This window comes from Scyliorhinus torazame, chromosome 11 (genome assembly GCF_047496885.1).
Source record: "Scyliorhinus torazame isolate Kashiwa2021f chromosome 11, sScyTor2.1, whole genome shotgun sequence".
Taxonomy (NCBI): Eukaryota; Metazoa; Chordata; class Chondrichthyes; order Carcharhiniformes; family Scyliorhinidae; genus Scyliorhinus; species Scyliorhinus torazame.
This window is the reverse complement of record NC_092717.1, coordinates 154,069,357-154,141,445: the sequence shown is the minus strand read 5'-3', so window position 1 is coordinate 154,141,445 and position 72,089 is coordinate 154,069,357.

Sequence of the window (72,089 nt, the reverse complement as noted above, 5' to 3'; positions counted from 1 at the left end):
GACAAGTTAGCTGCCATCACAGCTATGAAAACACCAGAGGACAAGAAGGCGGTCCTCCGATTTCTGGGCATGGTCAATTTTTTAGGGAAATTTATCCCTAACCTCGCCTCTCATACCACGGCTCTCAGGAACCTGGTCAGGAAGATGACAGACTTCCAATGGCTCCCTGCCCACGAGCGCGAATGGAGAGAACTCAAAACAAAACTGACCACGGCCCCGGTCTTAGCTTTCTTTGATCCAGCAAAGGAGACCAAAATTTCGACCAATGCCAGTCAATCCGGCATTTGGGCAGTGCTCCTTCAACGTGATGAGGCTCATCATGGGCCCCCGTTGCATATGCGTCACGTGCGATGACCCCCACGGAGCAGCACTACGCGCAGATAGAAAAGGAGTGCCTGGGCCGTCTGACCGGTGTGGTTAAGTTTCACGATTATGTCTACGGACTTCCTCAATTCACCGTCGAGACCGACCATCGCCCGCTGGTCAATATAAATCAGAAAGACTTGAACGATATGACGCCTCGCCTCCAACGTATTCTTCTCAAGCTCCGGCGATACCACTTCCAGCTGGTATACACCCCAGGCAAGGACCTCATTATTGCTGACGCTCTCTCCAGGGCAGTCAACACTCCATGTGACCCAGCGGGATTTGTCTGCCAGGTTGACGCCCATGTAGCATTCGCGACCTCCAATCTACCTGCCTCGGATGAACGCCTCGTCCAAATTCTACAGCGTGTCATGCACCACCTAATGGACGGGTGGCTCAAGGGCCAATGCCCTCAGTTCTATAATGTCAAAGATGATCTGGCGGTAGTAGACGGGGTTCTTCTAAAACTGGACCGCATTGTCATCCCGCATAGCATGCGCCAATTGGTCCTGGAACAACTACACGAGGGCCATTTTGGCGTGGAAAAGTGCCGCTGACGGGCCCCAAGAGGCAGTGTACTGGCCCGGCATTAACAAGGACACAGCCAACACAGTGCTCAACTGCCCCACTTGTCAGCGCTTCCAGCCAGCCCAACCACGTGAGACCCTGCAGCCCCATGAGTTGGTCACTTCACCATGGACCAAGGTGGGCATCGACCTGTTCCACATGCTGGGTAGAGACTATGTCCTGATCGCGGACTACTTTTCGAATTACCTGGAGGTGATACGTTTGCACGACCTCACCTCGTCTGCAGTCATTCGTGCATGTAAAGAAACATTTGCTCGACACGGCATCCCGCTCACGGTTATGTCGGACAATGGCCACTGCTTCGCCAGCCAGGAATGGTCCAACTTTGCCAGGCGGTACAATTTTGCCCATGTGACATCCAGTCCCCTGTACCCCCAATCCAATGGCAAAGCGGAGAATGGAGTACATATAGTCAAACGGCTCCTCTACAAGGCTGCCGATGCTGGGTCCGATTTCTACCTTGCCTTGCTCGCCTATCGCTCCGCCCCATTGTCCACTGGCCTGTCACCAGCCCAGTTACTCATGGGTCATACCCTAAGGACGACGATGTCGTCTATCCATGTCCCAGACCTCGACCACGCTCCGGTCGTTCGCCGGATGCAGCTGATCTCCCTGCTCTGGCTCTAGATGACAACATCCGCGTCCATCTTCTGGATGGGGGCTGGTCTGCAACCATTGTTGTCCTTCGGCAGGTGGACCCCCGTTTGTTCCTGGTTCGTCTACCGGATGGCTCTATTCTGCGCCGCAATCGACGCGCCCTTCGTCTCGTTCCACGCTCGCCACGTGATCCTCCACTGTCGCCTCGCCCTCCTGCTGACCCTGCCACGGACTATGCAGAAATCCCTGTCACTCTACATCCCCCTGACTCTGACGCAGTCCAGCCCGCTCCTGAACCGGCGGCTCTCGACCCACCCTTGAGGCGGTCAACCAGAATTCGTCGCCCACATCAGAGACTTAATTTATGAACTTTGCGGTCTTATAGACTTTCTGAATTGTTCCGTTGCTTTGTTTGATCGTTTCCTTGGTTTGTATATAGTGTTGATCTTGTTATTCTTGTTGCATACTGCTTCTCTGCACCAGGCACCTTCCCATGTAAATAGCTTAGTTCTCATGTACGTAGTCCTGTAAATATGTCTTCGCACCCCACACGTAGTTAGGAACATTCTCACCATACATTATTTATTGCCACACACATACATTCTTTTATAAAAGGGGGATGTCATAATATACACCAGTATATCATGGTGCAGATACACACACACTGATGGACACACAGCAAGACCAATCAACACACACAACACCGCAGCCAATCACCAGTTAGAGCACGCTCACTAAAGGACAGGGGGCATCAGAGTTCCCGCTCAATCGGGGTGCAGCCTCCTACAAGGACAGAGCTTACAGCTTGCAGCACAGATCCTCACCATGTGCTGAGTGCATAGACTGGTTCGGACAGGCATAGGTCTTTAATTTAATCTAACATCGTGTTAACCCACAGTGAAAATATGTTCAACAGTTTCTAACTTTATAAAATAGTGTTGCACTATTTTAAGTGTTGGTGGTCTGTATGTGTTCCACGGATCCAGAGCACCCAACACATCACTGACTGGGTCAGCTCGATGGTCTGTGTCAAGAACACTACCCGATCCTGAAGCGGGAGAAGTTGATGAGTGAGCTGGCACATGCCAAATTCTTTACAAAGCTGGATGCATCGCGTGGCTTCTGGCAGATACAACTGGATGAGTCCAGCAGGAAATTGTGCACGTTTAATACATCCTTCGGCAGATATTGCTACAACCGCATGCCGTTTGGTATTGTTTCAGCCTCTGAAATCTTTCATCGCATAATGGAACATATGCTAGAGGGCATTGACGGTGTGCGGGTTTATGTTGTTGATGTCATCATCTGGTCCACGACCCCGGCAGAACATATTTCTCGTCTGCAACAAGTATTCAGACGCATACATGCCAACGGCCTGAAGTTAAACAACACCAAATGCTCCTTTGGCATGTTGTCGATTACATTTCTGGGTGATCAGATATCCCAGCAGGGCGTGCAACCGGACTCGGACAAAATCAAGGCCATCAACACAATGAAGACCCCAGAGGACAAAAAGGCGGTCCTTCACTTCCTGGGTATGGTAAATTTTTTGGGGAAGTTCATTCCCAACCTCGCCTCACACACCACCGCTCTCAGGCATCTGGTGAAGAAGTCCACCACTTTCCAGTGGCTACCCGCACATCAAGCAGAGTGGCTTGAGTTGAAAGTGAAGCTAACCACCGCTCCTGTTCTAGCTTTTTTTGACACAGCGAGGGAGACTAAAATCTCCACAGACGCCAGCCAGGACGGCATTGGGGCGATGCTCCTCCAGAAGGACGACACCTCGTCCTGGGCTCCAGTGGCCTACGCGTCAAGGGCCATGACCCCCACTGAGCAACAATATGCTCAGATAGAGAAAGAATGCCTGGGCCTTCTCACGGGCATTGTGAAGTTCCACGATTATGTCTATGGTCTCCCAACCTTTACAGTAGGGATGGACCACAGACCCCTAGTGCACATTACACACAAGGACTTAAATGACATGACGCCCAGGCTTTAGCGCATTCTCCGTCTACTCCGCAGGTATGATTTCGAACTGGTTTACACACCTGGAAAGGAGCTGATCATTGTGGATGCCCTGTCGCATGCCATCACCTCGCCATGTGAGCAGGTAGACTTCATACACGACATTGAGGCACAGGTGCAATTGTCTGCCAGCACCTTCCCAACATCCGACGACTGACTCGTCATCATTCGAGATGAGACCGCCAAGGACACTCTTCTGCAGCGGGTCATACATCACCTCATGAATGGCTGGCAGAAAGGGCAATGCCCCAAATACTATAATGTAAAGGATGACCTAACAGTTGTCGAGGGGATCCTCCTTAAATTGGATCGCATTGCCATTCCTCGCAGCCTCCAGAGCTTGGTGCTCACGCAGATCCACGAGGGACACCTCGGTATTGAGAAGTGCAGGCGCAGGGCCCGATAGCTAGTGATTCGAAACAAACATGTTGGACTTTAACCTGGTGTTGTAAGACTTGTTACTGTGCTCACCCCAGTCCAACGCCGGCATCTCCACATCTTTCCACTGGTGACAGCTGAAGTGACAGTCAGGGTGTACAAATCATTCAACACCTTCGACACGTGGATCAGAGCCAGCCTGGTCTAGATAGTTAGAGTTAGTTTACTTAGAGTAGTAGAGAGTCAACCCACAAGCAGCTGTGTGCTTTATTACTGCAGTTCAATAAATCTTATTGAACCAATGGCTACGTTGGTTTATCGTTTATCTGCATCGTGTTGCAGTCCGTGTTACCCCAGGGTGAATAACACGACAGCAGTGATGATTGTTGGGGGGGGGTGTGGGTGCACGGAGGAAATGCTGGTGACAATTGCCTGTGCTGAATGCTGCTGCTGATTGTCGGTAGGGGGGGGGGGGGGTGCGCGGGGGGGAAGGGGGGGGTGAATGCTTGTGATGAATATTGGGGGGGAATGCTGGTGATGATTGTCGGGTGGGGGGGGAATGCCGGCATTGATTGTCGGCCGTGTTTGCTGCCAATAATTACCAGGGGTGGGGAGTGCTGCGATGATTGTCCAGGAAGGGGAATTCTAGCGATGATTGTTGGGGGAGGGAAATGCCTGTAATGATTGTCAGTGGGGGTGAATGCTGGTGGTGATTATTGCTGTGAGGAAATGTCAGCGACGGGCAGAGTGGGCAGGGGAATGCCGACGATGATTCTCAGCGTGACGAATGCTGCTGATGATGGTCAGGGTGGAATGCTGCCGATGATTGTCATGGGAGGCAGGGGGAGGAGAGGGGTTGGGGGTGGGGGCCTGCCAACGATGACTGTCAGGGGCAGGTGGGGAGGGAAATATCGGTGATGATTGCTCGGGGGGGTGGAATGCTGGGGATGATTGTCGGGGGGGGGGGGGATTAATGTGCCGATGATGGTGGGAATGTCGGTGGTGATTGTCGGGGGGTTGTGGGAATGTTGATGGCGATTGTCGGGATGCTGTGGGAATGTCGGTGGTGATTGTCGAGCGCTGTGGGAATGTCTGTGGCGATTGTTGATGGTGGAGAATGCTGGTGATGATAATCACGGCGGGGGAAATTCTGGTGGTGATTTTCGGGGGGAGGGAATACGGTGATGATGGTCGGGAGTGGTTTGGAAGGGATGAGCGCTGCTTTTGATTGTCGGAGGGGGATGCTGGTGATGGTTAACAGGTGCAGTGGGAGGAAATAGTGATGATTGCTGGTCTGGAGATAATGCCCGTGATGTTTGCGGGGGAATGCCGGCGATGGCGATTGTTGCCGATGATTGTCGCAGGGAGGGGAATGGTGGACGATGTTTGTCGGGGCAGAGGAACGCTGGCGATGATTGTTGGGGAGAGGAACGCCGGCGATGATTGTCAGGGAGAGGAATGCCGCCGATGACTATCGGGGAGAGGAACGCCGCTGATGATTGTCGGGGAGAGGAACACTGGCGATGATTGTCGGGGAGAGGAACACTGGCGATGATTGTCAGGGCAGAGGAACACTGGCGATGATTGTCAGGGCAGAGGAATGCCGCCGTTGACTGTCGGGGAGAGGAACACTGGCGATGATTGTCGGGGAGAGGAACACTGGCAATGATTGTCAGGGCAGAGGAATGCCGCCGTTGACTGTCGGGGAGAGGAACACTGGCGATGATTGTCGGGGAGAGGAACGCCGGCGATGATTGTCGGGGAGAGGAACTCTGGCGATGATTTTCGGGGAGAGGAACGCCGGCGATGATTGTCGGGGAGAGGAACTCTGGCGATAATTGTCGGGGAGAGGAACGCCAGCAATGATTGTCGGGGAGAGGAACGCTGGCGATGATTGCCGGGGAGAGGAACACTGGCGATGATTGTCGGGGAGAGGAACACTGGCGATGATTGTCAGGGCAGAGGAACACTGGCGATGATTGTCAGGGCAGAGGAATGCCGCCGTTGACTGTCGGGGAGAGGAACACTGGCAATGATTGTCGGGGAGAGGAACACTGGCAATGATTGTCAGGGCAGAGGAATGCCGCCGTTGACTGTCGGGGAGAGGAACGCCGGCGATGATTGTCGGGGAGAGGAACTCTGGCGATGATTTTCGGGGAGAGGAACGCCGGCGATGATTGTCGGGGAGAGGAACGCCAGCAATGATTGTCGGGGAGAGGAACTCTGGCGATAATTGTCGGGGAGAGGAACGCCAGCAATGATTGTCGGGGAGAGGAACGCTGGCGATGATTGCCGGGGAGGGGAACGCCGGCAATGATTGTCGGGGAGAGGAACGCTGGCAATGATTGTCGGGGAGGGGAACGCCGGCGACGATTGTCGGGGAGAAGAATGCCAGTGATGATTGTCGGTGGGGGGGCATGCTGGTGATGATTGTCGGTGGAGAGCAATGCTGGAGATGGTGAGGAATGCCAGTGATGATTGTTGGAAAGGGTGAATGTTATTGATGATTGTCAGGATGGGGCGGTGGAATGCTGGGGGTGATTGTCAGGAGGGGCTGCTGGTGATGATTTTCGGGGCGGGGGGGGGGCGAGAATGCCAGTGGTGACTGCCGGGGGAGGAGAATGTTGCTATTAATTGTCAGGAGGGAGGATGCTGATGATGATTGTCAGGGGAATGCTGGGGAATGCCGGTGGTGACTGCTGGGGGAGGAGAGCTTTGCCGATGATTGTAGGGAGGGGCATGGGCGATGATTGCCGGAGGGCGGTGGGGAATGCCGGGGGGAGGAGAATGCTGGTGATTATTATCCGGGGTAATGCTGGTGATGGTTGTCAGTGGGAGGGAATGCCAGTGTTGATTGTCGGAAGAGGTCAGTGTTGGTGATGGTTGTCGGGACTGGGTGGGGTAGCAGAATGCTGGTAGTAATTGTTGGGGGGAGGAAATGCTGACAATGATTCTCCGGGGGGAGAATGCTGGTGATGAACTATCAGGAGGTGGGGGGGAGGGGGGGGGGGAATGCTTGTGGTGATGGTTTGGGGTGTGGTTGGACTCCCGGTGATGATTGTGGAGGGATGGGGGAATGCCGGCGATGATTATCGTGGGGGATTATCTGGTGGTGATTGCCGGAGTCACGGTGTAAAAAACGGCCACTCATTTTACTATTTAAAGAGGCGCTATATCTGGAGAGAAAACAGGTATGTGCAGCTGGAGAGTTACAAATGCCTTTTTAGTCTGAGCCTGACACTTTGTCAAATTCTGGTTCAAATCCACCCATGGTTTAACCAATCGGTACAGATGCCAGAAAAATTGTGCAACCCAGTCATGAATTGGGCATCATTCACTGTTCTTAAGGACCAGGTTGCTGGTCATAAAATTGGCTCTCATAGGACTTTTTTACATCATAAAGTGGGCCCAACTTTAATAAGGACAGGGGGAATCCACACCGAGTAAAATAAAAACAAAGTTTTATTTACAAACGATATGTACACTACCTGGTTCCTCTCTGGTAGGTGCCTTACTGGCTGATCTTTAATACATGGGTTAATTGAGATACCCCACTCCTAATGGGGGAGATCGTACTCTGCAAGGAGCACGGGGAAGGCAAGCATTCCCAACCTGTAGATTATGTACAGAATATTACAGGAATAAAGACCAATTTCTATCCCATTAAATACAAAAGCAAGGTTCTGAGATATATGCTTAGTTTCACTGTGGGTTATGCACACATGAGGCATGGAAAATACTGTCAAGGATTGTAATGGAAGAATGCAGAAGAACTGGAAGTGAGATTGCAAAGGAATGTTAGTAGAGGACTTACTGTCACACGAAGAATAAGTTTAATGCATTTTTTTAAACAACTAATTTGACGTGCATATTATTTTATAAATCCACAAGGGGGGTGAATTGCAAAGCAGCATTGCAACATAAATAATTACGGAACGTATATGATGGACAATTTAATTGTTTAATTTTATCACTTCATTTATTTTCATTATTTGTTTTGAGGTGCAAGCTGCTTGATTTCGGATAGGTTTTCCTTCGTGATCGTGACATTTCAGTTGATTAATATTGTTTAACACAAAAGTGATTTGTCTTTTTAAAATTAATTTGCTACGCAAACCAATCAAGATTGTTTGCCCCACTGACATTTTGAACGTGTGATGGACGTCTTCCCTGGCCTGATGGCCTCATAGCAGATGAGAAGCTTTTAATTATCGAGGCAGAAATCTCAGAGCATTGCTGACGATGAGCCAGGGGATGACTCTGTAAGTTCTATGCTGGGGTGGTCGAAAGGTGGTCCTCATGACAGTTACATCAATAAACAAATCACTCAAGGTAAAGAAATGACACGATCTCAAGCTCTGCCAGGTTGTGTTTCTCCCCTACCACAGTGTTTCCAGAGTAGCAATATGTGCACCATTGTATCAAGATGTATTTGAAATATGAATGAGTTTTGACATGCTGATGGTGAAATGTCATTAGCATAATATTCCAAAGACACAACATTAGCCATGGTAGGCTGGTGTCTTTTTTAACCTGGTAAGATGACCAGATGGAGTGAAGGGCAATCTGTCCTGTTCACTATGGCCAGCTAGGTAGTATATTGTGACTTTGGGTTGGATTCGTCCACCCCGCCCACCGCAAGATTGCTATCGGCGGGTTTCCGATCTCCGGCAGGAATCCCGCCCTTTGTTGGTCAGCGTCTGAATGTTCACACTGACCCTGCCATTGCCATTAGGAAACAGATATAAACCTTCCTCCAGCTTGATCTAGAATGGTGCTGAAGTTATGGGAGAGCCAACATCTGTGTCCTAAGCGTAACATAGCTTCTGCCTGTTATTGGGTTTTGGTCGTGTTTGGCGGGGAGTTTTGTGATGGCCGCATTAGCGAGAGCGTGGCCCTTATTCAATAGCATTTAGTACCAAAAAGAGATTCCCAACATTACTGGCTTCCTCTCCGTCCGATTCACCCAACTCGGCTGCTTGCCGCTAACAAGGAGGAGCTGCTTTTAAACACTCCCTCACCACTCACTCCAGTCAAAACGCAAGCATGGCAGTGTACACGCCTGCTCCTCACTTTGGAAATGCCGATCTCGCAAGGCTTCTCGACCAGAGAAGGGGCACCCTGTTCCCCCGAGGGGGTTGGAGGACCAGCAGCAAGGTGAGCAATGCCGCCTGGGAGGCAGTGGCAGCGGCTGTCAGTGCAGGCAGCATGACAAGGAGGACCGGCATCCAAGAAGATGGGTGGCATGGTGGCACAGTGGTTAGCACTGCTGCCTCAAAGTGCCAGGGACCCGGGTTCAATTTCGGCTGTGGGTGACTGTGAGGAGCTTGCATTTTCTCACCGTGTCTGCGTGGGTTTCTGCAGGTGCTCCGGTTTCCTCCCAACAGTCCAAAGATATACAGGCTATGTGGGGTTACAGGGATAGGGTGGGGTGTGGACCTACGTAGGGTGCTCTTTAAGATGGCCAGTGCAGATGCAATAGGCTGAATGGCCTCCTTCTGCACAGTAGTAATTCAATGGTTCTATCGTTCTAAGATCAACGACCTCCAGCGAGCTGCAAGGAGTAAGTTACCACCTCTGTCCTGGCATCAGTTCGACCTACCACCCCTCAAATTGCTAAACCTCTACCCAATCAACTGACTGACACCTCTCATCCACCCCACATCCGATCTTCAAGCATGTTCCTCAGAATCCCCGGACACCCACCAGAACACCTCTTCATGTCCAGGTGCGGTGCCCACATATGCCACCTGCTATAGATCTCCTTGACCCATCAAGCATGCGGATCACAAAGCCCACCCTTTGACGCCATAGGAAAAGATAGCCCAAAATAAACAGGAAAGGGCCAAGATGAGGGAGGAATCCCAGAGAATCTAGTCCTCGTCCCCTATGAGGAAAGGGCCCCGGAAATCGTGGGGTTTCCTGAGGAGAAAGCAGTCACTGACAGCGAGGTTAACCTGTGCTAGAGCACCATCTAATGAGGCAGGGCTATCTGGAGTCGTACACCCACCGCCATCCCTACCACCTGGTGTGACCATCAATTCACTCGAAGACATATGGAGAAGTAAACCATGGTTTTAATCAGCTTAGAACTGAGCCTGCCTGCGACCGGTACAATACTGAAGGCGGCCCCACAGGTCAGCTACTCTTATACTTCCTCTAAAGGGGTGGAGCCATGGGCGGAGCTCGTACATGCCCCAACATATCCCCCTGTGGGTGAAGCCACACAATGGCCCCTAGGTGGAGCCCATAGGGTTAATAAATAACATAACATAATACAGTGCACTGGTGAATTATCAGTAATTATATATTCACCACACCACCCAAGGGAACACCTTGGAGGAAAGCTTCTAGGAGACGACTGGTGAGACATCACAATTATCACCGGCATCTTCCATCAGTGCAGGGACACAGACCTTGGTGGGCGACATTAGTGGACAGACTTCTGGAGCACAATTTGGTGAGAACCACACAGTTGCTAGTGCACATCAAGTGGAGGCAGGAACCTCCAAGTGAGACAGCAGTCAGAGGTGTGCTGAATCCCAAAACACAACTGGGTCCGAGTCAGATGCTGAGCCTCCGGATATGCTTCTCCCAGAGCTGATGCAGATGATAGGACACAGCCGTGAGATTTAGGAAGGCGTGTCAGTGACAGTCCAGCGACTAGAAGAGTCCCAAAGGCTTCTGGCGCAGGAGATGGTGCGGACAATGCGAGGGTGGTGACCTCAGTTGTAAACTTGGAGCATGATGTCCATGGCTTGAGTGGTGGTGTCCAAGGCATGGCTCATTGGGTGAATCGGACGGCGAGGGATCCAGTATTGAATCCCTCCCTCCTGACACAGATGCATCTCAAGGGCAGTGGGAAGAACAGGGTGGCACAGCGATGCCATTATCACTGGTATCCTGGCTGGGGCCCTTCGGCAGTCCCTCCAGAGGACGTCTGCCAAGGGCATTAAAGGCCGCAGGGCGCGGAGAGCAGCAGGCTGCCTCCACCTCTGATGTGCATTCGGAAACACACTTAGACATAGCAGTAGACCACGAAAGATCAAAAAGAGTGAGGAGCACTACTGAGTGGGCATTAGTGAGGTCACTATCAGTAGCTCGGGGGAATAGAAATCTGTTACAGTAAAATGTTCACTTTTAAAACATGTCCTATCTCATACATGTGAAGCTTCTGTCACATCAATCTTCACAGCGGGCCTGCCCGCACCCCTACCCTCTGTTCCCCCCTGGTCTTCCTGTCATGATATCCACATCAGCATATCATGGTGCAATCACACACACACACTGATGGACAGGTAGTTGGACCAACCAACACATACACAACATCGCAGCCAATCACCAGTGAGAGCACACGCACTATAAAACGTCTGAGGATCCTGGGATTATATTCATTGGAGTTTAGGAGGTTGAGGGGAGATCTAATAGAAACTTACAAGATAATGAATGGCTTAGATAGGGTGGACGTAGGGAGGTTGTTTCCATTAGCAGGGGAGACTAGGACCCGGGGGCACAGCCTTAGAATAAAAGGGAGTCACTTTAGAACAGAGATGAGGAGAAATTTCTTCAGCCAGAGAGTGGTGGGTCTGTGGAATTCATTGCCACAGAGGGCGGTGGAGGCCGGGACATTGAGTGTCTTTAAGACAGAAGTTGATAAATTCTTGATTTCTCGAGGAATTAAGGGCTATGGAGAGAGAGCGGGTAAATGGAGTTGAAATCAGCCATGATTGAATGGTGGAGTGGACTCGATGGGCTGAATGACCTTACTTCCGCTCCTATGTCTTATTGTCTTATGGTCTTAAAACAGGGAATACCACAGTTCCCGCTCATTCTACCAGGAGATAGCTCAGAGCACAGAGCTCACGGCATGCCACTCAGACATAGACCATGTGCTGAGTGCCTCTCTAAGATAGTTCTAGGGCTGGGTCCACAGGTTAACTGGTGAAGTACGAACCACAGCCAGAAGTTAATAGTTATTATTGTACAGAATAATAAAACAGAGTTGTACCATCTACAACCGTGTTGGTTCGTTTGTGTATCGGAACACCCAACACGACATGATACCAGGTCTGGAAACTCACCACGACTGTGAGACCTACCTGCACCTCTTCAGAAACCCGCCATCCTGCGCCATGGAAACCATCAGCCCGCCGCAGCCGCTCCGGATCGCTGGAAATCTTGGTGTCAACTGGAAGCTGTTTAAACAGCGCTTCCAACTCTTCTTAGAAGGCACAGACAGGGAGAATGCATCGGACACCAGGAAGATCACCCTCCTCCGCTCCAGGGCGGGGCAACACGCCATCCACATCTACAACTCACTGGCATTCGCAGAAGGCGAGGACAAGACGAAGTACAAGACGGTCCTTCTAAAATTTGAGGAACACTTCAGCGTGGAAGTTAATGAGAGCTTCGAGAGGTACCTCTTCCAGCAGCGCCTGCAGGGTAAGGATGAGCCTTTTCAATCTTATTTGACACACCTCCGTATCCTGGCGCAGTCCTGCGGCTATGAGGCCACCTCCGACTCCATGATTCGGGATCAGGTAGTTTTTGGGGTCACCTCGGACACCCTACGCCAGCAGATCCTCAAAAAAAAGCACCTCACCCTAGCCACCGCCATCAAGACCTGCGTCCTCCACGAAAACGCGACCAGCCGGTACTCCCAAATCCAGGCGGCCGAAACGGCACGGCATGGGTCCTACGAGGCCGAGCGGGTCCAGTCGATCGAGTTCCTCCCGGCCCGCGGCCCGGACGAGGGCGGCCATTTCGCGCGATTTCCGAGGCCTCCCACGCTTGTACGCGCCAAAAGAGGGGACGTCGACGCAGAGGGACGGGATGCGCAGGCGCGCTCTACGCAGGATCGCACCATGCATGCGCGGTGGCGCAATGAACGCCATGACGTCACGACGTGCGGCAACTGTGGATCCGCACACTTAAAGCGGCAATGTCCGGCCAAAGCGCGACAATGCCTCCGCTGTGGCAGGATGGGCCACTACGCTGCCTGCTGTCGAGCAGCTCAACCTGCCAACTCTCCGCAAATCCGCCAGCCTTGCAGGGACGGGTGGGCTATTCAACCTCCCTACACCGAGTCATACCCTGACGACGTGCTGACCGGTGATACCGACGACCGGGAACCCTTCCGCGTTGCGGTAATAAACAAGAACCGGATGTCCCCAAGTCGGACGCACCAGCCGATGCCAGTGCACAGCATTAATCCGGGCGATAAATGGTGTGCCACCCTAATGGTCAACCGATCACCAATCACATTCCGCTTAGACACTGGTGCCTCCGCCAATCTCCTTGCAAGGTCAGCCTTCCACACCTTGAAGGTTAAACCACCGATTCTGCCATCCCACTGTCAGCTGGTTGGTTATAACGGAAACGTTATCCCGGCCATGGGGTCCTGCCAGCTCGAGGTTGCACACCATTCACATACAACCACACTGTCTTTTGAGATAGTTGGCTCCTCGAAGGACTCTCTGTTAGGCGCACAGGCGTGCAAGATCCTCCACCTCGTTCAGCGGGTACACACTCTGTCTCCAGAAGGCACGTCCGATTTCCTGGATGCAGACTTTAGGGCGCAGCTCCACTCGCTCCTCGCTCACAACCAGGAGGTTTTCGAAGGGCATGGGCACACTGCCTTACACTTACAGAATACGGCTCAAACCGGACGCCACCCCGGTCATTCACGCACCTCGTAGAGTCCCAGCACCACTCCAGGACCGCCTCAAGCAGCAGCTGCAGGACCTGCAGGACCAAGGAGTGCTTTCCCGGGTCACGGAGCCAACGCCATGGGTCAGCTCCATGGTGTGCATAAAAAAGCCCTCGGGCGAGCTCCAGATCTGCATCGACCCGAAAGACCTGAACAACAACATCATGAGGGAACACTACCCCATACCCAAATGGGAAGAAATCACGAGCGAAATGGCCCGGGGTAAAATTTTCACCAAGCTTGATGCCTCAAAGGGTTTTTGGCAGATTCAACTGGATCAGTCCAGCAGGAAGCTGTGCACCTTCAACACTCCTTTCGGCAGGTACTGCTACAACGGAATGCCGTTTGGCATCATCTCGGCATCCGAGGTATTTCACAGAATCATGGAACGGATGATGGAGGGCATCGAAGGGGTACGAGTCTCTGTTGACGACGTCATCATCTGGTCCACCACACCACAGGAGCACATCAGTCGTCTCCAGTGTGTCTTTGCACGGATACGAGATCAGGGCCTGCGCCTCAACCGAGCCAAGTGCTCTTTTGGCCAAACTGAGCTAAAGTTTCTGGGGGACCACATACCCCGGTCAGGGGTGCGGCCGGATGCCGACAAAGTGGCAGCCATCACAGCCATGCTGCAGCCGGCAGACAAGAAGGCAGTGTTACGCTTTCTCGGGATGGTCAACTTCCTGGGGAAGTTTATTCCCAACCTTGCCTCGCACACAACGGCTCTTCGCCACCTGGTCAAGAAGACAATGGAATTCCAGTGGCTGCCCGCACACCAGAAGGAATGGGAGGAGCTCAAGATCAAGCTCACCACCGCCCCGGTATTGGCGTTCTTCGACACCACTCGGGACACAGAGATCTCGACTGATGCAAGCCAGTCCGGCATTGGGGCGGTACTCCTGCAACGGGACGACACTGCATCATGGGCCCCAGTTGCCTATGCCTCGCGGGCCATGACCCCCACAGAACAGCGCTATGCGCAGATTGAAAAGGAGTGCCTCGGTTTGTTGACCGGCATCGACAAATTCCACGATTATGTGTATGGTCTTCCGCAGTTCACTGTGGAGACCGACCATCGCCTCCTGGTCGGCATCATTCAGAAGGACCTCCACGATATGACCCCTCGTCTCCAGCGCATTCTGCTCAAGCTCCGGAGGTACGACTTCCAACTTGTCTACACCCCGGGAAAGGACATCATCATCGTGGATGCTCTGTCCAGGGCAGTGAACACACCGCCCGAATCGGAGGGGTTCGTTTGTCAGGTCGCTGCACAAGTAGCCTTCACATCGGCCAATCTGCCGACTACTGATGCACTTCTGGCCCACATTCGCCGTGAGACTGCGGCTGACCCCCTTCTACAACGTGTGATGCGCCACATGACGGAAGGGTGGCTCAAGGGGCAGTGCCCACAATTCTACAATGTCCGGGACGACTTGGCCGTCATTGATGGTGTCCTCCTAAAGTTGGACTGGATTGTGATCCCACACAGCATGCACCATCTTATCCTCGAACAACTGCACAAAGGCCATCTCAGAGTTGAAAAGTGCAGGCGGAGGGCCCGAGAAGCTGTGTACTGGACGGGCATCAGCGACGACATCGCTAACATGGTGCTCAACTGCCCCACCTGCCAAAGGTTTCAGCCAGCGCAACCCCCTGAGACACTTCAGCCCCATGAGTTGGTCACGTCCCCCTGGGCAAAGGTGGGTGTGGACCTCTTTCATGCGCTCGGCAGGGACTACGTCATTATAATTGACTATTTTTCAAATTATCCGGAGGTCATACGCCTGCACGACTTGACATCATCAGCTGTCATCAGAGCATGCAAAGAAACCTTCGCTCGCCATGGAATTCCGCTCACCGTCATGTCTGACAACGGGCCCTGTTTTGCGAGCCAAGAATGGTCTTCTTTTGCCGCTTCATACGACTTCATACACGTGACGTCTAGCCCTTTGCATCCCCAGTCGAATGGCAAGATGGAAAAATGCGTCTATATCGTGAAGCGGCTCCTCTGCAAGGCTGCTGATACCAGATCTGACTTCTGTTTAGCTCTGCTGGCCTATCGCTCGGTCCCACTGTCCACGGGCCTCTCGCCAGCCCAGCTGTTGATGGGTCGCACCCTCAGGACCACTGTGCTGTCCATTCATGTTCCTAAACCCGACCATTCTCCAGTCCTACAAAGGATGCGACAGCAGCGTGCTCAGCAGAAGGTGGCACATGATGTTCGGGCAACTGATCTTCCTGCCCTGGCACCTTGAGACAACGTCCGCATACACCTACCGGAGGGTGGCTGGTCGGCAACCGCCGAGGTTCTCTGCCGCGTGGCTCCCCGCTCGTTCCTGGTTCGCATGCCTGATGGCTCCATTCGCCGGCGTAATCGGCAGGCCCTTCGGCTGTTTCCGCACTCGCTACGAGATCATGCACCGGTGCCACGCCCTCCTGTTGTCCCTGATGTCGACTTTGTTGAGCTTCCTGCCACTCTGCCTATTCCTCTCTCGCGCGTGGCCAGGCCCATTCCTCAGCCGGTGGATCCTGACCCACCCTTGAGGCGGTCAACCCGAATTCGGCGCCCACCTAATAGACTGGACTTATGAGCCTGTTTGCATATTAGACTCACTGACTTGTTTGCAATACTGTTAACGTGTTTCTTTCTTGTTGTTCCAGAAGTTTTCTTTCGATATTTGCTGATTACACTGGTTTTGTTTGTGGTACAACCTCGTTGCTATGTTGCACCTGACACCTTCCTCTGTATATAGTTTAGCCTCATGTACATGTTGTAAATATTGCACACACAAGCTCAGATGCACTCAGTACACACCAATATTTATTACCATGTAGGCACATATCCTTGTGAAAAGGGGGATGTCATGGTATCGACATTAACATATCATGGTGCAATCACACACACACTGATGGACAGGTAGTTGGACCAACCAACACACACACAACATCGCAGCCAATCACCAGTGAGAGCACACGCACTATAAAACAGGGAACACCACAGTTCCCGCTCATTCTACTAGGAGATAGCTCAGAGCACAGAGCTCACAGCGTGCCACTCAGACATACACCATGTGCTGAGTGCCTCACCAAGATAGTGCTAGGGCTGGGCCCACAGGTTAGCTGGTAAAGTACGAACCACAGCCAGAAGTTAATAGTTATTATTGTACAGAATAATAAAACAGAGTTGTACCATCTACAACCGTGTTGGTTCGTTTGTGTATCGGAACACCCAACACGACACTCCCCACCCTCCACCTCCCCAGACACAGTGGTGCAACATCAAAAGCCCCGATGCAGACCCCATTCAGAGGATGTGTGTGAGTGCACTGTCCACAGAAAGACAGGAGTCAGACTTTAGCAGAAACTGAGGAGCACTGGAGCTAACCTCACAGTGAGTGATCATTACTCTCCTGCCTTTTGTATTGTCCTGCTGACAGTGCCCACAAAACCCATCATGCTGGAATGATGTTACACAGATCCTTGGAAGGGGGGAAACAGTGTGGTTGGGGAGGAGTCAGTGTTCAGGAGTGGTCGGGAGGGCGTGGGAAGGGGAATGGGGAGGGGATGTTGAACTAACGGACACAGCCTTGTCCTAGGAGAATCTGGAGACAATGCGGGCCTCCCTGGTCCTCTCGCATGTTGGACACTCGCCGCAGCATGGCCTCCATCCTCCAGCCCCTCCTTGGGCTCGTCTTCCAGCCCCTGCAGGTCCACCTCCTCCTCAGATGAGGCCATATTTCCTTCTGCCTCTTCCTCCTCCTCCAGCATGTCGCCCTGCTGCTGTGCCAGATTGTGGCAGGCACAGCATGCAACCACAAGGTGGGAGACCCTCGGGGGGTGCACTGTAGTTCAATGTCAGAGTGGTGAAGGAATAAGAACTGTATTTTCAGCAGCCCGATGCAACGCTCAATGACAGCACAGATGGCCATGTGGCTCTCATTTGTGTTAGGTCTCCGCCTCGGTCTCAGGTCTCCGGCCCAACATCATCAGCCATTTCCTCAGCTGGTATCCCTTATCCACCACAAGCCAGCCCGTCATCCTGGGGTGGTCCTTGAAGACAACGTGGATCTCTAATTGCCCATGTTTGTTGCGGTCATGCATGCTCCCAGGGTAGCAGGCACACAAATGCATGGTTCGGAGGTAATGGTAACACATGATCTAAACATTCAGGGAGTGGAAACATTTTTGTGAATAGGGCAGTCCTTGATGCCCGGTCCTTGCAGGGCAACACGCGTGTAATCCCCCCCCCCGCCCCCATCCTTACCATAACTGTCCTGCCTTCTCTCAGAGTGCCATCAGTGCGCCAGCCAGTTGTGTTGCTAATTGTGTTCTCTCTTAATTTGGCTCTGTTTAATTAAGTTTGCTCTAGAATCGCCAGGTATCTTTCGATACCCACCACAAGGTTCAAAACCGATTACTGATCAAAGACTCGATACACCAGTTAGTAAGTTCAAACTCAATGCTCATTTATTTACACACAGTCAAATCTACTTATGCATTAAACTCTACAGACTAAACTATCACTACTGCTAAAGCCTATACTTAGCTTCGGGTGCCCACTCAGTCAGAGGAACAATGGCCGTTGCTCGGTTCTGAGGCTGCTGAGTTGAGCTGTTTACAGGATAGCAACTAAGAGTGTCTATCTCGTAGCGTGCATTGACTTGGAACTTACTTGGTCTGGAGCAGCTTTGGCAGGTCTCTCCTCGCTGAGAGCCTAGCCCAAGAGAGCGATTCTCTCTTGGGGAATCCTTTTTATATTCGAAAGGGCTTTGCGCGCTTTTGGGCAGGCCTTGCACTTGGCCCCAATTAATTGGGCCATTTCCCAATCGTTCTTATCGATTTTCCTCCAATAGAGGGGTGGGTTCTCTGATTGCTGGGCGTGTCCTGGGTGGCCATTGGTCTGCTTTGTTTTAGTCTCCTCTGGCGCCTGGGTGTCTGTCTTAGCTTTGTTTACCTAAATGTTGCCCTTTTGTCCCCGGAGATGGCTCATTAGTATGTAGATGGTTCTGCAGTCTCGGTCTTGTCTGGGAGCTATAGCTCCAATCAACAGACAAACCTTGCACCTGCCTGCTTTCTCGGTATTGTCCAATTTTCCCTGCATTCTTTGCAAAGTATCCATTTTGTAATCGGGACATGGCCATCCCAGATGGCTACACACCCTCCTTGTGATCCTCAACGCGAAACGTGAAGGATCACATTACTGCGTCGTCTTCATTCTCTGACCAAACGGGGCACCCATAATCAGACTCTACTCTGCCCTATCCTATGAAACACAATTTTACCTAAATCATTTTAAATACATACATTATTATAAAACGCTACGGGGCACTATGAAATTAATGCATGCATTACAGAAAAATAAGAAAACTGGAACCTCTAACTATCCTCAATAAACTATCCTCACTCAAACAATCCCAAAAATAATCTATAACATCTTAAACTGTACAAAATAGAAGCACACAAATTTCTCTGGCCTGGCAGTCAGACACAGAGGTTTACATTTCTTTATTTAACATAATACATAAAGAGAAACGGATGCACTTTAATTCATGTCAAGGGGTTCAGGGGTTTGGTGGAATCCGAAAATAGGGGACCTAAACCTGTATACCGGGGTGCGAGAGCGGTAGGCTTTCTTTCGCCATTTCCTGACTCTAAGTGTCTGCACGACACTGCAAAGTATCTCCACTACTAAGAGGGCTTCTACTACATACGGTAGTGAGTACCAGATGATAAACTTATCACACCAGGTCAGGGTATTGTTAGCTGTCGCGGGACTAGCTATCTCGGGGTTCTTGGAATTGCGGGGGTGGGAATCATTCACGGTTTGTGTGGTAGGGGTCAGGGGGGTAGCGTCCGCGTGCAGCTGAAGGGATCCCGCTAAGATCCAGGTGAAGATGAAGGTTGTCTTCAACTTTCCGTCTTTCTGTCTTCTTCTTTTTCTTCCTCTGGGGTTCCTGAGGTTCCGGAGTTCTGTGAACACAAACATAATTTCTGTTATTATCTTGCTTAAGATCTCGTATGTCTGCCTGTCTGTCCTTTGTTGCCAATTTCCCTCTATAATTGGTCACCATCTGTGACTCCCTCATTTAAAAAAAAAATCTAATATTGGGACAAGACATCGGAGAAAACTGATATAGTGCGAGCTGTCTTGCAGCCTGTGCGATTTACCATCCTAGTGTTTTAGGATGTAAATAGCATACGGAAGCAACCTAAGGGTCGCCAAAAACAAACAAAAGAATTTTGAACCGAAATTGCCAAAATGGGGTGCGTATGGGCCGCGGCAGGTAAGAAATGGGTGGAATCCCCGGGTAGGACGGTGATCAATGCTGTTTGTTATCTACTCGAGCGTAGCTGACCAGAGGGGGCTCCTCAGGCAGGGCGGGAACCAGTGTCGTTTCTCCACTGCCTGAGCAACCGGCAAGAATGGGTAAGAATGTGGTCATCGTGGGGGTTGCCTTGTTGTCTGCTGACAAACTTGTCCCGCTGAACGGGTGTCTGTTGACAAACTTGTACCTCTAAACTGATTTCTGTTGACAAACGAGTTCCTCTGAACTGGTTGATATTGACAAACTAGTTCCTCTGAACGGTTGTCTGGGGACAAACTTGTTCCATTAACTGCCAGGAGGCGTGAAAGGAAAAAGTTTCAAGTTTACAAACAACACTTAACATTAACACTAACGAACAAACATACAACAAACGGTGCAAGTTCCATCAGAAAGGACACCGTATCTCTGCATCGGTTCCTTTTCTCCATCATCTGGACACCTCGGGCGAAATTCTCCCCCAACGGCGGGATGCCCGCCGACTGGCGCCAATCAGACAGGCATTGCGCCTACCCAAAGGTGCTGAAGTCTCCGCATCTTTGGCGGCCTAGCCCCAACATTGAGGGGCTAGGCCGACGCCGGAGGGATTTCCGCCCCGCCAGCTGGCGGAAATGGCGTTTGTTGCCCCGCCAGCTGGCGCAGAAATGCGGCGCATGCGCGGGAGCATCCGCGGCCGCTGTCAGTTTCCCAGCGCATGCGCGGGAGCGTCAGCGGCCGCTGTCAGTTTCCCGCGCCTGCGCAGTGGGGAGAGTCTCTTCCGCCTCCGCCATGGTGGAGGCCGTGGCGGAGGCGGAAGGGAAAGAGTGCCCCCACGGCACAGGCCCGCCCGCGGATCGGTGGGCCCCGATCGCGGGCCAGGCCACCGTGGGGGCACCCCCCCGGGGTCAGATCGCCCCGCGCCCACCCCCAGGACCCCGGAGCCCGCCCACGCCGCCTGGTCCCGCCGGTAAATACCAGGTTTGATTTACGTCGGCGGGACAGGCAATTCCTGGGCGGGATTTCGGCCCATCCGGGCCGGAGAATCCAGCGGGGGGTCCCGCCAACCGGCGCGGCCGGATTCCCGCCCCCGCCCAATCTCTGGGAGCGGAGACTTCGGCGGGGGCGGGATTCACGGCGGCCAACGGCCATTCTCCGACCCGGCGGGGGGTCGGAGAATGACGCCCCTGATTGCTCATTAGCGAACAGGATCGCAAAGGGATTTGTTTGGTGGGAGTCAGACTCTATGTCATCATCTTCTCCCAGCTGCCAAACACTTGACTGTAGTAATCATGCTCAAGCTGCTTGGGGCGAATTGAGGTCCATCTCATCACTCCGGATGAGCCTGAACGAATTGTCTCGGTGTCAGAATCGTGTGTCGAGGTTGGAGCTACTAGGTTTCAATCCGTAATCATCGGGCGGTGGGTCTGGGTCAGGGGCTTTGATATATGTAATCTCGAAGGGGTCAGTGGAATCGTGCTCGGATTCGCTGGGAGTGGGGCCTGGTACAGGGGGATTATCGTAATGTGGTGTGCTGTGGCTATCGCCATCGTGATCGCTATCACTGTGGCTGTCGCTGTTGGTTGAAAGAAGGGAGAGGCGGAGTCGTACCTCTGGGGGTGGAGTTGAAATCATGTCTGAGGACAGGCTGGACTGGTTGGGGGAGGGTAGGATAATGTCATCTGTGGCCGGGGCATGCGCGTCTGTTGCTGCGAGCAGGATGTGGTGTGTGTGGCTATTCTACGAGCCATATGCCTTGAGCTGGTTTATGTGAAACCACGCAGACTTGTCATTGGGATATGTAATCTTGTGTACCGAGGGGCTGACTTTGTCTGAAATGGAGTACGGTCCGGAGAATTTAGGGGAAAGAAATGAACTGGGGTTGTATAGGGAAAGCATCACTTGCTGCCCTCCTGCAAACTCAGTGGCGTGTACTGTTTTATCGAAACAAGCCTTGCTCTGTTTCTTCCTGGTCCCAAGTCTCACAGCTGCTGCGAGTTGGGCTGCCTTTATGTTCTCTATCAATTGTTGTACAGCATTTTCATGCATGAGGGCTGTGACTGCGGGGCTGGCCAAATCCAGTCCTAATAAATACTCTGTCCCTTTCATGGGGCGTCCGGTCATGAGGGTGTGGGGTTGTATCCTGTGGCTGTGGATACCGTGTTCCTTATAAACATTAAAGCAAATGGGAGAACTGAATCCCAGGTGCTGTTATTCTGCTGTCCCATTTTCCTGAGGGTGGCTTTTAATGTCCTGTTCATCCTCTCTACAATACCACTTGACTGGGGGTGGTATGCTATGTGAAACTTTTGTCGAATGCCGAAAATCGTGAGGACGTTTTTCATTACACGTCCTGTGAAATGGGAACCTTGATCGGATTCTATACTGCGGGGGAGGCCCCATCTTGTAAAAATGTGCTGTGTTAGTATTTTAGCTGTTGTCTTGGCCGTATTAGTTCTTGATGGAAATGCTTCTACCCATTTTGTGAAGGTGTCGATGACCACCAACACATACTTATAACCATTTCTGCAAGGGGGTAGGGGTCCTATATAGTCTATCTGTAGATTTGTCCAGGGTCCATTAACGGGGCGGGTATGACTAAGTTGAGCCTTTTTCGCATATCTGTCCGGATTGTTCTGGGCACAGATCAAGCAATTCTCTATGTAATGCGTAACATCGGCTTTTAAATCAGGCCACCAGCAGAGAGGTCTGAGGTGGGCTAGGGTGGGTTCAATACCTTGGTGTCCATGATTGTCATGGAACTGACAAATGATCTGGTTCCTGTCCTGGCTGGGAACTATATAAATGCCATCCTTTAAAATCACACCGTCATGTGTGGTTATCGCATTCTTGTATTTGTCATACGGGGCTGGGAAGGTACCCTTTAAAACTTCCCTGAGTTTCTCGTCCTCTTTCTGTGCCTTCGCTAGATCCTGAATATTGGTCTGTGAGACCTGAACTATGTGTATTGGGATGCTTTCGGGGGGGTTCCAAAAATAACCATGCCTGGAGCCTGCCTTCGCTGGGGCATCTGCTTTTAAAAAAATATATATTTATTCAAGTTTTGCAACAACCCCCCCCCCCCCCCCACCCCCAAACAAAAAGAAAGCAACAAGAACACAACAAGTAGAAATTATACATTGGATTTCCCCCATATACAGTAACACCCCATATAACAGTAAAAAGCACAAATAAGGAAAAAACCCCACCTTAACCCAAACGCCACCCCAAGAGAAACACCCCCTCCCTCCCAACCCCCGCCCCTGGGCTGCTGCTCCTGCTGACCTCCTGCTAATGCTCACGAGATAGTCAAGGAACGGTTGCCACCGCCTGAGGAACCCTTGCACAGACCCTTGCAAAGCAAACGTTATCCTCTCCAGCTTGATGAACACTGCCATGTCATTGATCCAAGCTTCCACACTAGGGGGCTTTGCATCCTTCCATAGTAGCAAAATCCTCCGCCGAGCTACCAGGGACGCAAAGGCCAGAATACCGGCGTCTTTCGCCTCCTGCACTCCCGGCTCCTCCGATATCCCAAATAATGCTAATCCCCAGCTTGGCTTGACCCGGGCATTCACCACCTTGAACATAGTCCTCATAAAACCCCTCCAAAACCCATCCAGTGCCGGGCACGACCAGAACATATGGACATGATTTGCCGGGCTCCCCGAGCACCTCCCACATCTGTCCTCCACTCAAAAGAATCTACTCAACCTCGCCCCTGTCATATGCGTTCTGTGAGTAACCTTGAACTGTATTAGGCTGAGCCTGGTGCAAGAGGAAGAAGAATTAACCCTACTCAGGGCATCAGCCCACAGACCCTCATCTATCTCCTCCCCAAGCACCTCCTTCCACTTGCCCTTTAACTCCTCCACCGAGGTTTCCTCCTCTTCCTGCAGCTCCTGATAAATCGCCGAAACCTTGGCTTCTCCAACCCATACACCCAAAATCACCCTGTCCTGAATCCCACGTGACGGAAGCAGCGGGAATTCCCTCACCTTCCACCTCACAAACGCCCTCAACTTGCATGTACCTGAAAGCGTTTCCCAGGTATAGCCCAAACTTCTCCTCCAGCACCCCTAGGCTCGCAAATGTCCCATCGATGAACAGGTCCCCCATTCTTCTAATCCCTGCCCGATGCCAGGTCCGGAACCCCCATCCTTCCTTCCCGGGACAAGCCGATGGTTCTCCCGAATCGGGGATCAAACGGAGCCCCCCACCTCGCCCCTGTGTCGCCTCCACTGCCCCCAGATCTTCAGCATCGCCACCACCACCGGACTCGTGGTGTACCTTGTCAGCGAGAGCGGCAGCGGTGCCGTCACCAGTGCCCTCAGGCTCGTGCCTACACAGGACACCATCTCTAACCTCTTCCACGCCACCCGCTCTCCGTCCATTGGATCATCGCCACATTGGCTGCCCAATAACAGCCACACAAATTCGGCAGCGCCACCCCCCCTCCCCCCCCGCCCCTGCTATGCTCCAGAAACACTCTCTTCACCCTCAGGGTCTTATTCGCCCACACAAATCCCATGATGCTCCTGCTTACCCATTTGAAAAAGGCCTTGGGGATCAAAATGAGAAGGCACTGGAACACAAAGAGGAACCTCGGGAGGACCGTCATTTTTACCGACTGCACCCTACCCGCCAGTGAGAGCGGCAGCATATCCCATCTTTTAAAATCCTCCTCCATCTGCTCCACCAACCGCGTCAAATTAAGCTTGTGCAGGGCCCCCCAACTTCTAGCTACTTGGGTCCCCAGGTACCGAAAGCTCCTTTCCGCCCTCTTCAGCGGTAACTCATCTATCCCACTTCCCTGGTCCCCTGAGTGCACCACAAAGAGCTCACTCTTCCCTACGTTGAGTTTATACCCCGAAAAGTCCCGAAACTCCCTAAGGATCCGCATGACCTCCGCCATCCCCTCCACTGGATCCGCCACATACAACAACAGGTCATCGACATACAACGACACCCGGTGTTCCTCTGCCCCCCCCAAACCAATCCCCTCCATTTCCTGGATTCCCTCAGTGCCATGGCCAGCGGCTCAATAACCAGTGCAAACAACAAGGGGGATAAGGGGCACCCCTGTCTCGTCCTCCGGTACAGCCGAAAGTACTCCGACCTCCGCCGGTTCATAGCCACACTCGCCACCGGGGCTCTATAAAGCAGCCTGACCCAGCTGATGAACCCCTCCCGGAACCCAAACCTCCGCAACACTTCCCAAAGATACTCCCACTCCACCCGATCAAAGGCCTTCTCCGCGTCCATAGCTGCCACTACCTCCGCTTCCCCCTCCACCGAGGGCATCATAATCACATTGAGGAGCCTCCGCACATTTGTATTTAGCTGCCTACCCTTCACAAATCCCGTCTGGTCCTCATGAATCAACCCCAGGAAACAATCCTCAATTCTCGTAGCCAGCACCTTCGCCAGCAACTTAGCGTCAACATTGAGGAGCGAGATCGGCCTGTACGACCCACATTGCAATGGATCCTTGTTCCGCCTCAAGATCAAAGAAATCAGCGCCTTGGACATTGTCGGGGGCAAGGTCCCCATCTCCCTCACCTTATTAAAAGTCCTCACTAGCAACGGGCCCAGCAGGTCCACGTATTTCCTATAAAATTCAACCGGGAACCCATTCGGCCCCGGGCCTTCCCTGCCTGCATGTTCCCCAATCCTTTAACCAGCTCCTCCAGCCAATCGGCGCCCCAAACCAGCCAACTGCTCCTCCACCCTCGGGAACCTCAGCTGATCTAGGAATCATCGCATCCCCTCCTCCCCCACTGGGGGCTCAGGCCTGTACAGATCCCCATAGAAATCCCTAAATATCTTGTTTATTCTCACCGCACTCCGCACCGTATTCCCCCCTCTATCCCTAACTCCACCAATCTCCCTTGCTGCCTCCCTCTTATGAAGCTGATGTGCCAGCATCTGACTCGACTTCTCCCCATACTCATAAACCACCCCTTGCGCTTTCCTCCACTGTGCCTCTGCTTTCCCCGTGGTCAACAGGTCGAATTCCGTCTGGAGGTTCTGTCGCTCCATAAGTAGCCCCTCCTCGGGGGCCTCTGCATACCTCCTGTCCACCCTTAGAATCTCCCCCACCAACCTCTCCCTCCTCTCTCTCTTCTCCCTGTGGGCCCTAATGGAGATTAGTTCTCCCCAGACCACCGCCTTCAACGCCTCCCAGACTACCCCCACCTGCACCTCCCCGTTGTCATTGGCCTCCAAGTATCTTTCAATACACCCCCGCACCCGCCCGCACACTCCCTCACCCGCCAACAGTCCCACACCAAGGCCACAGCGGGCACTGGTCCCTCTCCTCCCCCAACTCCAGCTCCACCCAATGCGGGGCGTGGTCCGAGATGGTTATGGCCGAATATTCCGTTCCCTCCACTTTCGGGATTAGCGCCCTACTCAAAATGAAAAAATCTATCCGGGAGTAGGCTCTATGGACGTGGGAAAAGAAGGAAAATTCCCTGGCCAGTGGCCTGGCAAACCTCCATGGATCCACTTCCCCCATCTGGTCCATAAACCCCCTGAGCACCTTGGCCGCAGCCGGCCTCTGACCCGTCCTGGACCTAGAACGGTCCAGTGCTGGGACCAGCACTGTGTTAAAGTCCCCCCCCCCCCCATTATCAAGCTTCCTACCTCCAGATCCGGAATCCGACCCAGCATGCGTTTCATAAATCCGGCATCATCCCAATTCGGGGCATCTACGTTCACCAGTACCATCCGCACCCCCTGCAACCTACCGCTCACCATCACATATCGACCTCCATTATCCGCTACAATATTCAGTGCCTCGAACGACACCCGCTTCCCCACCAGTATTGCAACCCCTCTGTTCTTCGCATCCAGCCCTGAATGAAAGACCTGCCCTACCCATCCCTTTCTCAGCCTAACCTGATCTGCCACCTTCAGATGTGTCTCCTGGAGCATAACCAAGTCTGCCTTCAGTCCCTTTAAGTGCGCGAACACCCGGGCCCTCTTGACCGGCCCGTTCAGGCCCCTCACATTCCAAGTTATCAGCCGGATCAGGGGGCTACTCGCCCCCCTCCCCTGCCGACTAGCCATCTCCTTTTCTCGGCCAGACACAAGCCCGCGCCTCCCACAGCCTCCAGTCCCCCAGGCGGCGGATCCACACCCCAATCACCTCTCCTACTTCCAGCCCCCCTTTGGCCAATGCCAGCAACCCAGTTAACCCTCCCTCTCCCCCTCCCCCCCCGCTAGATCCTCATCTAGCAATTTTGCTCCCCCCCATGACACTCCCGTAAGTCAGCTGACACCTGCTGACCCTGCCCTCTCCCGCCATTCCATCGACCCCCCAGTGTGAGAATCCCCCTACCCCTTGGCAGTCAGTGTGCGCTCCTCTCCAGCAATACCCTCCCCCCCCCCGTGGTGCCGATCTTGGAACGTGACCCACAATCGCGCTGGCTGCAGCATCCCGAACTTCACCCACTTCCGATGGAGAACCGCCTTAGCCCGGTTAAAACCAACTCTCTTCTTAGCCACCTCCGCACTCCAGTCCTGGTAAATACGGATCTCCGTGTTCTCCCACCTGCTGCTCTGTTCTTTCTTGGCCCATCTCAAGACACACTCTCCGTCGATAAAGTGGTGGAACCTCACCACTACAGCGCTTGGCGGCTCGTTGGCTTTGGAACTCCTTGCCAGGATCTGATGAGCCCCATCCAGCTCCAGGGGCCTCTGGAAAGCTCCCGCGCCCATCAGCGAATTGAGCATCGTGCTCATATATGTCCCGGCATCGGGCCCCTCCACTCCTTCAGGGAGACCCAGAATCCAAAGATTCTTCCTCCTCGACCTATTCTCCAGGTCCTCCAATTTTTCCTGCCACCTCTTGTGCAGCGCCTCGTGCGCCTCCAGCTTCACCGCCAGGCCCAAGATCTTGTCCTCGTTCTCCGAGGCTTTTTGTCGTACCTCCTGGATCGCTGCCCCTTGGGCCTTCTGGGTCTCCACAAGCTTCTCAATCGCCGCCTTCATTGGCACCAGCATTTCTGTCTTCAGCTTTGCCAAGCAGCGTTTAAGGAATTCCTGCTGCTCCTGCGACCACTGCGCCCACGCTGCTTGGTCTCCACTCGCCGCCATCTTGCTTTTCCTCCCTTGCAATTTCCGCTGCACCAGGATCACTTTTTTAACCGCTCCACTCCTGGTCTAATCCATATAATGTTGGGGGAACCTTGCTGTCACCTTCCCACACTCGGAGCCGTTGAACAATTGCCATTGGCGCCCCTCTGAAGAGCCCAAAAGTCCGTTCCCGGCGGGAGCTGCCGAACGTGCGACCTACCTAGGCATAGCCACAACCGGAAGTCGCCAGGGCGTCTGCTTTAACGTTATTGGGGGGGGGGAAGAATGGTGATGACTGCGAACCTTAATTATTCCATATTTTCTATCCTTCGCTGTCTCTAAGATATGGCGGAGTAATGGGGCTGAGGGTAGGGGTTTACCATCCGCGTAAACAAATCCTCTCGTTTCCCACAGGGGTAGGAATTCCGTCAAACTATTGCATACATACAAGCTGTCAGAATAGAAGTCTGCTGGGTCGGGAACGAGTCGGGGTGGTCTACAATGTAAGCGATCGCTGCCAATTCTGCTGCCTGCAAGTCTAAGTGTCCTGGCAACTTTAATGCAATCTCATCTGGGGCGCGTCCCTGCGCGTCCTCTACGTAAATACCGCAACCAGTAATTCTCTTTCCTTTCAAAACTGTGGAGGAGCCATCCACATAAATCTTCAGGGGTGCGCATGTGTCTGTGGGCGGGGGTCTCTGGGGTGTATTACCTTCTTTCCTGGGAGGTGTTTTGGGTATAAATGGGCCTGTGTTCTGTTTTGTGGTGATGATCTCACACTCATGAGGGGTGCCTGCATACTGCAAATAATCAGCAAGGAAGGTGTGGGTCTTGGTTCTTTTTACTGTAATGTCCCGTCCCTGTAAAAGAAGGGTCCAACGGGCTGCGCGGATTTGGCTGACTGTGAAAGGCACCTGCCCGTAGTCTTTTGGACAGTACAGTACTTCGCCTACACTACAGGATGGCATTCCTGGAGGGGCATGGCCAAAAGGGTTCGGTCGGTGCTTGCTGCTTCGATAGCATACGGGGAAAGTGGATCTGGGACCTGTAATGCGGGCACTGTGCTGAGGGCTCTTTTTAAAGCATCCACGGCATCCGTGTGCTGTGGAAGCCATTCCCAAGGTGCCTGTTTCTTGAGAAGTTCGGAAAGGGGCGCTGCTTCAGTGGCGAACCCATCAATATGGTTTCAGCAGTAGCCATCCAGTCCTAAAAATGACCAGAGGGCTGAGACATTGTGGGGAAGGGGCAATGTGACAATCGAGTCAATTCTCTTTTGCTCGACCTCACGTTTACCATGTGTGATCACTGTTCCCAAGTAAATCACTTTCTCTTTCAAAATCTGGGGGTTGACTTTACAACCAATTTCTTTTAGGAGTCCTAGGAGTTCGGCGAGAAGTGAAATGTGCTCTCCCTTTGTGTCTGTCTGTAGTAACAAGTCGTCTACATACTGGAACAGACAATCGGGGCGGGTAAATTTTGCTAATTCATTTGCCAGCTGTCGGTGGAAACTGGAGAGGGTGTTGTGGAAGGCACGTCCACGTATATTGTTGTCCCTGGAATGTAAAGGCAAATTTGTATTGGCATGCTTTAGCGAATGGAATGGAACAAAAGCCATTGCTAATGTCCAAAACCGACATTTTCTTTGACTGGAGTCCCTGTTTGAGCATGGTCTCGGGACTCGTGGCTATGGTGGGGGGTTACTTTGTTCAGTTCCCGGTAATCAATGGTCAGTCGCCATGATCCATCCGGTTTCCTGATGGGCCAAATTGGGGCGTTGTTTGTGGAGGCTACTGATCTGAGTACGCCTTGATCCAACAAACTCTCTATTACTTTGGAGATTTTTCCCTCTGCTTCCTGGGAAAATCCGTACTGCTTCTGGGGTTTAGGGTCAGGACATGTAATGTTCACAAAGCCAGCCAATTTGCCACAGTCGTGCTTGTGCTGTGCAAATGCCGCTTTGTGTTCCTGCAGGACTGCCCTAACCTGTTTGTCTGCACTAATGGCTCGAGGGTCGAACCAGAAGTCTTCTACTGAGCTAATCCTGTTTACATACTCTCCTACTGTGAGCATGGCGGGGGCTCGTGCTGCCTTTTGCCATTTTCCATACACACTTGTTAACTTGGTCAAAAGAAAGGTTGTGGGAGCTCATAAAATCGAACCCTAGGATATGTTCTGCTGTCTGGGGCAGATCAACCAAAACTACTGGGTGCTTAGTTGTGATGTTACCTATTTGTATCGCTACAGGGGCTACGATGTGTCCCTGTTGTAAATGGCCTGTAAAACCGCTGAGTGTGATGGTGTCTGTTATGGGCCACGTGTCTCGTTGAAACATCGTGGAGGAATTGAGTGTGGTGCAGGACCCTCCTGTGTCCCAAAGAAATTCTACGGGGCGTCCCCGGACTTTGCCTGCTACTACCGGTCTACCGGACTTGTCCCAAAGGGTGTCACAGACCCAAGTTGGGGAGCCCGAACACCGTCAGTCGGTGCCGTTCATGTCTACATTCTCTGAACGGGCGCTAACGCTATGGATCGGCTTTGCCCTATTCCTGTTTAGGGTGCCCTATTCCTGTTGGTTTCTCTGCTGCTTTTGGGGCACGTTGCACTCTCGTACAAAGTGTCCTAACTGTCCACAATTATAACATTCTTGAGCTTTGGCCTGGGGTGGGCTGTTCCTGCCCTCATTCACCCATGCGGGGTTCTGGTGCACTTTAACTGGATTCATGTCTGCCTGCTCTTCATCGGGTTTTATAAATGCGGTTTTGCCTTGGACTGATTGCTCCCAAGTGCGGGACAACCGTTTCAAAACCCATTTTTCATTGTGGGCCTCGTCTGAGGGGTCATAATTTGCACAAGCTTTCTGTCCTGCGTCTGTCACATGAGAGACTAGGGTTCAAGTCCATTTGGCCATATTATCTGGGGACAAATGGGCGTGGGCTAACTCTCCTAAAACTGCTGTGAAGTGTATCCACAAGCATCCAGCAAATGCTCTGTTTTCTTTTGCCTACACTTATTTAGGCCTTCTACGGGGTCTCCTCTGTTTTTCGCTGATCGCATCAAGGATCGCTGTGTGCATCTCTTGGAGCGTGCCTCCTCCTACATTCTGTGGGTTGGAAAGGGCTGCCACGACTGAAGGGTCGAGGCTTAAAACTGTGAGCTTCATTTGCTCCTTTTCGCCCAGGCCGTACATGGTAGCCTGCTGTTTAACTCTCTCGAAAAATTGGTGGGGGTCTGATGTGGGAAGGAATGGTGTAATTTTTCCACACTCGTCCCGTACTTGGGTCACGGTTAAGGGGGTTGTATAAAGGAAATCTGCGTCTCCTTCTGCTGCGGCCCTGCGGTGTGTGGTTACAGGGTTCATGGCGGGGGGGGGGGGTGTTCTGCCTGTTCGGTTGGGGTGCTTTCCTTTTCTGGGGTTTTTCCTGCGTACATGTCCCATGTACGTACCTATGGGCAGTCTCATTCAATTCTTGCCAATCGGGCCTGTTTTCCTGATCTAACTGGGGTACAAATGTGCTTTGAAATCCATTTTGAACGGAAAGCAGAGATTGCAATTCTACAATTTGCTTCCGGCACTTTGCGTGGTCTACGGAGCTCTGCCTTTTTTTCCGTCATGAAAGTATGGAGTGCTCGTAGGGCTGCTTTCAAATCAATGCACTGTTTCTGCAATTTCTCAACTTGTCGCTCGGTCTCTTGTCTTACCAAGACCGCATGTTACATGTCCTGGTAGGCCTTATCATATTGCGTTTGGAAATAACTCAAATGCGCGAGACAAGACTGATGTGCTGTCTTGGCATCATCCACCTCTCTGTCCCTTGCTGCTAACTGCTCTCTCAAATCTCTATTCTCCTTCTCTACTTCGCTCAGGTCTACTTCACTACTTCTGTCTCTCTCCTCTATCTCTCTACGGAGCATCCTAACGACCTCCTCTGTGCCTCGCAATTGTGCCAAACAGGACACGATTGCCATCGGCTTGAGAGCTTTCCCCAAGCTCTTCTTATGAATCTCTGACAGGTTCTCCCAGCAAGTAATGCCCACACCCCCGGGACCTGTTTCGTCATTCGCGCAGAATTCACTCCAAAGAGGCCATCCTTTCCCTTTGAGATATTTGCTGATCTCATCTTCCCAAACGAGACACTGTCCTACTCTACTGGTCGCTGCGACCTCAAATTCCTGGGGGTTCATAAGGCGTTCCATTGCCTTCATTGCCATTTTCTCTATCTTGGTTCTCTCCTGAATTTGGAAGAGAGGGTGATAAAGTGGTGACGTAAACACGGGGACGGCTGATGCTAATTTTCGGCTTACAAAACTCCCGACAGTCTTACGTAACAAAATCTCTCAGGTTTACCTTATATCCCTGTTAGTACGCATGCATTAACACACTTCCAAATCTCGGAGGCTTGATCAGTATTGTTCTTACACTTGTAGTTTTTCTGTTTCTAATTGGATTCCCAATTCAAATTTGGATTCTCTCAGAGTGGTTAGGCCACTTCTAAGTCGAGTCCCATCAGATGTCACCAGTAAATATTGTTAATTGTGTTCTCTCTTAATTTGGCTCTGTTTAATTACGTTTGCTCAAGAGTCAGCAGGTATCTTTCGATACCGCCACAAGGTTCAAAACCGAATACTGATCAAAGACTCGATACACCAGTTAGTAAGTTCAAAATCAATGCTCATTTATTTACACACCGTCAAATCTACTCATGCATAAAACTCTACAGACTAAACTATCACGACTGCTAAATGCCTATACTTAGCTTCGGGTGCCCACTCAGTCAGAGGAACAATGGCCGTTGCTCGGTTCTGAGGCTGCTGGGTTGAGCTGTTCACCGAATAGCAACTAAGCGCGTCAATCTCGTAGCGTGCGTTGACTTGGAACTTACTTGGTCTGGAGCAGCTTTGGCAGGTCTCTCCTCGCTGAGAGCCTAGCCCAAGAGAGTGATTCTCTCTTGGGGAGTCCTTTTTATATTCGAAAGGGCTTTGCGAGCTTTTGGGCAGGCCTTGAACCTGGCCCCAATTAATTGGGCCGCTTCCCAATCGTTCTTATCGATTTTCCTCCAATAGAGGGGTGGGTTCCCTGATTGCTGGGCGTGTCCTAGGTGGCCGTTGGTCTGCTTTGTTTTAGTCTCCTCTGGCGCCGGGGTGTCTGTCTTAGCATTGTTTACCTAAATGCTGCCCTTTTGTCCCCGGAGATGGCTCATTAGTATGTAGATGGTTCTGCAGTCTCGGTCTTGTCTGGGAGCTATAGCTCCAATCAACTGACAAACCTTGCACCTGCTTGCTTTCTTGGTATTGTCCAATTTTCCCTGCATTCTTTGCAAAGTGTCCATTTTGTAATCGGGACGTGGCCATCCCAGATGGCTACAGTTGTGCTGGCAAACCTCACTCTGCAACTCACCCCAGCCAGATCAGGAACTCCTAAACCTCTGCCGGAACATTAGAGAGGCTTTGCACAGCTGCCCCCGACTCATCCAAACACTTAACCTTTGGCTGCGAGAGGATCCTCAGTGTTCAAGGCCTGCTCTTTAGTGTTTGATTGTTGGCACCTGTCTCTATGGTACTTGTGGTGATATGCATCACTGTAAATACACAAGGGGTTAATGTAGATACACTAGGACTGAGTAAACACTAGAGGGAGCACCAGAGACATCATGACATGTAGACATACAGCGAATGAACACATAGAATAGGACACGACCAATGGGCAGTCAAGACACCCAGAGGTGACGCTACCACAAGGGGGCAACCCATATAAAAGGACAGGGCACATATGCTCTTTCTCTTTCCACAGGTGACACAGGGGCAGATCGGAAGCATCACACCCACACGTGGATTAGAGCAGACTGATTAGTTAGATTGAGTTACTATAGCAAGATTAGTAGGAGAGTCGAACTCAAGTAGGAGAATTGTTAACTGATCAATAAATGTGTTAAACCTATCTCCAAGTCTGAACCTTCCTTTGTCAGAGTATATATCAAGGAAGCAGCTTATGCTACATGAAGAAGCATAACACAACATGGTTCCAGGAGTGACTGTTGAATCTATATAGTTAAACTCAACATATCCGTGACAACCAGCAACAGCACCCAGGCAAGATGTTCGAGATTCCGGTCCCACAGCAGCTCAGGTTCCACGGCAATCTCAGTGCAAACTGGCGTGCATTCAGGCAGAGATTTGAGATCTACCTGGTAGCATCCGACCTGGATGGCGTGGCGGATGCAGAGAAAATAAAGCTTCTGCTCACCATTGCGGGTGCAAGTGCAGCAGAAATCTTCAAGACCTTCAAATACTCAAAAGGGCAAGACAAGAGAGACTTCCAGTCTTGGACAAATTTGAAACATACTGCGAGGAAAACACAAGAGAGAATGGCAAAAGAGGCTCACCACGAGGCAAAGGTAGGCCTGCAAATACAGAAAACGGCAGTTTTGATTGGCAGCTGTCTTGGGAAAAGAGCCGTACATGCGCAGTTCCCCAAAAGAAGCGTACCGGCAAAACAGTGTTTTGCGCATGCGCGAGAAGCCACATGCGCAGTTGCACAAAGAGCGCACAGAAAAGGAAGGCCCGTTTGCGCATGCGTGAGAAGCCGCGCATGCGCAGTTGCGAGCATGGCGCAAAGTAAAGGAACAGCGATCTGCGCATGCACAATCCATTCCGACGCTCTACATCACAAGTGTCATGACGTCAGAGGCCCCGGACCACGCCCACTTAAAGGGGAAATGCCCGAAAATAGGAAAATAAAATTTTAAAGCCGGAAAACATAATTCTTTCATCTGGAATGACAGCACAATGCCTGAACTTCGACCAGTAGCTGAAAGTAACCTCCGCAGAACCCTGCAACAAGCAGTTAGCACCGCCCTAAGAGATGATATGGTCCTTGAAGACAATGACTCAGACGTTGATTTCTTCTTTGGACATCGCGAGCACAATGACAGCTCTGACACAGAAATGATGATATGGTCCTTGAAGACTACAACTCAGACAACGATTTCATCATTGGACGTGGCGACCTCAGTACCAAATCCGAACCGCAACGAGATGTGTTGTACAGTGAAGAATCCGACACAGACATGGACGAGTTCTTCAGATTTAAGGATCCTCAGCCCAGCACAGACGACATCCTTACCCAGAAGTACAGGATTCTGCTGCGGCCTGACACCAAGAGACAGAGAGCGGTACAAGCCCACAGAGAGCGGCCTGACGCCACACCAGTGATCCACGCACCACAAACAGTGCTCCACGCACCACGAAGAGTTCCCGACTCCACACAGAGGGTCGTCCACGCACCACGAAGAGTCCCTGACTCCACACGAAAGGTGGTCCACGCACCACAAAGAATCCCCGAGTCTGCACAGAAAGTGATGACAGACTGCACAGCGAGACTGACGAATGTGATATAAAATAGTTACTTTAGAGATATTAGTTAATGTAATGTAGAAATAGGCCACTTTGATTCTGGTTAGTTCACAGACAAAGGATTTCAGACCGCATGGAAAAGCAGGAAGAGGTGTGTCTACGAGAGTGATGCTGAATAATAAGGGCCAGAGGAAGGGATTGGAAGTGAGCCAATCAGAATAGATCAAACAGGTCAGGAGGGACATAGGATGACCTATGGGCGTCGAGTATGTGAAACTTGATGCCATTTGAATGTATCAGTACAGAGCTCTTTGTTTGATAAAGGCACTTGATTCTGGAAGTACAGAGAGCGAGACGCATTCTGTACTGCTGTGAACTGAGAAAGCTTGCAAGCTGAATAAAATAACTAATGTTGTACCTGCAAATCCATCTCGACTTTTATTGAGGCCAGACTGACGGGTAAAGAAACTGAGGATTTAACAAGACCACTGCACGTCTCAACACAGAAGGACTCCACAGCGAGACCACTGCACGACTCCGTTGAGAGCGCACAGATAGACTCCGCAGCGAGACCACTCAACTCCACACAGGGAACGATGCCAGACTCCACAGAGAGAGCGGTACAAGCCTCCACAGCGAGCTCGTTGACAGACTCCATGATGGAAGCAACGCAAGACTCCAGAGCGCAGTCCTTGCATGAACAAGACCATGAGGGTCTAGCAACCTTATCTGAGCAACCAGCAGCAGACGATGCAAATCTGCCACGCTCAAGTGCACAGCAAGACGACTATGACAGTCTACCACGCTCACGTGAACAACAAAAAGACTATGACAGTCTACCCACATTATTTGAGCCACCAGACGAAGATGCTAACAGTCTACCCAGCTCATCTAACCGACAAGAAGACACTGAAGGTCTACCCACTGTCTGTGCGACAAGTGACAAAGGCTTCACAATTCTCATATAAGATGTGCGACATCTCAGCAAGACTGACAGACCTCAGGTAGCATGTACAGAGGCACTTGATGATCAAAGTGAGGTTACTAGTGACTCCAGTGACACCACGTTGATTCAAACCTCATCCACCCTAGCCTCTCCACAAGAAAATGAATTCCTGAACGTTTTGACTCCGGACGGGGCATCAAGACACCTCAGACGATTCAAGTGAACCTGAAATGACTCCGGACGGGGAGTGTCAAGAAACCAAAGCTGATTCAGGTGAACCAGAGAGGACTCCAGATGGGGAGCATCGACAAGCCAAGGATGATTCCAATGAACCGGACATGACTCCAGACGGGGAGCGCCGAGGAATCAGAGACGGCACGCTCAATGAAACAGCAGATGCCACAAAGGACACTGACACAAGTAACTTTGTGAAGGACTCGAATTCTCCACTCGGTGTGGTCATTGAGTGCAACAAACACAACAACAAACGCTACAAAGACAACAACAAGAAGCGTACCAAAGGCACTAACGTCAACACCAAGCATGACAAAACCAACACTAGAACAACGACTGGTATGACATGGTACAACTCTGCAAATGCAGGACTATGTAATGGCACAGCTCCTAACACTGGCAAGAGTACAGCCATACCATGGCATGACAGCAAATCTCACCGATCCAAGTTTGCTCCACTACGAACAAGCAAACCAGCTTTCAAGGCAGATGCCATACTGCGTCGCTACCACAAGCATAGAGAAAAAAGAGGCCAAATCAGACAACCAAGTGATTTGCCCATTCGCACACCTCCTGATCACTTCTTGGTTCCTTAAGCATAGGGACACTGACGGCGCCCACAGGGACATGCCACCATCAACATCACCACTTCACTGACAAAACAAGAAAGCCACTCAACCGCATTAATTCATGAACTTTGGACTCATAAATATTATTTGGTATTGTTTAATCGTCACTGTCATCATGATTTGTACATGTCATCACTTATCTACCTATTTTGTTCAATTTTCTTTAACACTGTACAGATAATATATAACACGAAAAAAGGGTGTGTGTGGTGATATGCATCACTGTAAATACACAAGGGGTTAATGTAAATACACTAGGACTGAGTAAACACTAGAGGGAGCACCAGAAACATCATGACATGCAGACAAAAAGCTAATGAACTCATAGAATAGGACACGATCAATGGGCAGTCAAGACATCAAGAGGTGACACTACCACAAGGGGGCAACCCATATAAAAGGACAGGGCAGATCGGAAGCATAACACCCACACGTGGATTAGAGCAGAGTGGTTAGTTCGACTGAGTTACTATAGCAAGATTAGCAGGAGAGTCAAACTCAAGTAGGAGAATTGTTAACTGATCAATAAATGTGGTAAACCTATCTCAAGTCTGAACCTTCCTTTGTCAGAGCATACATCAAGGAAGCAGCTTATGCTACATGAAGAAGAAGAACAAAACACAACAGTGCTGATGCTCCGAGAGTGCTGGACATGCAGTGCACTAATCATCCTCTGAGATATGGCACCTGTGCCTTTGAGGAGGCATTTGAGAGTTGACCTCCTTTCAAATCAAACTAATTGAACAAAAGTAAATAAATTAAGGGACCAATCAAAAGGGGCTGCTCCTGATCGGGGCACTGCACAAACTAAAACAAAGATCAAGTGAAACTTAAAAAACTCAAGCCAAAATGGCAGCGTGAGGCTCTCACAACTAAGAAGGCTAATTCCTCAATTGAAATAGCCTTCGACTGTGAAGCTCACGCTGCTCGTTGCCAAAGGGAGTGAACTTGAATTTTAAGATAGAAGCAGCAGCAGGGCTCTGCCCTGCAAGTGTCTGGTAAGACGGACAGGTTGAAGCTGTGGTGACTCCTGTATGAGTCTCCACAATATTTAGAGCTGGCTTGAAGGCCTCACAGATGCAAAGCCCTTCACCCCCACCCCTCGGCCAGGGGTGGCATCCGATCTGGAACGCTTCAGTCCCCCGATCAAGCCCAAACCTCCTGAGCCCCCCCCAACCCCCAACCACCAAGCACTTGGGTAGCAGCTCCGGTTCCCTTGAGCTACATGCTGAAAAATGGAAATGGCTACTCATGTCCTCACTTTCCCTCAGTATCCATTGTGCCAGCTTCATGCTTTGAAAGGGTAATTAATCTACCCCCATGTGAATTCCTCTGGCGGGTCGGGTAATTCTCAGGAGGCCGCTGCATTCGACTTCAATCTTGTGAATAAAATTGAAATGAATGCCAATTAGGGTTAATGATATTCTCGCCAGTTTTGGACGAGATCCGGAACTCACCATTGGGAATGGGGCTGTTGAATCGTAAAATGTTTCGCGTCCGGCGCGAATCTCGATTTTGCTCTCTCCCGCTATTCACCCGACACCCTGGATCCATGCCGGGCGCAGTGGGGCCACTGAATCGTGCCCTAAGACTCTGTCAAGTATCCATGAATTTGTAAAGTGTTTTCCTGCTGTTAGCAGTTTAGAGTGGCCTTTGTTGTTCGAATGCTGCATCTTCTGTGCAGATAAGTCTGTTCCACACACCAGAGGATGCAATGTCCTAATGTGACTGGCCACTATTTTCCTCGGCAAACTGACAGATTGAGCAATGGATTCAAGTAAAGCCAATAAGAATTTTTTGACTTCATGTACACTGGAAGAGACGTATTGTGGCAGAGGTTTATTGACACTTCTACCTTTTCCCTTGTGCCTTTGAAAAATGATTCCACATTTTCGTTGCTATGTGTTTATTAGCATTAGTCTATTTCCTGGTGTCCTGTGATATAAGTGGGGTTTTGGACACTTTTGTTTAGTTTTTAGATCTCCGAGCCAATTCATGTGCTTATCCTATTGTGGTTGCTAATATTGATTTTGTGCAAAGGAGTGGCACTAAATTTTGATTTCCGGAACTGACTAAAATGATTTGTTTTTCTTTACTAAGATGTGGGGCTGAATTCCCCACTTCGCGATGCCAAGAGTGAGAATTGTGATTGGGCGGAGAATAGCATGAAATGGAAAAACCGTGATTTGCACCCGATGCAGATTGTGGCGCCATGATCCAGTCCGTCACTGCCATTATCGAAGTTTGCACCCTGCGCTGGCAGGTCCACGTAAAACTGTCATTTGCATGGATTTAAATGTCATTAGTGGGTTGGACACTTCATGCTCCATTCCTCCACGATGTTCCGCCCCTCTTCGGAGGAAGTCATGGCGCAAATATTTACTATCTTGGCCTTGGCCCCATGACTCACACCTCTGGATTGAGAGGTAAGAAAACTCTCAAAAATGCTTCAAGATTGGTTGGCTTGCATGGCTGCCTGGGCAGGGGAAATGAATTGGTGCCACGTCCGTGGATGGTTTAGCACACTGGGCTAAATCGCTGGCTTTTAAAGCAGACCAAGGCAGGCCAGCAGCACGGTTCAATTCCCATACCAGCCTCCCCGAACAGGCGCCCGAATGTGGCTTTTCACAGTAACTTCATTGAAGCCTACTCGTGGCAATAAGCGATTTTCATTTTCATTTTCATTTTCAGAGTGTCCCCCTCAGGGTTAGGTTGGCCTGGCTCAGACCACCATTGCTGCTGTATGTGTTTTAAATGAACCCCTTTAGTTCTGCTTACATGCTCCTGGCTGTTTTGCACTGTTTATCAAGTCTAGGATACTCAACCTGTCCGGCCACCTTCAAATTTAAGCCCTGTCCTCCTGCACCCATTTTAGAATTTTACACTTTATTTTATTGTGGCTGAAATTCTCTGTCCGTTCACGCTGGTGAGATTCTCTGGTTCTGCTGCAAAGGATGGAATTTTGGCTATGCCAAATACTTCGTTCTCATTTGTAGCGGTGAAGGGACGAACTCAGATTGGAGAACCCTGGCCATTGTCTCTCTGCTTTCTTTCTACCAAAATGACGGATATAGTTTGGTGAAAAAGAGATATATTATCAAAGGTTTTCATCTTGAACTCATCAGGACTTCTCATCATTACTTCTCTACTTTAAAGTTCATCATTATATTTAAATCTATGTTCTTTTGAAGTTCTATACTATATTGCTCAAAATTCACAATGTTTCCAAGTTTAGTATTGTCCACATATTTTGAAATTCTGCCATGTTGACTAATGTCTAGATCATTAATATATGCCAGGAAGAGCAGGAATCCCAACAACGATCTCTGGAGAACTCCACTATAAATCTTCCCTCAGTCCAAAGAACAAACATTAGCCATTATTCTCCTGCCACTCAGCCAATTTCATATCCAGCTACTGGGCCGGATTCTCCGGTCTGCCAGCCGTGTGTTTCTTGGCCACTCACCGTTTGCTGGTGGCGGGATTCTATCTTCCCACCGATTGTCAATGGGATTTCCCATTGTGATCTACTCACTCTGCCACGAAACCCACTGGTGGGGCTGCTGTGCCAGCCGGAAAATTGAATCGTAATGATCAGGCCTTCCGGACACTGTCCTTTTTATTCTACAAACTCTAACTTTGCTCACAAGCCTGTATTTATTTATTTATTCATGGAATGTGGGTATTGCTGGCTAGGCCAGCATTTGTTGCCCATCCCCTTCTGGAGGTGGAGGTGAGCTGCATTCTTGAACAGCTCCAGTCCATGTGGTATAGGTACACCCACTGTGATGTTACGAAGGGAGTTCTCGGATTTAGACCAAGTAACAGTGAAGGAACGGTGATATAGTTTCAAGTCAGGATAGTTTGTGGTTTGAAGTGTGATGATATCACGTTCGCCGCAGAATTCGGTTTAAATTAAGGCATGAATACAAACAGCATTTCAATTCAATGTCGTATAAACCACTTCAGCTAAAGGTCAGGTAAAGGTTATCACCTGATGAGAGAAACTCGAGCTGGTTCCAAAGACTCATTAATACAAACAAAGAAAGGCTGTTCTTTCTACAAACAATAAATTCTTTGAAAATAACTCCCTACACCTATAGATAGTCAAAACATAAGGGCAGGGAATTCTCCAGATAAATAGATACACAACTCTTTCCCTAACTATACCTCTTGGCACTTAGAATAACACCCTCACAAAAGTGTCTGTTTTGATATCTAAAGAACATGACAACACTGAAAAAAGACAGGCCTCTATAGGAGACCTCCCTTGCCAATATATCTTAGGACACCTGACATTTACAGACCTTACGGCCATTAAAAGATGTATTAATGATAATACATCCAATTAGCCATTTGGCTGTAGGTAATTAACCAACCATAAGTGACAGGATGACAGATGCCGTCCTTGACCGATAAGGGAATTTTCATGTCTATAAAGAAGAGGCATTTTAGCAGAAAATTACTCTCACATTTCTTCTGACCCCCCTTCGGGGTGAGAGTCAGTTCTGTTCTTAAAAGCTTGCCTCATCAGACAAAACCTCAGGTGTTGCAAGTATGGTTTTGTTTAACTTCTTAGAAATGTATTAAGAAATTGATAGGAGATAATTTAGGATTTTCCATATTTCCGATATCTCATTCTACTGAGAGAAGTTAGTGTGTTAGCAGATAACATAGGACTGTTAATGATTTTATATTATGAACAGATAACTAAAGACTGTTAATCGATTTATATTTTAACTCTGCAATTCTGTATGTATCTATCGGGAGTATTTTTTATAATAAAAATACTTTGATCAAAATTATACTGTGTAGACTCACTCCCAAAGTCTAAACTCCTAGACACTCATTTAGGAAGTCTTAAATGACTAAGGACCCACGAAGATAGAGGTAACGATTTAGTTATGAGTGACGTATCTGAACTTTCCCCATAAAAAGTAACTGAGGTCCTGGTTAACTGTCTGAGACCTGGAAAAGCATTCTCCCTTCGTGAGATCTATTTTGAGTCTTGACAGGAAAACAGGTTTCCCTTTTTTGGTGGGTTAACCTAGAGCATAGGTTATTAATAAAGTATTATCAGGTCCGGAATAACCTAAGTCCTTCATAGGCGGGGAACTTCCAGGTGGTCATTTCCCATGCATCTGCTGCCCTTGCCCTTTAAGGTGATATAGGTTGTGGGTTTGGAAGGTGCCGTCTAAGGAGCCTTGGTGAGTTGCTGCTGTGCATCCTGTATATGGTGAACATTGCTGCCACTGTGCATTGGTGGCGGAGGGTTTGAATGGATGTGGATGAAGTGCCAATCAAGTGGGCTGCTTTGTCTTTGATGGTGTTGAGTCACTTGAGTGTTGTTGGAGCTGTACTTATCCAGTCAAATGGAAAGTATTCCTTCACACTCCTCACTTGTGCCTTGTAGATGGTGGACAGGATTTGAAAATCAGGTGACGAGTTACTTGCAGCATAACTCCCAGACCTTGACCTGATATTAGTATTAATCTGCCACATCCAGTTCAGATTCTAGTCATTGGTAACCCCCAGGATTTTGATAGTAAGGGATTCAGAGATGGTAATGCCATTAAATATCAAAAGGCAATGGTTAGTTTCTCTTTTGTGCGAGGTGGTCATTGCCTGGCACTAGTGTGGCACAAATGTTGCTTACCATTCATTAGCTTAAGCTTGAATGTTGTTTCGGTCTTGCTGCTTATGATTGTCATGATATGCAAACATGCAGCTAATGAACACATAGAATAGGACACAACCAATGGGCAGTCAGGACACTCAGGGGTGTATCTCACTATAAAAGGGATGAGGCACTCACACCCCGCCTCTTTCCACAGACCAACATCTACAGAGTGAGACAGGGTGTATCCTCAGCATCACACCCCAGCACGTGGCTTAGAGCAAGGCTGGTTCAGTTAGACTGAGTTACTACATTTAGATTAGCAGAGAGTCGAACTCATTGAGAACTGTGCTAATAGTTCAATAAACACATTGAACTCACTTCAAAGTCTGGAGCATCTTTTACTCAAAACTGTGTCAAGTGGCAGCTTGTGTTATTCCAAATTACATAACACAACATGATACCAGGGGTCGGTTCAATGTAGTTAGTTCAACTCAGCAAGATCCGTGACGACCAGCGAATGTATACCGGCACAATGGAAAAGATTCAGGCTCCTCACCAGCTCAGGACCTTCGGCAATCTCAGTGCCAACTGGCGGACATTCAAGCAGAAATTTCAGTTTTATGTCGAAGCATCAGACTTCAATGGTGCGCCTGATGCACGGAAGATAGCTCTTCTTCTCATCACAGCGGGTGATCATGCCATGGAAATATTCAACTCCTTTCACTTCGCAGAAGACCAGGACAAGACAAAGTTTCAGACCATCCTGGACAGGTTTGACAGCCGCTATGAGGTGGACACCAACAAAATCTTCGAGCGCCACGTATTCGAGCAGCGATTGCAAGGTAAAGACGAATCCTTCAACTCATATTTAACTAACTTTAGACTGCTAGCGCAATCCTGCAACTTTGGTGATATCACGGTCTCCATGCTCAGAGACAAAATCGTTTTTGAAGTTCACTCTGTGTGGTAGTATGTATTGGGGGTCATGTGGGACTGGAAGCCCTAATGTCATTGGCTGACAGATCCCGGGTCCTGGTTGGCCGTTGACCTCAAACTCCGCCCTGAAGGCGAAGTATAAGAAGCCGATGTCTTCCCCCGCAGGCCAGTTTACTATCGGGCTGCTGGGGAACAGACACGCTTAATAAAGCCTCATTGACTTCACTCTATTCGTCTCACGGAGTCTTTGTGCGCTACAATTTATTAAGCGTGCCTAAAAAGGACTATGGAGCTCAGGGAATGCCTGAGGATCAGCCCCCACGCAGTGAATGCGGCAGCAGCCTTCAAACACTGGCAGACTTGCTACGAGGCCTACATCAGATCGACCACAGGCCGAGTCTCAGACGAACAAAAACTGCAGGTCCTGCACTCAAGGGTGAGCACGGAGATTTTCACCCTCATTGAAGACACCGACGATTTCCAGACGGCGTTCACAGCACTGAGAAGTCTCTACGTTCGCCCAGTTAACCAAATCTACGCTCGCTACCAGCTCGCGACAAGACGGCAAGCTCCCGGAGAATCGATGGACGAGTTCTACGCCGCGCTGCTGATTTTGGGACGAGCCTGCAGCTGTCCGTCGGGGAATGCAAATGAACACACGGACATGTTAATGCGCGACGCTTTGTGGCAGGTATGCAATCCTCCCAAATCCGCCAAAGACTTCTAGAAAAAGAGTCGCTAGGACTCTCAGAGGCACGGGCCGTAGCAGCCTCCCTAGACGTGGTCGCGCGTAATACCCGCGCCTACGGCCCCGACCGCGCGGCAGGCCATTGGGCCCCGTACGTACCCGTCGAGGAAAACCCCCTACCCCCCCCCCCCTCTGGACACCCCACAGGTTTGCGCAGTCCAAACGCCGAGTCGCACCGGGGGCGCCCGCTGTTATTTCTGCGGCCAGGCGAAACACCCCCGACAGCGCTGCCCGGCCCGCGCAGCCATCTGCAAAAGCTGCGGGAAAAAGGGCCATTATGCGGTTGTGTGCTGATCCCGCGAGGCCGCCGCCGTCCCGGGAGAACAGGGAGCCCTACAAGCAGTCTATGCCTCCCAACCCCCCCAGCACGCCTTGTACGACCCGCAGGCGCAGCCGCTCTGGGTCCCGACCACCGCGGTCCCGGGAGAACTGGGAGCCCTGCACGCCGCCTACGCTCCCCAACCCCCTTCCCCGCAGCCCATGTACGACCCGCCGCCGGCGCTCCCGCTTTGGGTCCCGGCCAACACTCTCCACGGAGAGGAAGGGGTTTTTCGCGTCCCGAACGCCACCCTCACCCCCACGCCTGACCCGCCATCGCCACCTACTTGGACCCCGACCACCGCTGTCCCCGGTGAGGGAGCTCCTCGCGCTCGCGGCCCCACGCCTGACCCGCCGGCGCCGCCGACTTGGGCCCCGACCACCGCTGTCCCCGGCGAGGGAGCTCCGTGCGGTCCTAGCGACTGCGGCCCTGGCGCTCGCAGTGAGGGAGCTCCGCGCGGTCCTAGCGCTCCCCAGACCCCCCAGCACACCATGTGCGACCCGCAAACGCCGCCATTTTGGGTACCGACCACCACGAGGGGAGGAGGGGCGCCGTTGTGCGACCCGCAGACGCCGCCATTTTGGGTCCCGACCACCACGAGGGGAGGAGGGGCGCCGCCATCTTGGACCGCCCCCGACCTGTACGACGCATGGGGGTGGTCATTTTGTCCACCCCCGCCGCCATCTTGTGACCCCCCAGCCACGTGCGATGTATGGGGGCGGCCATTTTGTCCATCCCCGACGCCATCTTGGACGGCAACAACGGACCCCACCCCACTACTACAACCACAGCTCGCTTCGGTTACGCTCGATCAGGCTCGGCCCCGGACTCTCCAGACGACGACGACAACGGTCCTAATTAACGGCCACGAGACGCCATGCCTAGTCGACTCCGGGAGCACGGAAAGCTTTATACACCCCGACACAGTAAGACGCTGTTCCTTAACCACCTATCCCAGCGCACAAAAGATTTGCCTAGCTGCAGGATCCCACTCCGTACAGATCCAGGGATTCTGCATAGTTACCCTAACGGTGCAGGGGAGGGAGTTCAAAAACTACAAACTTAACGTCCTTCCCCAACTCTGTGCCCCCACCTTGCTGGGATTAGATTTCCAATATAATCTACAGAGCCTTACGTTTAAATTCGGCGGCCCCATACCCCCACTCACTATCTGCGGCCTCGCTACCCTCAAGGTGCAACCCCCGTCCTTGTTTGCGAACCTCACCCCGGATTGCAAACCCGTCACCACTAGGAGCAGACGGTACAGCGCCCAGGACCGGACCTTCATTCGGTCCGAAGTCCAGCGGCTACTAAAGGAGGGCATAATCCAGGCCAGCAATAGTCCCTGGAGAGCGCAGGTGGTAGTAGTGAAGACAGGGGAGAAACAAAGGATGGTCATTGACTATAGCCAGACCATCAACAGGTACACACAACTAGACGCGTACCCTCTCCCCCGCATATCCGACATGGTCAATCGGATTGCCCAGTATAAAGTCTTCTCCACCGTGGACCTCAAGTCCGCCTACCATGAGCTCCCCATCCGCCCAAGTGACCGCAAGCACACAGCCTTCGAGGCAGACGGGCGATTATACCATTTCCTACGGGTCCCTTTTGGCGTCACAAACGGGGTCTCGGTCTTCCAACGGGAGATTGACCGGATGGTTGATCAACATGGGTTACGGGCCACGTTCCCGTACCTCGACAATGTAACCATCTGCGGCCACGATCAGCAGGACCACGCCGCCAACCTCCAAAAATTCCTCCAGACCGCCAACGCCTTGAACCTCACGTACAACGAGGACAAGTGCGTTTTTAGCACCGATCGGCTAGCCATTCTGGGCTACATAGTGCGCAATGGGATAATAGGCCCCGACCCCGAACGTATGCGCGCACTCATGGAATTTCCCCTCCCGCACTGCCCAAAAGCCCTGAAACGCTGCCTGGGGTTCATTTCGTACTACGCCCAGTGGGTCCCCCAGTACACAGACAAGGCCAGCCCCCTAATACGGACCACGACCTTCCCTCTGTCGACAGAGGCTTGCCAGGCCTTCAGCCGCATCAAAGCGGACATCGCAAAGGCCACGATGCGCGCCATCGACGAGTCCCTCCCCTTCCAGGTCGAGAGCGACGCCTCCGACGTAGCTCTAGCGGCCACCCTTAACCAAGCGGGCAGACCCGTGGCCTTCTTCTCCCGAACCCTCCACGCCTCAGAAATCCGCCACTCCTCAGTGGAAAAGGAAGCCCAAGCCATAGTGGAAGCTGTGCGACATTGGAGGCATTACCTGGCCGGCAGGAGATTCACTCTCCTCACTGACCAACAGTCGGTAGTTTTCATGTTCGATAATGCACAGCGGGGCAAAATTAAAAATGACAAGATCTTAAGGTGGAGGATCGAGCTCTCCACCTTCAACTATGAGATTTTGTATTGTCCCGGAAAGCTGAACGAGCCGTCCGATGCCCTATCCCGTGGCACTTGTGCCAACGCACAAATTGACCGCCTCCAAACTCTCCACGAGGACCTCTGCCACCCGGGGGTCACTCGGTTTTACCACTTCATCAAGTCCCGCAATCTCCCATACTCTTTAGAAGAGGTCCGTACAGTCACAAGGGACTGCCACATCTGCGCGGAATGCAAGCCGCATTTTTTCAGGCCAGATGGAGCGCACCTGATTAAGGCTTCCCGCCCGTTTGAACGCCTCAGTCTCGATTTCAAAGGGCCCCAACCCTCCACCGACCGCAACGCATATTTCCTTAATGTAGTGGACGAATACTCCCGCTTCCCTTTTGCCATTCCCTGCTCCGACATGACCGCGGCCACAGTCATTAAAGCCCTGAACAGCATCTTCACACTGTTCGGTTACCCCGCATACGTCCACAGCGACAGGGGGTCCTTTTTCATGAGTGACGAGCTGCGGCAGTTCCTGCTCAGCAAGGGCATAGCCTCAATCAGGACGACCAGCTACAACCCCCGGGGGAACGGGCAAGTAGAAAGGGAGAACGGCACGGTCTGGAAGGCCGTCCTACTGGCCCTACGGTCCAGAGATCTCCCAGTTTCACGGTGGCAGGAGGTCCTCCCGGACGACAGGACACGGTCTCCCTGCGGGATCTGGCGCCCGCCGGCACCACGCACCCCCCCCCGACACCATCAACCCAACCGCCCCCCTTCCTGCCACCGCCGCACCCCGCGACCGCCCCCTTCCCAGGCGGATCAGTCCCCCTCCCCTTTGCACTGACAGCTGAAACCGTACGGCTCCTGGAGGCGACAACACTGGTACAAGCACCACCACCACCGCCGGGGCCGAGGCGATCGGCACGGACGACCAGACCGCCCGACCGACTCGTGGCGTCGATGTAAAACAAAGATGGACTGTTCAAAGAACATTTTGTTTTTCCTATACCCTCTGTAAATAGTTGTAACTGGACGATACTGTACTACCATGTAAATGTTCTATCCTCCCAGGACCAGCCCTGTAAACCCTTACCACAAGGTAAGCATCACCCCGCCGGGTTCATTTTTGACAAGGGGTGAATGTGGTAGTATGTATTGGGGGTCATGTGGGACTGGAAGCCCTAATGTCATTGGCTGACAGATCCCGGGTCCTGGTTGGCCGTTGACCTCAAGCTCCGCCCTGAAGGCGAAGTATAAGAAGCCGGTGTCTTCCCCCGCAGGCCAGTTTACTATCGGGCTGCTGGGGAACAGACAGGCTTAATAAAGCCTCATCGACTTCACTCTATTCGTCTCACGGAGTCTTTGTGCGCTACACTCTGATCCTCTGAGAGAGCAGTTACTGAAGATCAAGCATATGACCCTGCCAGTCACGATTGAAACATGCACAGCGCATGAGCACGGCAAAAATCGCTATTCCCAGTACAAAACGGCAAAAAATGATAAACTAGCCTCCCACGAGGCAGAGCGTGTACAGGCCCTCTCCCGGATGCAGCGTCTCGACATTGACGTAAGCAGCCATTTCACGTGCTCTTCCCAAGGCCCGACGCATGCACGATGCGAACGGGATAACGAAGCGGCTGAAACGCACACTGCGCAGGTACAGACATCTGAGAACTGCACTGCGCATGTGCAACGACGCATGGAGCATCAGGACGCCGACGTCATGACGTGTTCGAACTGTGGCACCGCCCATCGAAAGAAACACTGCCCTTCAAGAGGCAGACGCTGTTTAAACTGTGGGAAGCCAGGCCATTATGCAGCCCTGTGCAGATCTGCACCACCAGTCAGGAGCCAGCGCTCCCAATTCTGGTGACGGTGCACCTGGAGTGTGCAACGCCTACAGGATTCTGATCCTGGCAGTGCAACGGATCCAGATGATGAATGCCTGGACAACGCCTACCGTGTGGGCATTATTACAAAGTATGAATATGCCACATCAGACTCATCGCAAGACCAATCCATCCTCGCTGTGGATTCCGAGGACGAATGGCGAGCAGTGATGAAGGTCAATCACTGCCCCATCCAGTTCAAGCTGGACACAGGTGCCTCTGCCAACCTCCTCTCACAGACAGACTTCAGACCCACCCATTAAGAAGGCCCCCACAGTCCTTCCAGCTGCCTGCAAGCTCCTGGATTGCACAGAGAATGCCATCACGGCACTGGGATCCTGCCATCTGCACATATCCAACCGACACACACAAGCACGGTTACGCTTTGAAATTGTTAAGCCGGACAGGGCATCCCTACTAGGTGTGCACGCCTGCAAGCAGCTGAACCTCGTTCAAAGGGTTTACACCACGACATCCTACCATGTGGATCTTCAGGCCGGCATCGACGACATCCTCACCCAGTATCCAGATGTGTTCGACGGGATGGGCACGCTGCCATATCGATACAAGATTCTGGTACAACCTGATGCCAAGCCAGTGGTCCACGCACCACGACGAGTCCCTGCTCCACTGAGAGAGCGCTTGAAGGCACAGCTCAAGGATCTTCAGCAAAAAGGCATCATATCCAAGGTCACCGAGCTGACTGACTGGGTCAGCTCGATGGTGTGTGTAAAGAAGCCTTTGGGGGACCTGCGCATCTACATTGATCCCAAGGATCTCAATAAGAATATAATGCGGGAACACAACCCAATCCTGAAGCGGGAGGAGCTCACGAGTGAGTTGGCACACGCTCGCTTCTTCACCAAATTGGATGCATCACAGGGATTTTGGCAAATCCAGCTGGAAGAGTCCAGCAGAAGGCTCTGGACCTTCAACACGCCATTTGGCAGATACTGCTACAATCGCATGCCATTTAGCATCATCTCGGCATCGGAGATATTCCATCGCATCATGGAGCAGATGATGGAAGGCATTGAAGGGGTTTGTGTGTACGTGGACGACATCATCATATGGTCCACGACCCCGGAAAAACATGTGTCCCGTCTCCAGAAGGTATTCCGCCGTGTACATGCCAACGGCCTAAAGTTAAACGGGTCCAAATGTTGTTTTGGCACATTGACGCTCACGTTCCTAGGCGATCAGATCTCACAGCATGGTGTGTGCCCAGACACAGACAAAATCAAGGCCATCGAGGCGATGAAGATCCCTGAGGACAAAAAGGCGGTGCTGCGCTTCTTGGGTATGGTCACCTTTCTGGGCAAGTTCATTCCAAACATGGCCACATACACCAAGGCGGCCCTACGCAACCTGGTGAAAAAGTCAACTGCCTTTGAGTGGAAGGCGGCACACCAGACAGAGTGGCTGGAGCTGAAAGCCAAGCACACCACTGCACCAGTCCTGGCATTCTTCGACCCGGACCGGGAGACAAAGATATCCACAGATGCGAGTCAGGATGGCATCGGTGCGGTGTTGCTTCAACAAGATGACACTTCATCCTGGGCACCAGTAGCCTACGCATCAAGGGCGATGACGCCCACTGAAACCAGATATGCTCAGATTGAGAAGGAGTGCTTGGGTCTTCTCACCTGCATCCTCAAATTTCATGATTATGTCTACGGCCTGCCGGCATTCACTGTCGAGACGGAGCGTAGGCCTCTGGTCCACATCATCCACAAGGACCTGAACCACATGACGCCTCGGTTGCAGAGAATCCTGCTTAAACTTAGGAGGTATGACTGCAACTTGGTATATACACCTGGCAAGGAGCTGATCATCGCTGATGCATTGTCCCACTCCGTCACCTTGCCCAGTGAGCCGCTGGAGATCCTCCACCACATCGAATCACAGGTGCAGCTGTGTGCAAGCACTCTCCCGGCGACAGATGAGAAGGTATTTCTCATCCGTGGTGAGACAGCCAAAGACCCCCTCTTGCAGCGCGTCATCCACAACCTCACCAATGGCTGGTACAAAGGGCAGTGCCCACAATTTTACAATGTGAAGGACGACCTGATGGTGATTGATGGTATCCTCCTCAAGCTGGACAGGATTGTCATTCCACTCAGTCTCCAGAGCTTGGTGCTGCGCCAGATTCATGAGGGACACCTGGGCGTCGAGAAGTGCAGACGCAGAGCCCGGCAAGCTGTCTACTGGTTCGGCATTAGCCAGGACATCACGAACATGTTCCAGAACTGTGCTACCTGTCAGCGGTTCCAGCCAGCGTAGAGCAAGGTGAAGCTCCAACACATGCCATAGTGACCTCTCCGTGGTCCAAGGTTGGCATCGACCTCTTCCATGTGAATGGTCGCGACTATGTATTGATCATCAACTATTTCTCGAATTATCCTGAGGTGCTGAAGCTCCCGGACCTCACCTCTCGGACCGTCATGAAAGCCTGTAAGGAGTCATTCTCAAAGCATGGTATCCCAATCACCGTCATGAGCGACAATGGCGGTGCTTTACCAGTCGAGAATGGTCAGGTCATGCAATTTCCAGCATGTCACCTCCAGTCCGCACTATCTGCAGTCCCATGGAAAAGTCGAGAAAGGGGTGCACATTGTGAAACAGCTCATCTGTAAGGCCGCAGACTCTCCTTCTGATGTACACCTTGCACTGCTCGCATACAGGGCGACTCCATTGTCCACTGGGATGTCGCCGGCTCAACTCCTGATGAACAGGGACCTGCGGATGATGCTTCTAGCCATACACCTGCCCAACCTGGATCACCTCCCGGTACTGCAGAAGATGCAGCAGCTCAGAGACCATCAAAAGCAGGGCTATGACACCCATGCCACTGATCTGGCCGTGCTAGCCCCGGCAGACACTGTCAGGGTCAAGACACCGGATGGTAGGTGGTCTGCCCCGGCTGTCGTTGTTCGGTAGGCCGCGTGCCGCTCTGATGTTGTACATATGGCTGATGGCTCCATCGTGCGAAGGAGTCGACGGGCACTGTGCAAAGTTGTCTGCCAGCAACCACTTTCTCCTCCATTTCCATATGTTGAATTGCCACCTCCTGATACCTCGCACCACAAGGCCACCAGTCAGGCTTCCATCCCGCCTGTCAAGGCGCCGTCGTCCCCTCCGCCACCTCACCGGTGGTCGACCAGGATCAGACGCAAGCCTCCGAGACTGGACTTGTGAACATTTGTTTTGTTTGCTCTGTTCTGTTGTCCTCCGTCAGTCACGTTAAACAGACCCATTCACATGTAAATACATTCACATACGCCAACAAAACAGTAAAAAAAGGGAGATGTCATGATATGCAAACATGCAGCTAATGAACACATAGAATAGGACACGACCAATGAGCAGTCAGGACATTCAGGGGTGGTATCTTACTATAAAAGGGATGAGGCACTCACACCCCGCCTCTTTCCACAGACCAACATCTACAGAGTGAGACAGGGTGTATCCTCAGCATCACACCCCAGCACGTGGCTTAGAGCAAGGCTGGTTCAGTTAGACTGAGTTACTACATTTAGATTAGCAGAGAGTCGAACTCATTGAGAACTGTGCTAATAGTTCAATAAAACTCATTTAACTCACTTCAAAGTCTGGAGCATCTTTTACTCAAAACTGCATCAAGGGTAGCTTGTGTTATTCCAAATTACATACCACAACAATGATCACATATTAGTTCCATATTTGAGGAGTTGTGAATGGTGCTACATGTTCTGCAATCATCACCGAACATCCCTGAGTCCAAGGGAAAAATAGGAGTGTTCCTCCTCATGTCACAAGACAATTGGGAACTGCCCGGAATTGCACTCAGGGTGAGCAGTAGGAGCAGGCATTGAGGAGGAAAGGAGCAAATAAAAGCTGTAGGTTTAATCAGACAAATAGGTGGAGAAATATGTATCCTCCCAAAAGTTTCGAATCCAGAACAAAGTAGCTGCAGTTCTGCAAGAATACAGTACAAAAGGACTTTTATTCCTCTGGCTTTATTGATGATGAAACAGCTGAAGATGGTTACGTCCAGGACACTACCCTGAGGACCTCCTGCAGCGATGTCATTGGACTGGGATGATTGACCTCCAACAAACACAACCATCATTGTGCTAGGTATGACTCCAATCTGTGGAGTGATTTCCCCTGATTCCCATTGTCTTTGTAAGTCCATGTACACCACATCAATAACTTTCAGCTCATCAACCCTCCCTTTTACCTCATAAAAAGAACTTTGAGTAAAATTTGATTTTTCCTGAGCAACTCCATGCAGGCTTCCCTTAATTAATCCATATTTGCCCAAGTGACTATTAATTTCAACCTGAAATATTGTTTAGAGATGCTTCCTCACCAATGAAGTTAAACTGACTGGCCTGTGGTTGCTGGGCTTATCTTTACATCTTTTTTGAACAAAGGTGTGACAATTGCAATTTTTCAGTCCTCTGGCACTACCCCTGAGTATAAGACAGGAAAAGGCGTGCTCCTCTAGTGCCACAAGAATCTACTCGGATGAGGAGCAGGAGCAGGCAGAGGAGGAGGAAAAGAGCAAACAAAGGCTGTAAGTGGAATCATATAAATAGATGGAGAAACATTTAATCTCCCAAGGGAGTTTATAATCCCAGAACAACATTGCTTCAGTTCTCCAAGAACAATGTACACAAAGGCTTTGATTCTGAATTTCTTTTTAATAATCTTTATTGTCACAAGTAGGCTTACATTAACACTGCAATGAAGTTACTGTGAAAAACCCCAAGTCGCCACATTCCAGCGCCTGTTCAGGTACACAGAACATAGAACATAGAACATTGCAGCGCAGTACAGGCCCTTCGGCCCTCGATGTTGCGCCGACCTGTGAAACCACTCTAAAGCCCATCTACACTATTCCCTTATCGTCCATATGTCTATCCAATGACCATTTGAATGCCCTTAGTGTTGGCGAGTCCACTACTGTTGCAGTCAGGGCATTCCACGCCCTTACTACTCTCGGAGTAAAGAACCTACCTCTGAGATCTGTCTTATATCTATCTCCCCTCAATTTAAAGCTATGTCCCCTCGTGCTCGACATCACCATCCGAGGAAAAAGGCCCTCACTGTCTACCCTATCCAATCCTCTGTGGTAGAATTCAGAATGTCCAATTCATCTAACAACACATCTTTCAGGACTTATCGGAGGAAACCGAAGCTCCCAGAGGAAACCCACGCAGACACAGGCAAAACGTGCAGACTTCGCACAGATAGTGACCCAAGCCGGGAATCGAACCTGGGACCCTGGTGTTGTGAAGTCATGGTGCTAACCACTATGCTACCGTGCTACCTTTCTTTCAGGAGGCTGTGACATAGTTGTGTCACACTGACATGATGGGCTGAATGGCCTCTGCCTGCAATGTAACTTTTCTATAGTTCTATCTCGCAGCCAATTACCAATGCCCAAGTGTCAGCTCAAGTAGTTCAGTTGGTCGAATATTCACCCCGGCATCACAAGGTTCAGGACTTGTGTATAAAAAGTGAGGTTGATGGGCTTGTGTTGAACTGATTGAACTGTTGGAGGTGCTGTCTTTCAGATGAGACGTTGAACTGGGCACCTATCTGCTGTTTGGGAGGATGTAAAAGATCCCATGGCATGATTTGAAAGACGAGCAGGAGAATTACCTCTCGTGCCCTGGTCAAGATATAACCCACAATCAACATCATAAATAATAGACCAGCAGGTCATTATCACACTGCTGTTTGTGGGACTTTCTGAAGTGCAAATTAGCTCCACGTTTCTTGAATTTCCTCAGTGATGACGCTTCAAAGAGTATATTATCGGCTGTAAAACACTCTGAGATGTTCAGTAGTTGTGTGCAGTGATGTCTAAACGCATGTTTTTCTTATCCGACAGCTAGAAGAACATTACCTGTGGCAGTTGAGACCATTGAATGCCTGAATTTTGCCTCTGGCTCTTCCAGGTTGCCAGAGGGGACTTGAACATCATAAGCACATCTGCAGTTCATCCTGGTATTAAACATCTAACTGGTGCCTTTTTATGATGAAAACCGATTTAATCACCGACACCTAGAAACAGGTCTGAGATTGGTACAGAATGCAGGAATCTCCAGGGATTCAGTGATAGGACCTACAGCAGCTTGTAGGCTTTTTCATCCAATGTGAGCACCTTCATAAGTCACAAAGGGCATCGCTCTATGAATGAACTGCCAGTAGCCTCAATGACCAGCAACAAACAATTTGCAGGTTTTTGCTGACAGCTTGCATGGCACTTTCATAAGTGGTTAGCACTGTTGTTTCACAGTGCCATGGTCCCAGGTTCGATTCCCGGCTTGTGTCACTGTCTGTGCGGAGTCTGTACGTTCTCCCTGTGTCTGTGTGGGTTTCCTCCGGGTGCTCCGGTTTCCACCCACAAGTCCCGAAAGATGTGTTGTTAGGTAATTTGGACATTCTGAATTCCGTGTAACTAAACACTAGGATGCTTTTCACAGTAACTTCATTGCCGTGTTAATGTAAGCCTACTTGTGACAATAAACATTATTATTATTTGTTTCCTCACCCCTTCCCGGTCCCAATTTGCTCTAGAACAGTGTGATAAAGACTTATTGTTTAGAGGCAAGGGTTACCCCCCTCAAACTTGGTTCAATACGTCTCTTAGTTCAATTGCAATTAGGATTGCTAACTGGGATTAAATGTATTTCTGGATGTTTCATTACATGACATGCTCCCATACTCTAACCATTCATTGGCCAACTCATCAATCCTTGTGATGTATCATTTTCCTACATCACCTGTAAAGCAAAAGGATTCATTCGCTTATTGGACGATGCTTCACTGTTGAAGAAATGGCCTTTTCCACCTCATTTTCAATATTTTTACATCTGGTGAAGAGAATTGGTCAAATAAATGTTTTAAAAAACCTAGAATTTTTAATGTCCCTATGATGTTTTTCTCTAGAGTTGCACACAGCAGTGTCCTGGAGACTGGTCTTCAATTCCTGCAGAATCCACATCAATCCTAACTACAACCAGGTCCATGTATAGGCAGTAGGAATGAAAATTCCAATAAGTGTAACTGCGTCTTTTCTCACTCACCAGATAAGATGCAGGTCTGGTGGCAAAAGTAATGGAAATGCTGATGCTCTTAGCTTGAAGATTGACCATTTAAGGGTGCCCACCTCTATCAGGTTAGAGAGGATTATGGCTGCTGCCATGCCCATACCTCAAGCTGATGACAGTATTCACACTTCAATCCCCCATGGAATCCGGGCAGGGATTCATCAAAGTGTCATTGATGTGCTTATGAATGAGATCCAAACCTGATTCAGCAGGGTAGCCCCAAGCACAGTGTCACTTTACCATATATCTCAAAGGTGACCTCTGGCAGCTTCAACTTATTGTTGAAAATATCTGTAGTCTTCACTTCTGCTGGAAAACTAAAACATCCACCTACCCAACATTACCTTATGAAGGAGTCCAAATAGGTATGTAAACTGTTGAGGTGCTGAAAAAGGATCAGCGAGGAATGGTATTTTCTATCAAGGAGGGAATGCATGAAGAATTTGAAATGAAACAGATGAACTGAGAATGCACATGGAAATAAATAAGTATGACTTAACAGCTGTTACAGCGACATGGGGTTGTAACAGCACATGGATGAGAATTTGAATATTGAAGGGCATTTAGGAAGGATAGAAAGTGAGGAAAAGGTGGACGGATGGCTCCGTTAGTTAAATATCGTATTAGCATAATAGAGAAGGATGCCCTAAGTTCACAAAACCAGGATGTGGAAACGGTTTGGGTAGAGATGTGAAATGCTAAAGGCAAGGAGTAACTTGTGGGAGTCATGTACAGGCCCCCTAATAGTAGGGTGGAGCGTAAAGGAAGAATTAATGGGAGCTTGGCAGGAAGGCACGGCGATAATCCTGGGGGATTTTAATCTACAAATAGACTGGAAAAGTCAGATGGGAAAAGGTAATGTGGATGAAAAGTTCATTGAATGTTTTCAGGATAGTCCCTTAGAACAGCACATTGTGGAGCCAACCAGAGAGCAGGTTATACTAGATCTGGTATTGTACAATGAGGTGGAATTAATTAATGGTCACCTATTGAAGGCACCCCCTAGGTAGCAACGATCATAATATCATTGAATTTTACAGTCAGTTTGAGGGGGGAAACGAGTGAGTTTTTAACTTAACTAAGGGCAAGAAAGCAGACCTGCTGAAGTGAACTGACAAATTAAGTTAAATGACAGGTCAATAGAAAAGCAGTGGAAAATATTTAAGGGGATATTTCAGAATATACAGAACAGATACATTCCAACAAGTAAGAAAATGTCCAAGGGACGGACTCACCATTTGCAGTTAACTTGAAAGGTTAAAGATAGTATCAAACTTAAAGAAAAATCACAATTTTACAAAAAACAAGTGGAAGTTCAGGAGATTGGGCAGAATATAAGAAACAGCAAAGGATGACTAAAAGATTAATAAGGAGGGAAAAATTAGAGTATGAGAAAAAGCAAGCCAGAAATATAAAAACAGATAATAAGAGGCTCCATAAATATTTTAAAAAGAAATGAGTTAACATGGGATGGTTGCCAAATTTGTTGGTGACACAAAGGAAAGTAAGTTGTGAAGAGGACATCAGGAGGTTACAAAAGATATAGGTTGGTTAAGTGAGTGGGCAAAGATCTGGCAAATGGAGCATAATGTGGGAAAATATGAAATAATAATAATAATTGTCCATTTTGGCAGGAAGAGTAAAACATGAGCACATTATCTAAATGATGAGAGATTACAGAGCTCTGAGATGTTGAGGGATCTAGATCTTAGTGCATGAATCGCAAAAGGTTAGTATACAGGTACAGCAAGTATTGAGAAAAGCAAATAAAATATTATAATTTATTGTGAGGGGAATTGAATAAAAAGATATGCAGCGGGATTCTCCGCTGGCAGGATTCTCCATTGCGCTGGCAGCACATCCACGCCTGTGGGTTTCCCGGCGGCTCGGGGTGGCCACAATGGGAAATCCCATTGGAAGGTGGCGGGAATGGAGGAAAACTTGGCTGGTGGACCAGAGAACCCCGCCCATGGAGGTTATGCTTGAGTTATACAGGGCATTGGTGAGACCAAGTCTGGAGGACTGTGTACAATATTGGTTTCCTGATTTAAAAAAGGATGTAAATGCATTGGAAGCAGTTCAAGAAGGTTTAACAGATTAACATCTGGAATTAGCAAATTGGGCATAATCCAGTGGCCACATTGCGCTTGAGCGGGATCACAATGCAGTCAGTAAATCCCGGGTGAAGTCTCCCACAGGCTCCCCCAGCAGCCTTTGCGCCTCATGGGATACATAGAGAGGCATAGATAGAGTAGATAGGAAGTAGCTTTTTCCCGAAGTGAAGGGATGAAATACCAGGGGGCATAGATTTGAGGTAAGGGGCAGGAGGTTTTGAGGGGATGTAAGGAAAACCTTTTTACCCAGAGGGTGGTGGGAGCGTGGAACTCACTGCCTGAAAGGTGGTCGAGGCAGAGACCCTCATATCAGTTTAAGAAGTATTTAGATGTGCACTTGTGATCCCAAGACATACAAGGACATGGGCCAAGTGCTGGGAAATGGGATTAGAATTGGTTATTTTTGGTTATTTTTGACTGGCGCAGACTCGATAGGCGAAAGGGCCTTTTCTGTGTTGTATAGCACTATTACACCCCATAAAGTGATATATCACAAGGCAGTCGCAAGGGTAACTTTGGATCAAAGTGTATCAGGACTTCTGACTTTAGTGGTGCCCCTTTAGCTTGTACGAAGACCTCCTTGTAGATCCACCGATTTTCATTTCCTGTTTTGACATAACAAGTTGTGTAAAGGCTTGGGAATAGTTGCTAAATTAGGGAGGAACCTTCCATAATAGTGTAATAGGCCACAAATGATCAAAGTTGATTTACATTTTCAGATGCAGGTGCCTTAGATATGGATTTTGCTTTTGAAGGCAGTTTGTGCAGTCCCTTTGCATCTATAAAGTGCCCCAGCTATATGAAGAATTCACATTTATCCTTCTGTACTCATAGTCCATAATCTTCTTGTCTCTGGAGTGTAGCATCTAAATTTTCAAGATACTCTTTTTAATAAAGGCACGGGGAGTCCAAGGTGAGTTGTAGAGACATTTATTAACACAACATTTATGCATGAGGACCAGCCACAGCTTAGCGGGTCCTCTCTCCTTACTAGTCAGCCTCACACTGGCTGCTCTTTTATAATAATAATTTTTTTTTGCAATAAAAAAAATTATGTTAGTGCCTTAGTGACCAAAAAGGTTAGGAGGGGTTATTGGGTTACGGGGATAGGGTGGAACTGAGTGCTTGAGTGGGACGGTGCAGACTCGATGGGCCAAATGGCCTCTTTCTGCACTGTATGTTCTAGTGCTAGTAAGCTAACCCCATCCCCACAGGGGTGGGGGTGCTTGCACTCCCAACGAGCACAGGGAAACAATCATCCTCAACTGGATGTGTCGGCAGGTTACTACACCCCTTCACCCGTCCCCCACTTCTCCTCCCCCTCCCCCCCCCACCAAGTTCGAAACTCCTCCCAAGGATGACCATGGAGGAGAAGACCAGGAGAAAGAGAAAAAAAATCAAGGATAAAGAAGAGGACGAAAAGCTGGACGACAAAAGATAAAAACAACCAAACAACATTTCAGTTCTCAGAAGACCCGACCGAACAGGGGAGCAGGACAGGCCAGCGCGTGTGCTGCCAATCATTACGTCTGGGCTGACAGCCCCACCAGTCACAGGGGGTGAAGTCGCCAACAGCCAAACCCGAGAGGGTGCGCATCAAGGCGCCAGACCCAAGGCCCAATCGGCCTGGCAGTCCTTCCAGCCACAGAGGGACCAGGTGGGGGCAGCAATAGACAACGTATGCTCTACAACCTGTATCCTCCGAATGCCCTGCACGGCACCAGCATGGAAAAAGGAGGAACTACAGCACCTATCAAAACGGCAGGGGAGCTGTCGCCCCCAAATGTTTCATGTACATTTCTCAATGACATAAAACCACATTATATATTTTATTTTTAAAAACCTGCAGAGGTCCTCGCAAGCCGCCACAGAACCTGCAATCCCTCACAGGACGCCCAGCCAACACAATGGCGACAGGCTCTTCAAATGTGCTCATCCACACACCTGGTTTGCGTCCGCAGCACACAACACACCAGTGTCTTCAGTCATCAATTCTCAGCTGGAGGCAACCATCAGCTCTCAGGCAGAATCACTGCAGCACAATCCTCTGACCAAATGGTCATGGAACAGTCCAGGCAACACCGCCAGATACAATAGGCCCTGGACCTCCCCTAATGCACATGCAACACAGGCTGGCAATGAAACCTTGGTACGCGCTCGTTTTCCAAATCATTTCAGCGTCCAAAAAAGCACCACAGGCACTCTGCGCACCAATTCCAGATGTCCACTACCAGGGTCCCAACATCCAAATGCCCAAACAGCAGCAACATAAATTAAAATCCTCAGTCCAAAAAAATCTTCAGATAAATGGCTCAGTCAGGTAGGTTACATGACAGCTCAGGCCCACCCTTATCGCCAGTTTGATAAGGGCACGGGGAGTCCAAGGCGAGTTGTAGAAACATTTTATTAACACATTATATAAATAAGGCCCAGCTACAGCTTACTAGGTCTTTTATATCTGTATACTCTTTAGGTGTCACGATTATCAAATATCGTTGTGAATCTGTATCCACATTTCCCTGGAGATGAGCTTGATTAAGGTCAATTTTACTGAAATGCTGGCCTCCAGCTAATTCAGCAAATTAATCAATTAAAGGCAGAGGCTATTAGTCTGCACACTGTACCGGATTGATAGCGACTTTAAAAACATCACTTGTGTGCACCGAACTATCTTTCTTCATCACCTCAAAGATAATAGCAAAAACCTACACTTCAGAAATGATTCCGTTGAGGGATGTATCAATGTAAATGTGCAGCTGAACAGATAGACTGCAGACTCTCCAATACTGCCTTGAACTTAGCCCTGATGGGTTATGGCACTGCCCAAGTCTTTAAGCACCTTGCTTGGCTTTCATTCTTAATCTTTAGCTTGAATGATACTTCTTTAATGCCCCCAGCTCTTCTTTAAAGGCAATGGGATGCTTATTTTAAAATCTTTGGTGAACCTGTTTCAGACTCTGAATGAGATTCCCCTTGGCCCAGTTTAGTTTGATTCTCTCCAGCCAGGCTCTCCCCATTAGAGATGAATGGTTACCTTTAACAACATGCAGGGACAAGTTGGCAGTCTGTCCGGTCAGCTGCACATTTACATTGATATAGCCCCTCAACAGAATCACTTCCTCAGTATAGGTTTTTGATATTATCTTTAAGGGCTTGAAGTCGCTATGTTGTGGTTTCTCTTCGTAAAACATTTCTGGTACCAATGATACTGCTGCTCCAGTGCCCACCTCCACTTTCACCGCTTGTCTGTCGAGTAAATGAGTGACCCAGTAATGCTTTGTTGAGTCTGCAATGGCCAGCATGTTCAATGACAGTTCACCATCTGACTGTGATGCTGGTCCTTTTCACATCCATTTTGTATCACGTGGATCCTTTTCCCTCTATTTGGCTCTCCATTTCATAGAATCATAGAATACCGACAGTGCGGAAAGGGGCCATTCAGCCCATTGCGCCTGCACCAACCCTTCGAATGAGCACTCTACCCATACCCACTCCCCCTATCCCCATAACCCCATAACCTGACTTGCACATCCCTGGACACTAAGGGGCAATTTTCCATGGCCAATCTACACAACAAGCACATCTGTGGATTGTGGAAGCCACAACACCCAGCGGAAACCCAAGCAGACACGGGAGAATGTACCAACTCCACAGAGGCAGAGACTCAAGACCGGAATTGAACCCGGGTTCCTGGTTCTGTGATACAGCAATGCTAACCACTGTGCCACCGTGTTGCCTTCTTTGCTGCTCATTTGATAAACTTGGTTTTTTGCTTTTTACAGTTCCTGTTTGGAACTTATTGCTTCTTACCCCAACATACACGTTCGATATGCCCCTTTTTATCACAATTCCTGCATTTTGTATCTTTGCACCAGCAGTCTGTTGCTGCATGTCCAGTTTTTGCACATCGGCGGCTATTTCAAGCCTGTGTCTGTATTTGGGTCTCCGTTAACATTTTATGGATTCTCGTGCTCAACCCTAATTGTTGGGCTTCCTTAGCTGCTAATTCCATAACAGCCATGATTTGTGAAGCCTTCTCTAGGTTTAAGTTGCGTTCTGTTAGCAATCTTTTTGGATAGCTTTGCTTCTTAACCCACACACTAGTCTGTCTCTAATGATGTCATTGAAAATATCACCAAATTCACAGTATTCAGCTAATTTCTTCAAAGCAGCTACAAACTGTGTGATTAATTCACCTTCTTGTTGGTTACACTTATGAAACCTAAACCTCTCGGCCAATTTTACTGTGTAAAGGGATTGTGTAAGCAGAATGTGCCACGGACTCTTTAGCACTATCTTGCTTCTTTTTTCAAACAAAGTGCCCCTGAGCTCAATGTTTTACCTTCTGAGTTTTGGAACACCCCCAGGTCTAACCTAGATTTGCAGGGTTCTTGTTACTCACAGTGCTACCTGTACTGTTCCAGATCTTTCTGAGCAGAACATATGGTGAGCTTCTTTTTGATGTATGTCCTCCAAAATCTACATTTAAATTTTGGCTCCTTTAATGGCTGCCACCGATATTTGGCGCTCCTCCGTTGCCAGCTTTGATTAAACAATGTTTTTAACTTCTTAATCATTTATTTATTTAAAAAAAAATTCTTTTAGAGTACCCAATTCATTTTTTCCTATTAAGGGGCAATTTAGCGTGGCCGATCCACCTAGCCTGCACATCTTTGGGTTGTGGGGGCGAAACCCACGCAAACACAGGGAGAATGTGCAAACTCTACACGGACAGCGACCCAGAGCCGGGATTGAACCTGGGACCTCGGCGCCGTGAGGCAGCAGGGCTAACCCACTGCGCCACCATGCTGCCCTCTTAATCATTTATGGATGTCTGAAATGAATGAAAATCGCTTATTGTCACAAGTAAGCTTCAAATGATGTTACTGTGCTAAGCCCCTAGTCGCCACATTCCGGCGCCTGTTCGGGGAGGCTGGTACGGGAATTGAACTGTGCTGCTGGCCTGCCTTGGTCTGCTTTCAAAGCCAGCGATTTAGCCCTGTGCTAAACAGCCCCTGTGCATGGATCGACAATTTTTCTATTTTTGTTTACTTCTTTGGTAGTCTGTCAGCATGGTCCTGACCTTCTCGATGCCCGTTTTCTTTGTGGTATTTTTAAAGGATAGGCTTGCAGACCGCGAAGGTACAAACAAACACAAGCTTTATTGGAAAGGTGTTTACTCTATCGACTGTTGGGATAGACTGCCCATTTGCCGACGCAAACAGCTAATGATGTCATCAATATGGCATGTACTCAGACTTTTAAAGTGACGTTGTTGCAAGTCGGAACAGGCATAAATAAACAACAGAACTCTCATCCTGAAAAGGTGGTGGAAGCAGAGTCTTTGAATATTTTTAAGACAAAGGTAAATAATTCTTGGTAATCAAGGGCATGATAAGTTATCCAGCGTTATCCAGCGTTGGCGGGATGCAGATTTGAGGTTACTATTAGATCAGACATGGCTTTATTAATTGTTGGCTTAGGCTCAAGGGGCCAAATGGCCTACTCCTCATCCTTGTTCATATCTTCGTAAAGCAGTCTCAAGTTTCAAGTGTTTCAAACAGTTCATGATCGGCAGGGTATCAAGTACCAGAAAATACAACTGCACTCACAGGAAAGCTATGTTACTGAGCAAGAATAGCTGCAGATGTGGCAACTCCTGTCAGGGCATTGAGAAATGTATTTTGGCAAGGAAGCAGTTTCACCATAGCATGAATCCCTGACTGCTACTAGGTCACTGGAACTACTCACAATTGATTTCATGGCCCTCAGCATCTATAGGATTGACCATGTTCTCACACAAATAGATGTCTTCATCAAGTTTACACAGGCAATTCCCACTTTAGGTTGGGTTCTAGTGCGTGATTGGTTTGTATATTTTGGTGTTCCATGCAAAACACAGTGACCATGGGTGCAACCTTTAGAGCAAGATCATACAAGAGTTTTGCAAGATGTATGGTATTGTTAAGAGTTCTACTACCCTCTACCATTCAGGGAGTAATGAACAATGCAAACAATTCAACTGCACTCTTCATGACAGATTGCACCTGAATTGCTGAGAGCAAACAAAGTGGATTGAATAACTTATCCACTACCAAGCCTAAGTTCTATCAAACAACAAGAAACAAATAGTGTTTCTAACACCTTGGATACTCCCATTGAAAATACCCACACAGACGGTAGGCCAGGAAGGTCATCTCGTGCGAATACTGGATATCATTCTAATCCTCAATATTTGCCCAGAGCTGTGATTACTGAAGAAAATTCTGTCATCAATATTGATTTGAATGTTTTGGCTATTGTAGCTCAATTTAGCTTGTTTATTATGCATTTTTTTAGTCAGCATAAATGTTTGATATATTTAATTGCTGGGGCAGCAGCTCAAAAGCAAGCAGGAGGAGCCAAGTTAACATTAGACTTTTGTGTGGGTTGGAAGCCGGAACCCATCTTCTGTGGAGGCATTTCCTGAAGTACCAACTTTTGGCTTCTGCAGGATATTCCCTGGAGGGCATTCTGAGCGTGAAACTGGGCCCCATGATTCCCATGGTGGTCGTGAGCTGGGTTCAGTGCAGCCCTGCATGCTTCAGGATTGAAGGATGGTTTTGGTAGGCTATCTGGGGGGGGGGGGGGGGGGGGGGGGAAGAGGAGGGGCTGTGTAATAGGTGGAGCCACTGCTTTGGGGCATGAAAAACTGAAGGTGTGTCAGCTTAGAAATGTTCAGTTAAGGAGTGAGCTCTCAGAATGCCTGATTTTTAAAAATAACTTAAACATTTTTTTAAAAATTCCTAAAATGTTTGATGTCAGTGGAACAAAGAGTCACTGAAGCAGAATCATTTTGTATTCAGCGTGCTTTTTCTTGCTGTACATAAGGTTGTCATTTCTTTAGCAAGTAAAATAAACAAGCGCGAATCTCCGCCGGCAGGATTCTCCGTTGTGCGGGCGGTTCACCCACGTCTGTGGGTTTCCTGGCAGCAATGGGTGGTCACAATAGAAATCCCACTGGCAGGTGGGGGAACGGAGAATCCAGCTGCCAGCGAGGAATACACAGCTGATGGACTGCAGAATCCTGCCCTCCCAGGCTTCCACCAGTCTCTGAGAATCATGGACTGAATTTAATAAGAATCATTTATATCGTATGCTATATAACTTTGGGACAATGAGGATTAGATGAGGGCTTCCGCATGATGATTTTCATTGATGATGCAAAGATAGTGAGAGAGTCCAACATTTGCCTGTAATCAGTTTGGCGGCAGCTTCTTGAAAAGAGCTGAATGCCAGAGGTGAGGTTGAGCGCCGACTCTTGACATCAAGGCAGCATTTGACTGAGTCTGGCATCAAGGAGCCTGAACAAAACTGGAGTCAATGGGAATCAGGGGAAAATCTTCCGCTGATAGAGTCATACATCGCACAAAGAAAGATGGCTGTGGTTGTCGGAGGTCAATCATCTCAGTTCCAGGACATCACTGTAGGAGTTCCTCAGGCTAGTGTCCTGGGCCTAATCACATTCAGCTGCTTCAGCTTTCCTAAAAAAAAAATTACTTTCCTAAGGTCAGAGGTGGGGATATTTGCTGATGATTGCACAATGTTCAGCATCATTTGTGACTCCTCAGACACTTAAGCAGTCCATGCTCAAATGTAGCAAGAACTGAACAATATCCAGGCTTAGTTTGACAAATGGCAAGTAACATTCGCCCTACGCAAGTGTCAGGCAATGATCATTTCCAACAAGGGAGAATCTAATCATCGCCCCTTGACATTCAATGGAATTACCATTACTGAATCCCTCATTAGCAACACCCTAGAGGTTACCATTGACCAGAAACTGAACTGGACTAGCCATATAAATATTGTGGCTACAAGAACAGATCAGAAACTAGGAATTCTGCAGTGAGTAACTCGCCTCCTGATTCCCTACAACCTGTCCACCATCTACAAGGGACAAGTCAGGAGGGTGATAGAATACTATCCACTTGCCTGATGAGGGCAGCTCCAACAATACTCAAGAAGGTCAACACTATTCAGGACAAAGGAGCCCACTTGATTAGTACCCCTTCCACAAACATTCACTCCCTCCTCCACCGATGCACAGTAGCAGCCATGTGTCCTATCTACAAGATGCACTGCAGGAACTCACCAAGGTTCCTTAGACAGCACCTTCCATACCCACAACCGCTACCATCTAGAACGCAAAGGCAATAAATACCTGGGAACACCACCATGTGGAAGTTCTCCTCCAAGTCACTCATCGTTCTGACTTGGAAATATATTGCTGTACCTTCACTGTCACTGGGTAAAAATCCTGGGCTTCCCTCCCTAACATCACTGTAGATGTACCTACACCTCAGGGACTGCAGTAATTCAAGAAGGCAGCACACCACCACCTTCTCAAGGGCAACTCCAGGTGGACAGTGAATACTATCCTATCCAGCAATGCCCAGACCCTGCAAAAATGAACAAAAAGAAATTTTGCTGAAGAATCTACATTCCTTAGCATTAACAGACATGTCCAACATCTTTCTGAATCCTTCCAATAAAATCAACAGTATTTGCCCAGGTACCAAAATCAATATTCTTCTCATCCAGGATTATAAGATCATCAACTATGGGAACATCCTTTGCATGAAATGCTTAAAACAGCATTGTGATTGAAGATTTGAACACTATTTGCCCCCTCAGCATGATCCTCCAGTGCCTGACTGAAAAATCCTTTTGCCTACTCAAATGCTTGTTATGGGCCAGGGTTTAGAAAACTCCAAAGTATATCCAACGATGGAGTTCATCTGACCTACAACTGTTTATTAATTTTGGTTATGGGGAGCACAAGGGCCTACCTTTCAGGTGTTATTCAACAGAGGCCTTAAGCACTTTTAATCAAAAACAAAGTTTATTCCACAAATTTAGTTAACATTTTTATAAACACACACAGTAAGCATTTTTATCAACAACAAACATAAATACCTCACACAGCTACAGTACTCTACGTATAGCTCTTAATAAATTCCCCCTTTAAGCTGTTCCAATTTAGTAACCAGAAACCCCTTTTCAAAGGCGTGGCCCGGCACACAGCACTCAAGACCTGGTATACACTCTTGTTTCCTTTTCAAATCATCAGGTTTGAATTCCTTCCAGAAAGCAGTTATTTCTTTTCACGTTATCACGTAATCTGGAAACAGCTTTTAAAATGCAGAGAGAGAGACTCCAAGATACTCGCCTGTCTGAATACAGCAGCCAAATGTGAAAACGAAAGTAAAAAACTCAGAGCCACACCATAGCCTCAAACAAAAACAAAAGTAAAACTCAGAGCTACAGCCCAGCTCCACCTACACAATGACATCACTGAAACCATGTGATAAGACAAAACATTTCTTAAAGGGACACTCCCATTACATGCTTCTATAAGGGTATTCACCAATGAGAGTATTGTCGGAGAGATAAATAGTTGTGGATCATTCAGTGAACCTCAGGGAGAAGCACAATGGGTGGGATTCTCCATTGGCTGATGCTGAAATCACGAAAGGTGGAGAAAAGGTTCCAACACTAAAATCGCGGTGGGTGCCGATTTGACACCAATTTGAAATTCTCCGTCACCTCGACAGCGGCCTCGATGCGGCCCGAAATGCACATACAGTAAACGCCGTTTACATGTCATTCGCAGGCCCGATCCAGTATTAACATAGAACATACAGTGCAGAAGGAGGCCATTCGGCCCATCAAGTTTGCACTGACCCACTTAAGCCCCCACTTACACCCCATCCCCGCAACCCAATAACCCCTCCTAACCTCTTTGGTCACTGAGGGCAATTTACCATAGCCAATCCGCCTAACCTGCACATCTTTGGACTGTGGGAGGAAACCGGAGCACCCGGAGGAAACCCACGCACACACGGGGAGAACATTTCTCCGCGATGCTCCGCCTCCGATGGGCCGAGTTCCTGACGGCGCGGTTCACTTGTGCTTTTAAAAATTGTAACACCGATGTGGCAGCTGCTGAGGGAGATAGAGGAAGTGTGGAAAGTGTTCAAAATCAAAATAGTTTGCTGACAGTTGTGCCTCTGGCCGGGGTGCTTCTGCCAGGGCTGGGAGGAGTAGCAGGGGGTGGCCAGGAGGTGGGCTGTGGGGTCAGGCTGGACGGACATGAAACACCATTGCTAAAGCCGGAAAGGTAGCCCTGCAGCTGCTCACGCTGCTGACAGCCCACTGTGAACTTACGTTCATATAGGTGTCCTCCCAGGCCACCCCCCCCAGGTGCCCTCTGGCCTCAGCTGACCCATCAGCTGTCTGGGCACGCTCCAGCACAACCAGTGCCACCTTGTTGGCTGGGATGAGTGTGTGTGGGGATTGTAATGTGTATATGTGACTGTAGCTTGTCAGCCTCTCGAGTATCAATCATGCTAGTTGCTTCACAGCTCCAGGGTCCCAGGATCAATTCCCGGCGTGGGTCACTGTCTGTGCATATTCTGCACGTTCTCCCAGTGTCTGTGTGGGTTTCCTCCGGGTGCTGCAGATTCCTCCCACAGTCCAAAGATGTGCAGATTAGGTGAATTGGCTATGCTAAATTGCCCTTATTGTCCAAAAAAGGTTAAGTTGGGTTACTGGATTCTGGGGATAGGGTCGATGTGTGGGCTTAAGTAGGGTGCCTTTCGAAGGGCCGATGCAGACTCGATGGGCTGAATGGCCTCCTCCTGCACTGTAAATTCTATAGGGCTTGGCGAATCCCATTTTTCATTGGAATCGATTGTGTTCCACCTGGCGTCAGTGCTAGCCCATCTACAGTTGCTCAATCGATACAGGTTCAGCGCTAGTTTTGCTGTCGTTAAAGTCCATGAATTCTACGTCGGCGTCAACACTTAGTCTCAGGAATGGAGAATCCCACCCAATGTCTTTTTTCTTCTTAGATCACAAGCAACACTCCAAACCTTTGAGAAACTGCAGGATTTTGTAATTTTCCACCTCTTAATTAGTGAACTGTCAACATGGACCATGTTTCACATTGACAACTTGCTTGCTGCACCCTAATGGTTTGGAGCGTGGAAACTGGGATGGCTTTCCATTCACTCCAGCAGCTGCCTATTGCTCCCATCCTGTTCATCCCTCCCTCCTCAGTGGCCAAAATGGACCCCTGTGATTTCGAGCAGCAAGTAACCCAAATTTGAGATTACATTGACCAATTTAGTCAAACAGGATGGATGCTTCTTTGAAAAAGGAACCATTTCAGTGGTGCATTAAGGTGGATACTTCTGGGTACAGGTCTAAGGCACAATGTTGGAGCAGATTTAGGCAGAATAGAAGGAGTTTCACTCTGAATTTACCAAGGATTGCACAATACTGACGCATGTGCCCAAAATAGAAAAGTATACTTGTCCTAGTGCCAAAACCCTTCAGTTTGGTGAGCTCAAATATTGCCATTGTTTTACATCATTATCCAAATCTATAGTTAGAAAACCCACTTAATAAGTAATGCCTGTGTATGAGGCTCTTAATATTTATAATGAGAAATCTGTGGCTTCAATAAATCACAAAATATAACATTTTCTAAATATATTATATACATTCATTAAACTAAAATTACATCGTATTTGATCATAGTATTAATAATCAGGAAATAGGAGATTGAAGATGCAGAGATGGTGTGATTTGTAAGACAATGCACACAGAATCTTTCTTCACTTTTAACATTTTCATCCCTTCATATTTTTTTAATTAGGATGGGATTTGGAAGGTCGGGAATATAGGTGACACAAATGAGTTGAAATCATGCCTGTGGGAACCATTTCTGGATAAATAAATGTTCTTCACAGGTCCAGCCATATGCGGGTGTGAGGAGGTTAAATTCAATACCCGATAAACGGATGTGGGGATTATGATGCATTATTAACTCATGTCTATTAATTCCAATGCAGGCAGCATGCCAACTTGGTGCTGCCTACTCATTTGAATGATCTGAACATTTAGTTAGCATTAACCAAGCTGATCATTGACTGCATGCATTCAGAGGGTACCAATATCATTAGGAACGTCCTAAAACTAGCCTGCACTGAAGGTTAGCCTATACCTCTTAAAGTGGAAGCCGCCTTGTGACAGAAGGGGCTGGGAGTCATTGTTCAAGAAAACCTAAGCTACAGAAGTGGGAAGAAGAGGTAAAGAGCCCTCGTCCAGCTTGGTAGTGAATGTGGGTGCTGGGACGTTGGACGTCCATGGTAAAAAGACTCTGGCTGCAGTAATGGTCGGCAGATGCAGTCTGGGAAATAAGATGCTAGCCACCCCCCTCCATCTCCTGGCCAGCTTGAAAGGACATAGAACGAAAGGAAATGAAGATTGTAAACAGAATATACAAGGGGCTAGATTCTCCGCTGTCGGGATTCTATGTTGCACCGGCAGCCCGGGGATTACCCGACGGCCTGGGGCTGCCACAATGGGAAATCCAATTGGCCTGTTGGCGAGACTGAGAATACCAGGGGCACGCCGCACCCGAAATCCGGTGCGACGGGATGGGGAATCCCGCCCAAGATACTACAACGACAACCACTACCACCTGTCACCTGCATGCTTTTCCTGCCTATTTATCTTGCAGGCTCTTTGAAATCAACAAAAGCTCCTTCAGCACTTCTCCCACTACTTCCTGCAGACTTTGGTAATCATAGCAATAGCCAGAAGAAACCAATAAGCGACTAATCTGTGCATTTATATGTATATGTGCTGGTATATAAAGAGTTAACAACTACATCATAGTGTAAGACAACCACTAGGTGGCAGCACTAGATTCATGTATAAATATGTGATCTCAAAGTATCTAGGTCCTCTTCGAACCAGGAGTGACTAGACAGCAGTTAGAGAGAGATATAGCTTAGTTAATACTTACAGTTAAACACAGTTAATGCTTATTCTGATTTACTTTATTATCAGTGATAGTTCTGTAAGAATGAACAAACTCATTAGTATTTAATTTGTTATTCATTAAACCCATTTTGCTTTGAATTGAAGATTGGTAGTTTCTGTGAAATCTAACCATCAGACCATTCTGAAAGTAAAGCAAAGAGTAACGCCATATTACAAACACGTAATATAACCTGTAAGCAGTTAATAGCTTTGTTTTTTGTAATTATTTTTTTCCAATGACAGGGCAATTTAGTGTGGGGAATCCAACTAACCAGCACATCTTTGGGTTGTGGGGGTGAGACCTACGAATACATGGGGAGAATGTGCAAACTCCGCACGGACAGTGGCCTGGAGCTGGGATCGAACCCGGGTCCTCGGCGCTGTGAGGTGGCAGTGCTAACCATTGTGTCACCATGCCGCCCCTAGTTAATAACTTTAAATAGGGTTGATGTGACGATTCTTCATGTTGCTGATGCATGGTCCACTGTGTGAATTTAAGAGAGGGCATTCATTGGCTGGGTCATTGAGGCCTAAAATGGCAGCACTGGTTTCCAAACTGTGTTGCAATCTGATGTCATCTTCTATTCCCTCGACGGGTGTTGTGGAAATTATAATAAAGACAAATTCTTCGAGCTTTCGATTTGTGGAGAGGCCCATAGTCTGGCTAAGTAGCCATTCCACAGTACTCTGAGTTATACACTTAAAAACCATTATATTTATAGTATGAAATAAACGACTTTAAAGAGATAAAACCTTGGAACATACGCAAGAGGAAATACGAATGTTTTGCCCTTGGTTTAAAAACAATTTGAGTACGCATTTTGTTGTCCTTCGGAAGAACAACTTATTATCATAATAAGGCCGAGTACAAAATAATAAGCAGGAT